General features: G+C 39.6%; 1 protein-coding gene across 1 annotated transcript; it reads left to right on the top strand.

The window, feature by feature from the left end:
• Nucleotides 1-38,221: 38,221 nt before the first annotated feature.
• On the top strand, nt 38,222-64,790 carry RNF181 (ring finger protein 181). Its single transcript, XM_053716028.1, has 5 exons — nt 38,222-38,328; nt 60,343-60,476; nt 60,701-60,816; nt 63,658-63,732; nt 64,618-64,790. The coding sequence occupies exons 1-5, from the start codon at nt 38,243-38,245 to the stop codon at nt 64,675-64,677; spliced, it is 471 nt and encodes a 156-aa protein (XP_053572003.1). The 5' UTR covers nt 38,222-38,242; the 3' UTR covers nt 64,678-64,790.
• The last annotated feature ends 7,299 nt before the right edge of the window (nt 64,791-72,089 follow it).

Genomic DNA, 72,089 nt, shown 5'->3' with positions numbered 1-72,089 from the left:
CCTCTATAGAGATGAAGTGCTGCGCCAGCTATAGGATGGTAAGACTTACTTGATCCTCAAAGGTGATCCAAAAGCAACTTTCAAACATGAGATTGACACAAAATTGAATAGGTGGAAGAACACAGAAATTATCTCAACCAATGATTTTGGTTTCCTAACTAGGGAACTTCCTATCACCCCGATACTGTACACACTGCCAAAGATTCACAAATATCCAATAGCACTACCTGGTAGACCAATTATGTCAGCAAGAGGTTCATTACTCCAACCCCTAGCACAATTTGTCGGCTTCTTTTTGCAACTATGGGTCAAACAGATGCGCTCCTACATTCAACATTCATCATCTTTTATCAAACAAATCACACAATTAGCTGGTATCTGCGAATCCGACCTCTTGGTCACCCTTAATGTATCAAGCTTGTACACAGTTATTCCCCATAAGCTTGGTATCGCTGCTGTAGTGAAATGCCTTAGAAGAGTACCCTATGTGGGCCCCATGAAGGAGATACTCATTGACCTATTAAAGATTTGTTTAAAAAAATAACTACTTTCGATTTGAGAGGACCTTTTACCTACAGATCTCAGGCACAATGATGGGGTCCAAAGTGGCCCCATTGCTCGACAATATTTTTATGGCTGAGTATGAGACAGAGTCTATGAAAGTGTTCAATTTACTGTCGCTACATCAACGATCTTTTTCTAGTTTGGAGAGATGATGAGTGAACCATCTGAATACACTACCTGGTACCATTAGATTTCAACACACCACACATAAGGAAAGCATTGACTACCTAGATGTGAGAGTATTTAAATATGAAGACAAACTGGGCACAACTCTGTTGAGAAAAGACACGGATAGAAACTCGATCTCACACGCTAAGAGCTGCCACCAACCAACACTGATCCATAATATACCTAATGCCCAATTTCAACGTGTAATTATAAACAACACTGATATGAGAAGATGTAATGTACAACTAGACGTTATGACACAGAGAAATGGCTGTATCAGAACTGAATTCGGAAACAAGTCCTGATATCAACCAACAAAAGCGCCTTACCTTTGTGACCACATACTCACCCGATAAACATAATGTTATTAAAGCTTTGCAGGAAGAATAGAAATTGGTACAAACAGATGGAACATTACCATTCACCCAGTGGGATGTCCCCCGTGTAGCTTACAGAAGGGGACGGAAGCTGAGGGACGTACTCGTCAAAACAGACAGTCTACCTGATAAAGAAACCCATATGTGGCTAAAGAACAAAAAGGGTTGTTTCAGATGCACTAGCTGTGTCACATGCAACAGCATGTTGACGGGATCTGCCTTTCAACATTCATTCCAGACAAGGAAATATAAGATCGTATTCTTTGTAACATGCACCACACAGTTTATTATCTATCTCCTCAGTTGCCCGTGTGGAAACTTTTATGTGAGGAAGACCACAGATGATGTTAGGACAAGGTTCACGAACCATCACTCTTCCATATGATCAGCAATTTCATCAGGGAAATCAGAACAACCAGTAGCATGTCACTTTGTGGAAGTCGGTCACACAGTCAAAGACCTGAGGTTCATAATAATGGACCATCTCCCATTGTTAAAAAGAGGAGGAAACAGAGCCCAAATCCTTCTTTAGAAAGAAACACGGTGGATCTATGAACTTGGTGTCATGACCCGATCATTGCCGTGTCACTGCGGCTCCCGAATCTCTCTCTGTATTCGGCGCGTCACGTTGCTAGGCCTTCCCGTGTACGCCCCCCTTACATCACTGGGCTTTTAATCTTCGGCGGGACTTCTCTCAGGTACCCGTTTGTCAGATAGCGTTGCCTGCTTCTTGGGTCCGTGAGTATTTGCTCTCCTACCTGCCTGTTAAAATAGGATATTTGACCATTGCTTTGCCTGACCACTCAGCTGCCTCATCCTTAAACCTGCTTAAAGGGACATTGACCATTGCTTTGCCTGACCACTCTGCTGCCTCATCCTTAAACCTGCTTAAAGGGACATTGGCCATTGCTTTGCCTGACCACTCTGTTGCCTTATCCTTAAACCTGCTTAAAGGGACATTGACCATTGCTTTGCCTGACCACTCTGCTGCCTCATCCCCTGCCTGCTATAAAGTGATACTGACCTCTGCTTTGCCTAACCACTCTGCTGCCTCATCCTCTGCCTGCTTTAAAGTGATACTGACCTCTGCTTTGCCTGACCACTCTAATGGAACACCCTCAACCTGCTTAAAGTTTCTGTACCTTGTACTCCCTCATCTCATCTAGAGACTGTTCTGTGACCCTACATCATCTGTGAGTACACAGTTTTTCTTTTCCTGCATAATAACTTCTTTGTTTCTTTCCTGAGTGGGTCACGTCCTGGTTTCCTCTCAGTGTGCTAGAGTGTGTTTATATTATCACTCTAGCAGTTCGGTCTAATCCTGGACTGACTCTATACGGCTGACAGAACAAACGGGCCATAATATAGACCCCGCTGAGGTATCCATGGCCGTGGCCCACCAGGAACAATTGCTGGGATCTCATGCCACACATTTGCAATCCCTGGACTCCAAACTGGACCAGATAACTGCTTTACTACAAAGTCTGGTTGCTCCAATACAATCCAACCCTACCTCACTGGCTTTGCCTCCCTCTTCCGTTCCAGCAACCCTTCCACAAGGGCAAATTGGCCCCAGGACACCACTTCCTGACAAATATGATGGTAACCCCGAAGACTGTCAGGTTTTCTTTTGAACCAATGACGCCTTTATTTTCGCAACAGTGCTGCACTGTTTTCTACACCTTCTGCTAGGATAACATTTCTTATATCCTTGATGAAAGGAAAAGCCCTGACCTGGGTAACCCACTTGTTGGAAAAAAATGATCCTATTCTTCAGGATGTAGATTCCTTCCTGTCTGTATTTTCAACTGTGTTTGACAAGCCTTGGAAGCCTGTCTTTTAAACCTACGTCAGGGAACCCAGTCTGTGGCACAGTTTGCAATTGAATTCTGCACACTTGCGGCCGAGACCTCTTGGAATCAGGGAGCTCTTAGAGCGGCTTTTCATAAGGGTCTCTCTGAACGTCTCAAAGACGAACTAGTATATCGGGATCTTCCAGAATCCCTAGAAGATCTATAGCGAACGACAACAAGAAAGAGAGAGAACCCGCAAGCCTTTATCTCGCTCTTCATTTCGTCTAGCACCCCGTTTCCCCAATCCTGTATCTCCTGCTTCCACCTCTACCAATCAAACAGAACCTATGGAAGTCAGTACCATAAAGTTAACAGAAGACACTCACTTGGTCTATGCCTATACTGTGGTCTAAAGGGACACTTGTTGAGGGACTGTCCCACCAGACAAGTAAAAGCCAGGGCTTAACTCCAGATAGAGGGACTGAGTTAAGCCAAATTGAATTCACCTTGGAGATCGCAAATTCTATACTCAAGGTCTCATTGATTCCGGTGCTGGAGGTGTGTTCATATATTCCACCTTGGTAACCACACACAGGATACCTCTTTGATCTAAAGGTCACTCTGTTAAGGTCTCCACTGTCAGTGGTGATCTGCTGGGTTCTGGACTCATTCAGTTCTCTACCAGGCCATTACTATTTTCCGTTGGAGTTCTCCATTCTGAAACAATCACTTTTGATATCATTCTGACTCCCCAATTTCCTATATTAGGTCTCCCCTGGCGCCAGTTACACAACCCTACCTTTTCTTGGGCACTAGGCAAACTCACTTCTTGGGGTTCTTCATGTTTGATCAACTGTTTACATACTCCAGTCAAACGACCAGTCACCATAGCACTCGCTACGGAAACCTCTAACTCCTTACCCATTTGCTACCTGGACTTTCTTGATGTATTCTCCAAAATAGAGGTGGAATGGCTTCCTCCACATCGTCCTTTCGATTGTCCCATTGGCGTGCTCCCTGGAGCTCCTTTGCCCTGTGGCAAGATTTATCCACTTTCCAGACCCGAAAACCTAGCCCTGGAAGAGTATATCAAGGATAACCTGGCTAGAGGTTTTATAAGACCATCTTCTTCACCTGTGGGGGCTGGCTTCTTTTTTGTGGAAAAAAAGGACGGAGGCCTTCGACCCTGTATAGACTTTAGAGGTCTAAATCAGATCACTGTAAAGAACAGTTACCCATTACCCCTAATCCCAGAATTGTTCACTTATCTACAAGGATCCACTATATTTACCAAATTGGATCTTCGTGGTGCATACAACCTCATTTGAATGCGCAAGGGAGATCAATGGAAAACAGCTTTTAATACCCACTTTGGGCATTACGAATATCTAGTCATGCCTTTTGGGCTCTGCAATGCCCCCTGCAGTGTTCTAACACTTAGTGAACGAGATTTTCCGGGAATATTTGAATGTCTTTGTCATCATCTACCTTAATGATATCCTCATCTTTTCACAAAACTATCAAGATCATGTATCTCATGTCAGAAAAGTAATTCAACATCTTAGAGATAATCAACTTTTTGCCAAGATGGAAAAATGTTCTTTTCACCAGGACTCTGTTCCCTTCCTAGGATATGTAATATCTGAAACTGGCTTTAAAATGGATCCAACTTAATGCCATAATCGAATGACCTAGACCTGACTCCCTTAAGACTCTCCAGCGTTTCCTGGGCTTTGCCAGTTACTACAGGAAGTTTATCAAAGGTTTTGCCACCATTACGGCACCCCTTACTTCCCTGACAAAAAAGGGGCAAAACTCCAAAGAGTGGTCTCCCAATGCTATTCAGGCTTTTGATTCTCTAAAAAGGGCTTTTGCTTCTGCACCCATTCTTCGTTATCCTAATCCTGAATATCAGTTTATCCTGGAAGTGGATGCTTCCTCAGTAGCTGCAGGAGCAGTCCTTTCTCAACGTATTCCTGAGTCTGGCAAGATACATCCCATCGGTTTCTTCTTCAAGAAGTTCACCTCTTCTGAATTAAACTATGATGTAGGCAACAAGGAGTTGTTGGCCATCAAAATGGCCTTAGACGAATAGAGACATTGGTTAGAAGGTACTATTCAACCCTTCTCGATCCCTACTGATCATAAGAATCTACTTTATCTGCAGACAGCCAAACGTCTAAATTCCCGGCAAGCTTGATGGTCCTTGTATTTCTCCCGATTCCACTATGCTTTATCCTACATTCCCAGCACAAAGAATATCAAGGCTGATGCTTTGTCAAGGCAGTTCCAATCCACTAATTCTCCAGAATCTGGCAATATTCTCCATCCTCATGAGATCATAGCTCAACTATCACCTTACAAGAATTACAAGCTGCTCAAAAGGACCTTCCTTCCACTTGCAAACACCCTGTTGGTCTACTTTTTGTTCCTAAGCACCTCCGATCTAAATTGTTACTTTGGGCTCATGACAATCCCCTTTCCGGACATCCTGGTATCAGCAATACTATTTGGAAACCTTAAGCAAAATGTCTGGTGGCCCTCCTTAACTCGTGACGTCAAAGATTATGTTTCTGCTTGCACTGTATGTGCATCCAACAAGATACCATGTCATCTACCTTCTGGCTTGCTTCAAGCTCTCCCTATTCCTCATGAGCCTTGGACTCATTTATCCATGGATTTAATTACTGATCTCCCTCTCTCTGCAGGAAACAATACTGTTTGGGTTATAGTTGACAGATTCACCAAATCAGCCCATTTTGTTCCATTGTCTGGCTTACCCTCTGCTAAAACCCTTTTCAAACTTTTTATTTAGCATGTAGTGAGGCTGCATGGTTCCCCACTTGATATTGTCTCTGACAGGGGGGTTCAGTTTGTTTCACGATTCTGGAAATCTCTTTGTAAACAATTTGGTAATTCCATCTCATTATCTACATCTCATCACCCAGAGTCCAATGGCCAAACCAAGAGGGTCAACCAGTGCTTGGAAACATATCTTAGGCATTATGTGGATCTTCTCCACTCTAACTGGACCCACTACTTGCCTCTTGCTGAATTGGCTCACAATGCCCAATACAACACTTCTCTTGAAACCTCACCCTTTAAAGCAGCATACAGATTTCAACCTAGAACTTTCCCACTTCGTACCTCTTCTACAAAGATTCCATTGGCGAAAAATCCGCCTTTTCCTCACCAAAGCTTCTAACCAACATAAATTATATGCTGATGTCACATTTCTGCTGTTCCTTTAAATTTCTCTCCTTACCTGGCTGCAGTTTTCCGAATAAATGGCACCTCCTCCATACAGGAAGTGCTTAGATATCATTACTGCTACCTAGCTTTGCCTGTGACTCTTCTCAGAGAACCTTACTGCCTGTGTTTAAACTGTATCTTTTTTCCTCTGCAGTTTTCAGGAGAAACCATTCTTGCAGTTTATTCCATTTCCATGCATGCATAATTCTATCTGCCTAAACTCCTGTTGGAAACTACTTTCTCAGTGAGTACATTTAAAGTTTATTTGCAGTTTGCCTTTTTATTACAAACGACCGGATCTACTTTCTTCTCCAGTGGATTGATCTACCTTCAGTGTTTTCTTCCTCACTCTCTCTAAGGTAATCCCTTGCCATCCTGCTTATTTAGAACATCCTGCCTGTTTAAAGTTCAATTTCCTGATTGATCTAACTGTAATCTTTGTGGACATTATTTTATTTTTTCTGCTACCCTGGACTTATACTCCATCAGTGTGTCCTGCATATACCTGTACCTTTGCCGGGACTTTATTCTCTTAATTCAAATTGTTTTTTTTTTTATTTATATCAGTTCCATTCTCTTTGACTGCCTTGTTTTACTTCTGCAGCTCTTATTCTTTGTTGGGCTTTATTTTTCATAAGTAAAACTTGCGTATATAAATTGCAGGTCTGTTTCTGAGTTTTTCTTACCATAAAACCTAATTTCCTTACCTGCATACATTCATTACTTAAAGGTTATCTATGTATTCAAGACCATCTTTGCTAGTAACTAGTAGAACAAGTTATTTTTTAGTAGGATTGTGATAGCTGATTGCAAACGAAAGAAGGCCTCCAAGTATCGTCCTGGAGACAAGGTTTGGCTTTCTACACGTCATCTTCGTCTCAAACAACCTTCTACTAAACTGGGACCCCGCTATGTAGGTCCTTTCTGGATCTTGAGTCAGGTTTGCTCTACTGCTTATCGTATTGCACTTCCTAAGACTCTTAAAGCTCATCCAGTTTTTCACGTCTCTCTTCTTAAACCAGTCACTTTTAATAGGTATTCCAAACCTAAGACCAATCCTCCACCTCTTCTGGTTCTTGGACAACCTGAGTTTGAAATCAGTCATATCATAGATTCCAGACTTCGTGACAAGTCTTTGTACTATCTTATCCACTGGAAAGGTTATCCTGTCACGGAACGGTCTTGGGAACCGGCTTGTCAAGTTCATGCTCCTGCTTTAATTAAAGCTTTTCAAAAGGCTCATCCTTCCAAGCCTGGTCCTATCCCCCGGAGGGGTTGTTGAGGAGGGGGTGCTGTCATGACCCGATCATTGCTGTGTCGCTGCGGCTCCTGGATCTCTCTCTGTATTCGCCAAGTCATGTTGCCTAGCAACGTGACGTGGCCTTCCTGTGTATGCCCCCCCAACATGACTGGGCTTTTAATCTTCGGTGGGACTTCTCTCCGGTGCCTGTTTGTCGGATAGCGTTGTCTGCTTCCTGGGTCCGTGTTTGCTCTCCTACCTGCCTGCTAAAATAGGATATTTGACCATTGCTTTGCCTGACCACTCTGCTGCCTCATCCTTGAACCTGCTTAAAGGGACATTGACCATTGCTTTGCCTGACCACTCTGCTGCCTCATCCTTAAACCTGCTTAAAGGGACATTGACCATTGCATTGCCTGACCACTCTGCTGCCTCATGCCCTGCTTGCTATAAAGTGATACTGACCTCTGCTTTGCCTGACCACTCTGATCACCCTCTGCCTGCTTTTAAGTGATACTGACCTCTGCTTTGCCTGACCACTCTAACGGATCATCCTCTGCCTGCTTTAAAGTAATACTGATCTCTGCTTTGCCTGACCACTCTAACAGATCATCCTCTGCCTGTTTTAGAGTGATACTGACCTCTGCTTTGCCTGACCACTCTAACGGAACACCCTCAACCTGCTTATAGTTTCTGTACCTTGTACTCCCTCATCTCGAGACTGTTCCGTGACCCTGCATCATCTGTGAGTATACAGTTTTTCTTTTCCTGCATAATAACTGTTTTGTTTCTTTCCTGAGGGGGTCACGTCCTGGTTTCCTCTCAGTGTGCTAGTTTGTGTTTATATTATCACTCTAGCAGTTGGGTCTAATCCTGGACTGATTCTATACGGCTGACACTTGGAACTCTAACCCCCAGGGGGCTTAACACACACACACTGGTTGGCAATGTTATTTATGAGATGTATACTGAACACTCAAGAACTATAATTAACAACCACTGAGGTTTAGTTCCTCTTTCTCTGAGAGTCCTCAATCCATCTAGACTTATCTTTATTGACCCTAAATTAGTGCTTAGCTTAGACAATGATATGATCATCCACATGTGTCTATTGTTTCTCCTCTGAAAACTGCTCAGACAAACCTTCACACCAAAAATACTGCGGCATAACAAGCAATACTGATTGCAGGTTTGTTATGTCGCCAGGTTGTTACGACGTAGTTGCTTTGACGAAGCAGTCACTATCGCATAATTTTCTGGGATGTCATCTCTGACGCCTCGCGTCATCTTTGGAGCCTTTTTCCCTTTAAATTCCTTACGGGCCATCTTTCCCATTGCCCTAGAATTGAGTTTATCTTGTGGTTGTGCTGAATTACTTCATTGGTTTTTGGCTAGTGAACGGTACCTTCCTAAACCATTTTTCTGCCTGCTGATTCTACTCCGTTTATGCCAGTTTGGTTTTGACCTTGGATCTTCCTGAGTAAGTTTTTAGACATTGATTTTGCAACCCTGCTTCCTGTCTGATTTGACTACTGGCTTATCAACTTCACCTTGACCTTTTCAGGTCATTTTCTGATATTCAGCTTTCAAGTATAGACTTTGTGCTCAGTCATCTTTCTCCTGGGTCCTAGCATTATTGCCTCAATTATATTTCTTTACCACTCTACTTGATGGCGGGATACTAAGACTACTGGCCAGGATTGGTTTAATAGAGAACTATCTGAAGGGCCTAACAAGGTCTAAAAAGAAAACCTGCTGGTTGAAAAGCCTTTCTATAGAAAGATTCTAACTTTCTATCCATAGGGTCTGTCATGCTCATGGGAGCGGGTTCAGGGGTTTGGATACTGGTACTTGGAAGATACCCTCTGCAGATCTTGGGTGCTGAAGCAGGATACTAGTGCTTGGCAGGTGCCCTCTACAGGACTTGGGTACAAGAGCAGGATACCAAAGCTACAGGATGGTGACGCAGGATAACAGGTAGCTGAGACAGGCAGGTAATGAGAGAGTAGTCAGAAGTCTAGCTAAGGTCAGTTACCAGAAAGCATTCTGATCAGACATCAAACACTGGAGTATCCAGAAGACTAGTCAGAAGTCTACCTAGGTCAGAGTACCAGATAAGCAGTCCAATCCTTCGTAGTAAGAAGACTCAAAATCCCCAGCACTCAAAATAACAGGAATGGAGTAAGTAAAAATTCAAGTTTATTGCAGCAAATTTAAAAGCAATCAGGGCATGAACAAGGCACCATAAAAACACACACTGGCAGGTACAGTGAGAGAGCCTAAGCCAACCGCATCACATTAGTTTCTTCCATCTGCACTTTTTCATAGCTTTTTCTCCATCAGCACTGCCTGGGCTTTGTTGACCAACAGATGCTTCCAGGAGCTGCCCATCCGAATGGATATGCTGGGTCTTGGCCTGCTTGCGTCTCAACATGGTGCAAGCATCAGCAGCCAAATAGTAGCAATTATATTCTTCTTCACAACAAATTCCAAGAGTTGGGTAATTACCCCCCTTCAGGTGGAAATGCGCATGTCGGAGTAATCCTTCGTAGTACACTGGGGAGATCCAAAAGAGATGCCATGAGACAAGCCAGATACAGGAACCAGGAGAACAGCCAAACAACAGGAATTCAGGTTCAGGACAGTGGCACAAACAAAGCTGGTAAATCACAATGTCAGGGCAGGGAGTGGTCTGTGAGGATGCATTATATAGCAGTGCTGATTGGAAAACTACCTGCAGCTGGCAAGTAGGTGGAGCCAGAGAGTTATCCAGTGCAGGTAGCAGCACAAATAAACTCTTAGCCTAAGCCAGAGCCCTCCAGTGGCACAGAGACTGAGCAACAGGCTGATAGAGAATCAGTAGCAAAGGTCTCAGTTTCGATCCCGGGCACGGTCGTGACAGGGTCTTTAAAAGAAGTACTATCTTCAAGAGGAATTGTAGTCCATCTAGCCAGTAGAAATAGCCTCTTCTACTTTAGGAATAGTTTCCCAAACCTCTATATTAGAAGCAGGCAAAGGAAACACATTCTTACATTTTAAAGCAGGATTAAATTGGATACCTGGGTTAGACCACTCATTAGAAATTAATTCAGAGATAGCGTTTGGAATTTGAAAAACCTCTGGAGACTTAGCAGCAGGTTTAAAAATCAAATCCAATTGCTTAACAGACATCCTCAGAAACCTTAGTATCCTGAATCCCTAAGGTACATAACACTTATTTTAAAAGAGAACAAAGATGTTCAAGTTTAAACAGAAAAGAGAATGGCTATTTGTTTATTACAAATTGACTCCAGGTCATCTAAAAATACCTCAGTCTAAGAGGATAATTCAGAAACACCGGGTTTAGAAACATGTAGCTTAAAGTGACAGTCTACACCCCGTAGTTATCATTAATGCTTACCTTAGTTTGATTAACAATCAGACTCCTGCACCCCTTCTCACATAATGCAGCAGTAAGGTTGTACCCTTTTTTGTTAAACGTTTAGCGTGTTTGCCATTTCAAAATGGGGTTGAACCGCAACCCAATTAAACACAAAAATATAGATCTTTATGTATGAGCAGTATTAATAAAGTTTTAAAATAATCTTAACGATTAATTAGAAACATCCACCAAGAACGAGAGAGAATACACAGAAGTTTTGTTCAGCAACAGATGTCCTTACCTATAGTGAGCCCTCCTAACTTACAGTCCTCACTCTGCAAATGCCACACATGCTCAATTAGCCGGAATCAAGTCACTCGCTGCTACGTGCACAAGTCTAAGGACCATGAAGAAAGCCGTTAGAAGGAGAAGGGCGATAATTTTAAAATGGCAAAACACGCTACATTTCTGTTGCTGTATGTGTTAGGGGGTGCAGCCACCAATTAGCAAGGGCTACCCAGGTGCTGAACCAAAAATGGGCAGACTCCTAAGCTTACATTCCTGATTTTCAAATAAAGATAGCAAAAGAACGAAGAAAATTTGAAAATAGGCGTAAATTAGAAAGTTGCTTAAAATTACTGCTCTATCTGAATCATAAAAGAAAAAAAATTAGGTTTTATATCCCTTTAACATCGGCTTCAATTTTAGCCGTGTGGTTAGTTAAATCAGCTTGGTGGTGTGCCCATTAAATAGGTCCTGGGGAGAACACTGATTATACACTTTATGGTGATCTCTCGAAGAATTCTTTATATATAAATGAAAATATCAGTTATCTTAAAATCCAGATCTCTCTTTTAATGTAATTCTTTTAAAGCGCCCCCTCTCTGTGAAACACACACTTTCTTTATTAGAATCCACACAATAGAGGCACAGTGTAAGCTCAATCATAAAATGTCTGAACAATACTGAATAAGGACTCTGTATGATGCCTGAAAAAAAGCATGAAACTCACGATTAGTCCTTCTTTTTTAGTAAGTGTAAAAAAATCACAAACTATTCTTCTGGTACAGTGAGACAAGATGGAAAGACTGCATAAATGTACATTACCTCACAATATTTTCAACAGGTTTTCCAGGACAGGGTCATGCAAGCCTGCAAATGAAAGTCTTACAATCTCTGCTTCTTAAAGGGACAGTAAAGTCAAACTAAAACTTTCATGATGAAGTTTGAGTATGCCATTTTAAACAACTTTGCAGTTTACTAATATTATCTGATTTGCTTTGTTCTATTGGTATCCTTTGGTAAAAAAGCTAGGTATGTTAAGGGGCAGCAACTACTGGGAGCTAGCTTCTGATTGGTGGATTCACATATATGCCCCTTGTCATTGGCTCATCTGATGTGTTCAGCTAGCTCCCAGTAGTGTTGTGCTGCTCCTTAAACAAAGGATAGCAAGAGAACAAAGCAAATTTGTTAATAGAAGTAAATTAGAAAGTTGAAAAAAATGATATGCTATATCTTAATAATGAAAGAAAGAAATTGGGTTTCATGTCCCTTTAACCCCTTCTCTACCGGGACTTTCAGTGAAGAACTTGCCCAAAATACTGGATAGTTTTGGGCATTTTTGCTATCACTCCATTTAAACAGAAATAGAACCTTGGTTTTTTTTTCTTTTATTTACTTGTCAAAACTATATGCATATTTTTTTTTTAAAGTAGACAACCCAAGGTATTGATCTAGGCCCTTTTTTGGTATATTTCATGCCACCATTTCACCGCCAAATACGATCATATGTAAAAAATCGTTAACTTTTTCACAAACTTTGGGTTTCTCACTTAAAGGGACACTGAACCCAAAATGTTTCTTTTGTGATTCAGATAGAGCATGCAATTTTAAGCAACTTTCTAATTTACTCATATTATCAAATTTTCTTCATTCTATTGGTATCTTTATTTGAAATGCAAGAATGTAAGTTTAGATGCCGGCCCATTTTTGGTGAACAACCTGGGTTGTCCTCGGTGATTGGTGGATAAATTCATCCACCAATAAAAAAGTGCTGTCCAGAGGTCTGAACCAAAAAATAGCTTTGATGCCTTATTTTTCAAATAAAAATAGCAAGAGAATGAAGACAAATTGATAATAGGAGTAAATTAGAAAGTTGCTTAAAATTGCATGCTCTATCTGAATCACAAAATATTTTTTTTGGGGTTCAGTGTCCCTTTAAATTATTTACATACCACTTGTGCAATCATGGCCCAAATGATTGTAAAAGCTTCTCTGGGATCCCCTTTGTTCAGAAAAAGCAGACATATATGGCTTTGTCTTTGCTCTTTGGTAATTAGAAGGCCACTAATTGCAGCTGCGCACCACACTTCTATTATTGCCGGCAGTGAAGGGGTTAATCAGGTAGCTTAAAAGGTTAATTGTAGCTTTAGTGTAGAGATTACTCTCCCACCTGACACCCCCTGATCCCTACCCGATCCCTCTCAAATAGCTCCCTTCCCTCCCTCACTCCCCCACTGGTCACCACCATAAAGATTTAAGAATTTTAAGGGACACTGAACCCAAATTTTTTTCTTTTGTGATTCAAATAGAGCATGCAATTTTAAGCAACTTTCTAATTTACTCCTATTATCAAATTTTCTTCATTCTCTTTGTATCTTTATTTGAAAAGCAAGAATGTAAGTTTAGATGCTGGCCAATTTTTGGTGAACAACCTGGGTTTTTCTTGCTGATTGGTGGATAAATTCACCCACCAATAAACAACTGCTGTCCAGCGTACTGAACCAAAAATTGGCTGGCTCCTTAGCTTAGATGCCTTCTTTTTCAAATAAAGATAGCAAGAGAATGAATACAAATTGATAATAGGAGTAAATTAGAAAGTTGCTTAACCCCTTAACGACCAAGGACGTGCAGGGTACGTCCTCAAAAAAAAGGCAGTTAATGCCTGAGGACGTACCCTGCACGTCCTCGGTGTGGAAAGCAGCTGGAAGCGATCCTGCTCGCTTCCAGCTGCTTTCCGGTTATTGCAGTGATGCCTCGATATGGAGGCATCCTGCAATAACCCTGCATGGCCATCCGATGCAGAGAGAGCCACTCTGTGGCCCTCTCTGCACCGGACATCGATGGCCGGTATCGTTGGTGGGTGGGAGCTGACTTGGGAGGCGGGTGGGCGGCCATCGATGGGCCATGTAAGGTGGAGGGGGGCGGGATCGGGGGCGTAGCTGACGGGGGCGCGCACGGGCGCGCGCGCGTGCACATAGGGCGGCGGGCGGGCGCGTGCACGGGGCGGGAGCGGGTGGGAACCGCTATACTACAGAAAATAAATGTAAGTATGTGGGGGAAAAGGGCAAAATTAAAAAAAAATAAACACCAGTCAAAGGGATCTTGGAGGGGTGGGGGGTTGGTATTGGGTGGGGGGGGGGAGCTACACTACAGAAAAAGGGATTTTTTCTTAAAAAAAAGCACATTTTTTTCTAAACTGGGTACTGGCAGACAGCTGCCAGTACCCAAGATGGCGCCCATTAAGGCAGAGGGGGAGGGTTAGAGAGCTGTTTGGTGGGGGATCTGTGAGGTTGGGGGCTAAGGGGGGATCCTACACAGCAGCATATGTAAATATGCTAAAAAAAACTCAAAAAAGCCCAAATATACCTTTTATTTTAGTACTGGCAGAGTTTCTGCCAGTACTTAAGATGGCGGGGACAATTGTGGGGTGGGGGAGGGAAGAGAGCTATTTGGGAGGCATCAGGGGGTCTGATGTTTCAGGTGGGAGGCTGAGCTCTACACTAAAGCTAAAATTAACCCTGCAAGTTCCCTACAAGCTACATAATTAACCCCTTCACTGCTAGCCATAATACACACTTGATGCGCAGCAGCATTTAGCGGCCTTCTAATTACCAAAAAGCATCGCCAAAGCCATATATGTCTGCTATTTCTGAACAAAGGGGATCCCAGAGAAGCATTTACAACCATTTGTGCCATAATTGCACAAGCTGTTTGTAAATAATTTCAGTGAGAAACCTAAAGTTTGTAAAAAAGTTTGTGAAAAAGGGAACGTTTTTTTTAAATTGATCGCATTTGGCGGTGAAATGGTGGCATGAAATATACCAAAATGGGCCTAGATCAATACTTTGGGTTGTCTACTACACTACACTAAAGCTAAATTTAACCCTACAAGCTCCCTACAAGCTCCCTAATTAACCCCTGCACTGCTGGGCATAATACACGTGTGGTGCGCAGCGGCATTTAGCGGCCTTCTAATTACCAAAAAGCAATGCCAAAGCCATATATGTCTGCTATTTCTGAACAAAGGGGATCCCAGAGAAGCATTTACAACCATGTGTGCCATAATTGCATAAGCTGTTTGTAAATGATTTCAGTGAGAAACCTAAAATTGTGAAAAAGTTAACGTTTTTTTTTTATTTGATTGCATTTGGCGGTGAAATGGTGGCATGAAATATACCAAAATGGGCCTAGATCAATAGTTGGGGTTGTCTACTACACTACACTAAAGCTAAAATTACCCCAAAATGCTCCCTACATGCTCCCTAATTAACCCCTTCACTGCTGGGCATAATACACGTGTGGTGCGCAGTGGCATTTAGCGGCCTTCTAATTACCAAAAAGCAACGCCAAAGCCATATATGTCTGCTATTTCTGAACAAAGGGGATCGCAGAGAAGAATTTACAACCATTTATGCCATAATTGCACAAGCGGTTTGTAAATAATTTCAGTGAGAAACCAAAAGTTTGTGAAAAAATTTGTGAAAAAGTGAACGATTTTTTGTATTTGATCGCATTTGGCGGTAAAATGGTGGCATGAAATATACCAAAATGGGCCTAGATCAATACTTTGGGTTGTCTACTAAAAAAAAATATATACATGTCAATGGATATTCAGAGATTCCTGAAAGATATCAGTGTTCTAATGTAACTAGCGCTAATTTTGAAAAAAAATGGTTTTTAAATAGCAAAGTGCTATTTGTATTTATGGCCCTATAACTTACAAAAAAAGCAAAGAACATGTAAACATTGGGTATTTCTAAACTCAGGACAAAATTTAGAAACTATTTAGCATGGGTGTTTTTTGGTGGTTGTAGATGTATAACAGATTTTGGGGGTCAAAGTTAGAAAAAGTGTGTTTTTTTCGATTTTTTCCTCATATTTTATAAATTTTTTTATAGTAAATTATAAGATATGATGAAAATAATGGTATCTTTAGAAAGTCCATTTAATGGCGAGAAAAACGATATATAATATGTGTGGGTACAGTAAATGAGTAAGAGGAAAATTACAGCTAAACATAAACACTGCAAAAATGTAAAAATAGCCTTGGTCCCAAACGGACAGAAAATGGAAAAGTGCTGTGGTCATTAAGGGGTTAAAGGGACACTGAACCCAAATTTTTTTCTTTCGTGATTCAGATAGAGCAGGCAATTTTAAGCAACTTTCCAATTTACTACTATTATCAATTTTTCTTTGTTCTCTTGCTATCTTTATTTGAAAAAGAAGGCCTCTACGCTGGACAGCACTTTTTTATTGGTGGATGAATTTATCCACCAATCAGCAAGGACAACCCAGGTTGTTCACCAAAAATGGGCCGGCATCTAAACTTACATTCTTGCATTTCAAATAAAGATAGCAAGAGAAGAAAGAAAATTTGATAATAGGAGTCAATTAGAAAGTTGCTTAAAATGTCATGCTCTATCTGAATCATGATTGAAAAAAAAAAAATGGGTTCAGTGTCCCTTTAAAATGACATGCTCTATCTAAATCACAAAAGAAAAAAATTGGGTTCAGTTTCCCTTTAAGGCATTTTTTTTTATTTGTTGCATTGTGGGATCCCCCCTTACCCTCCAACCTCACTAATCCCTCCCAAACAGCTCTCTAAACCTTACCCCTTTAACTATTGTTCGTCATCTTAGGTACTGGCAGCTGCCTGCCAGTACTTAGAAAATGCTTATATATTTATATATGTATTTGTATTTATTTTATTTAGTTTCTGTAGTGTAATGGTCCCATCCCACGATCATTATTTAGGGACCCCCCCACCATTTTCTGTAGCGTAGCATCCCTTCCCTCCCCCTTTTTTTTATTTTCCGCAGTGTAGGGCCCTCCCACTCCCAACCCCCTCCGCTGCTGAACCGGCCACCTGCCTCCCGAATTCCCTCCCTCACTTTAAATACGGAATCAGGGTGGCGGGACCAAACTTTGGTGATTGCAGGGAGGGGGAGGTGGGATGACCTCTACATTACAGAAAAAAAAATGAAAATGTATACCTAAACTGGCAAACAGCTGTAAGTACCTAAGATGGCAGACACCATTAGGAGGGGGAGGGTTAGAGAGATGTTTGGGTTCAGAGAGGCGGGATGGTAAGGGGGATCCTAAATATAGAAAATTAATTTATGCAAAACTAATAAAGGCCCTAAAACTTAATATTGGCAGACTGTCTGCCAGTTACTAAAATGGTGGGGAAAGAGCTGTTTGGAAGGGATCAGGGAGGTAGGAAGTGTCAGGGTAATCCTTACACTAGAATACTATAATGTTTGGCAGTTAACTAATTAACCCCTTTCATTGCCAGGGATTTCAGAAGTATGGTGCGCAGCTGCAATTAGTGGCGTTCTAATTACCAAAAAGCAATGGCAAAGACAAAGAAAAAAGGGGACCCCAGAGAAGCTTTTACATCCATTTATAACTACAGAAGCGGTATGTAAATAATTTCAGGGAGGAACCCAAATTTTGTTAAAAAGTTAACAATTTTTTTACATGATCGCATTTTGCGGCGAAAAAAATGGCATGAAATATACCAAAAGGAGCCTAGCTCAATACCTTGGGTTGTCTACTAAAAATATATATATATAGTTTTGATAGGTAAACAAAAAAACAAGGCTTTGTTTCTGTTTAAATGTAAGAACAAAAAAAATCACTGGTATTTTGGGCCAGTTTTTCTCTGAAATTCCTGGTAGCGAAGGGGTTAAACAAAGGCAAAAGGTTTACATATTGATTTCTCCATAAAAATGAAGATCAGGCACTGGCCCATCACAAAGGGGCAGACTTCCGACCAGCCCAGAAAGGGGCTAACAAAACCGCAGAATCTCACAGAATAAGTATATATTGTCCTATCACTGATACATTACTTCACACAGGACTATTACTGACATATAATATAAATACACTGATTTATTTGTTTTATTCACCAATATTTGTGAGAACTAATTTATGAAAATAATAAATAACAGCACATCTGTTTTCTACAAACCCAAGTGAATTGGTATGACAAAATGTTATCACAGTAATACAATTTAACCCCTTAACTTCTGAGCCATTTCCACTCCTGTACTGAGCTGTTTTTGAGTTTTTAGACGCTGCTCACATTTAAGCCCCAATGTAGGTCATTTTTCAGGGAGAAACCCACACATATTACATATTGTTTTTTTCAGCAGATTCAAAGACCACAACTGTGTGTGTGATATATATATATATGTGTGTGTGTATATATACAAAAAATTGTCTGGCTCCTTAGCTTAGATGCCTTCTTTTTCAAATAAAGATAGCAAGAGAACAAAGAAAAATTGATAATAGGAGTAAATTAGAAAGTTGCATGTTCTATCTGAATCACAAAAGAAAAAATTTGGGTTCAGTGCCCCTTTAAGTCAAAAGAAGGAGTTATGGTCATATAAATGAGGACCTTTGGGTGTAGTTATATAACTTTGATGTGCACAGGGATCATCTGGCTATGAAAAACCTTTATAGGTGCTTTATTTTAAACATGGGCTTCTTGGCTTTAAAACAAGTTTTTGATGACCTATAACAAGTGCTAAAAAAACCTCATTAAATATATATATATATATATATATATATATATATATATATATATATATATATAAAACTTTCAAAAACAGGAGCGCACTCGCCGGGTCTTAAACATATGAAATTTATATAAACAGTGACGTTTCGGGGTGGCTAGCCCCGTCCTCAGACCATTACAACAACTCAAATCAGTAATAAAACTTTTATACATTACCCTCCACCATCACCACGTACTACCGGAAGTGCCGCCGGCGTCCTGCAGAACTCAGTGCGCAGGTCCGCCGGTTGCCATAACAACCCGGATATACCATTCTGAAATACAAATAGAATGTTTTATAAGACACAACAAATATCTACAATGTAAATGCTCATATAGTAAAAGTATTAGTTCACTCTCTGAGGCTACAAAATATTAGATATTGTTTTTTGCCACCATGTAAGCATGTACCCGGTTGTCAAGGCAACCGTTGTAATGGCATGTAATCCCTAAAGGCTACAAAATATCAATCTGTGAAGTAGCGATATTTGGTAACATAGTGGAATCGTATATACATTATTGGAAAAGCAATTTGTGACAGGTCTATAGCAAACTCCCCAACCGTTGTAATTCCCTTAAGCAATAAACCTTTAATGTGGTACTCAGTTGGGGCTAAGACAATAGTACAGTGTCACTAGAACTTTAACTTCAGCTTATCTTGCAACTGCTCGGGACGGCGATGGGGTCAAGTGTGGCCCCATCATATGCCAACCTGTATATGGCTGAGTTCGAACAACATCAAACAGAATTATTCAATGATACTAGGATACGATTCTTTCGTCGCTATATTGATGATCTGTTTTTGATCTGGGAAGGCACAGAAGAGGAACTTTCTTATTGGATCCAGCAACTGAACCAGGTTTTACCAAATCTCCAATTTAAAATGGAGTATAATCAAACCTCAGTGGACTTCCTAGATCTACGCATTGTAGTCCAGGGGGATGAGTTGGGTACGACCCTCTTCCGAAAGACCACGGATAGAAACTCATTATTACAAGCTTCAAGCTGCCACCCAGCGGGCCTCAAGCGAGCACTACCGGTATCACAATTTAAAAGGGTAGTCCGCAACAATAGTGATCCCAATAAGGCCAAAGAACAATTATTAGAGATGAAAGCGAGATTTCTACAAAGAGGATACCGACAAACCCACATTGACCAACACCTCAAAAAATTCTGGGATATGAAGCAAGATGAGGCTCTATGCACAAGAAAACCCATAGAGACGAAGAACTGTCTGACCTATGTAACAACATACACTGCAGACAAAAAGGGATTACCTGGAGTCATGAGAGACCGATGGGATATAGTGACGAGCGATCCAACCTTGCCATTTACAAACATGGAACCACCAAGAGTGACCTACAGACGAGCAAGATCACTAAGGGATTCCTTAGTGAAAGTGGATCCAGTGGACAGTTATAAAAAGACTACTTGGCTCCAATCATCAAAAGTGGGGTGTTACAGATGCCTTGGTTGCACCACATGCAATGGCATGAGTAATACCAAGACATTCACACATCCCCATACTAATAAAAAGTACACAATTAAGTATAGAGTAACGTGTACCACAGAATATATTATCTATCTCTTACACTGCCCATGTGGTTTATTTTATGTGGGTAAGACGGTAGATACCCTCCGTATACGTATGGCCAACCATCGCTCGGCCATTAGATTGGCAATCAGAGAGAATGAATCTGAACAGCCTGTTGCCAGGCACTTTGCGATGAGTGGACATACGGTTAGTGATTTGAGATATGTGATCATTGATCACGTTCCCAAACTGAGTAGAGGTGGGGATAGAGCTAATCTATTGTTGCAAAAGGAGTCCAGGTGGATTTACAACTTGGGGACCTTGTCCCCCAAGGGGTTAAATACACAATTGGATTGGCATTGTTTCCTGTAAAGATAATCTAGTTACAACAATGCCATGGTCTGATAAGCTGAAGTTAAAGTTCTAGTGACACTGTACTATTGTCTTAGCCCCAACTGAGTACCACATTAAAGGTTTATTGCTTAAGGGAATTACAACGGTTGGGGAGTTTGCTATAGACCTGTCACAAATTGCTTTTCCAATAATGTATATACGATTCCACTATGTTACCAAATATCGCTACTTCACAGATTGATATTTTGTAGCCTTTAGGGATTACATGCCATTACAACGGTTGCCTTGACAACCGGGTACATGCTTACATGGTGGCAAAAAACAATATCTAATATTTTGTAGCCTCAGAGAGTGAACTAATACTTTTACTATATGAGCATTTACATTGTAGATATTTGTTGTGTCTTATAAAACATTCTATTTGTATTTCAGAATGGTATATCCGGGTTGTTATGGCAACCGGCGGACCTGCGCACTGAGTTCTGCAGGACGCCGGCGGCACTTCCGGTAGTACGTGGTGATGGTGGAGGGTAATGTATAAAAGTTTTATTACTGATTTGAGTTGTTGTAATGGTCTGAGGACGGGGCTAGCCACCCCGAAACGTCACTGTTTAAATAAATTTCATATGTTTAAGACCCGCCGAGTGCGCTCCTGTTTTTGAAAGTTTTATGCTATTGAATTGAATGCACCCCGGGCAACAATTTCTAAATGTGTGTGCAGTGCCCTATGGACATTGTGTATATATATATATATATATATATATATATATATATATATATATATGTATTAAAGTTTTAATAAATAAGAAAATAAGGTTGCAAATAATGATGTGTGTATGTTTTTTCCCCCTAAACTCTATAATCAAGGCTATCCTCATATAAATTATGACCTTTAGGTATATTTCTATCACTTTGATGTGCATGTAGGTGCTCCCTACTCAAATTAATGCACATTTATTCACTATTACAACAGTGATCACCTGGTGACTAACAATTATATAGGGGCATTATTTTTAAGAGGGCTTATGGCTTTATAACAAGGGTCGATGGGGTTAGGGATCCTTGATTCAGAACTTTATTTGGTTTTCCTTTTATGATTTTTGTTATCACATTTATTTCACATTTTTTTCTTTGTGATATTCGGTATATTTATTGTAATTTTATCTTGTTGTTATACCTATTTTATTAGTGCACTAAGATATAAGTAATATTTATATCCTGTAATTATGGATTAATGTAAGCAATTGTATTAGCACTTATGTTTGGTAAGCACTGTTTAATGTTGGAACTGAACTGTTTTATATTGAGTTTTATTGCGTCTCTACACTAGCCAGGACACCTGGGGGCTTAGCGCTATTGTCTTGCTACTAAAGAGGTTTTGGTTTTGCCGGTCACACTCCTGCTGATCCATTTACCTCTTTGCAAGTTTGGCGATTTGAAGCATTTGTTACAGCATATCTGCTTTTGTACCCTTACATTGTGGTGTTATCAAGGCTTATGTGACGCTTTTATATATTTTAAAATAAATTTGTATCCAAGTTTTGCCTAGTGTACTGTTTTCCCATCAGTATAAAGTGGGAGTGCGCATATCCTTGAGCTTAGTTGAAAGCTCCAACAAATGTGAGTAGTCATTTGTTACAAAACTACTACTTCCTCAAAGTGCCATTACAGATTCACACTATGTTGCAATTTTCTGTTTCCTTTTTTATGGGATCTCACTGAGGAATGCTAACAAGCTGAAAAACTCATCCAGAGGACACAGACATATCCTTGATTCAGAACTTTATTTGGTTTTCCTTTTATGATTTTTGTTATCACATTTATTTCACATTTTTTTCTTTGTGATATTCGGTATATTTATTGTACTTTTTTGTAATAAACTTCCATTAGCAAACATGCTTCTAGTAAAAGTTGTTACTGTTTTTCTGCGGCATACGCACATATCCTGTGAGGATCTGTGCACCGGTATTCAAGCTCAGATAGCTGGCAATGGTAGGGTTTTCACCACTGCCATGTTTTCCTGGACACTTATGAGTTACACATGCTGCAGTGTGTGCAGGGAGACTCACTATTTGTGTGTTGTCAAGGTGCACAACGTGTTGCTCTCTGCACACCCTGCAGCATGTGTAATTCATAGGTGTCCAGGAAACCATGGCCGAGTTGGCAACCCTAGGCGATGGTGCGTATTACTTCAGTGAAGATGTCATTTGTGTCATAGAAGCCACCACTGACTTTCTGAGAATACCGGTGCACGAGCCCTCAAAGGATATGTGCATATTCCACAAGAAAACAGTAATAACTTTTACTAGAAGCATTTTTGCTAATGGAAGAAAATTGCACAATTGTTCCTACTTCATATTGAAATGCACCCATGCACATTTAAATTGTGACCTTTCTATCCCTTTAAGGGAGCTGAAACTGAGGGGGTTGAATACTTACCCCTCCATCCAGCTCCCTTAGAGGGATGGTAAAGTCACAGTTAAACTTTCATGATTCAGACAAAGCATGCATTGTTAAACAACTTTATATTTCATTCTATTATTACACTTTCCTTGTTCTCTTAGTATCCTTTGTTGAAAAGTAAACATAGGAACAACACTGCACTACTGGGAGCTAGCTGAACACATTGTAAAAGCCAATGAGAAAAGGTATATATAGGCAGCCACTAATCACCAGTTAGTTCCTAGCAGTGCAGTTCCTAGGTTTACTCTTCAACAAAGGATACAAAGAAAATGTGATAATAAAAATGAAAAGTTGTTTAAAATGACATGTTCTATCTGAATCCTTAGTTTATTTTTTACTTTAATATCCATTTAAGCTCCTAACTGTAGCAAGACACTCCAGGTCTCCAGGGCAGCTGATATTTTTGAAGCAGTGATTTAAACTACTGCTTCCTAAACCCTCTCTGAGGCAGATTAAAACCACCTGGAACCACCACCTCAGAGCTGGCAGATTGAAATCAACAGTATTAATCAGACCAAGGTGATTAACATGCCCTGCTCTTGTGCAATCATTTGCAGGGGGTGGGTGGCATAAGCATTTGATCATGCAATAATAAATACAGGCAGTGAATGCTGCCAGTAAGTTGAGATTCTGAAAGGACAACAGGTTTACTGTGTGTGAACCTCGTCTGTATGGACAACATAATTTATGTAAGAACTTACCTGATAAATTCATTTCTTTCATATTAGCAAGAGTCCATGAGCTAGTGACGTATGGGATATACATTCCTACCAGGAGGGGCAAAGTTTCCCAAACCTTAAAATGCCTATAAATACACCCCTCACCACACCCACAATTCAGTTTAACGAATAGCCAAGAAGTGGGGTGATAAAAAAGTGCGAAAGCATATAAAATAAGGAATTGGAATAATTGTGCTTTATACAAAAAAATCATAACCACCACAAAAAAGGGTGGGCCTCATGGACTCTTGCTAATATGAAAGAAATGAATTTATCAGGTAAGTTCTTACATAAATTATGTTTTCTTTCATGTAATTAGCAAGAGTCCATGAGCTAGTGACGTATGGGATAATGACTACCCAAGATGTGGATCTTTCCACACAAGAGTCACTAGAGAGGGAGGGATAAAATAAAGACAGCCAATTCCTGCTGAAAAATAATCCACACCCAAAATAAAGTTTAATAAAAAACATAAGCAGAAGATTCAGACTGAAACTGCTGCCTGAAATACTTTTCTACCAAAAACTGCTTCAGAAGAAGAAAATACATCAAAATGGTAGAATTTAGTAAAAATATGCAAAGAGGACCAAGTTGCAACTTTGCAAATGTGATCAACCGAAGCTTCATTCCTAAACGCCCAGGAAGTAGAAACTGACCTGGTAGAATGAGCTGTAATCCTCTGAGGCGGAGTTTTACCCGACTCAACATAGGCAAGATGAATTAAAGATTTCAACCAAGATGCCAAAGAAATGGCAGAAGCTTTCTGGCCTTTTCTAGAACCGGAAAAGAGAACAAATAAACTAGAAGTCTTTCGGAAAGACTTAGTAGCTTCAACATAATATTTCAAAGCTCTAACAACATCCAAAGAATGCAATGATTTCTCCTTAGAATTCTTAGGATTAGGACATAATGAAGGAACCACAATTTCTCTACTAATGTTGTTGGAATTCACAACTTTAGGTAAAAATTCAAAAGAAGTTCGCAACACCACCTCATCCTGATGAAAAATCAGAAAAGGAGACTCACAAGAAAGAGCAGATAAATCAGAAACTCTTCTGGCAGAAGAGATGGCCAAAAGGAACAAAACTTTCCAAGAAAGTAATTTAATGACCAATGAATGCATAGGTTCAAAGGGAGGAGCTTGAAGAGCTCCCAGAACCAAATTCAAACTCCAAGGAGGAGAAATTGACTTAATGACAGGTTTTATATGAACCAAAGCTTGTATAAAACAATAAATATCAGGAAGAATAGCAATCTTTCTGTGAAAAAGAACAGAAAGAGCAGAGATTTGTCCTTTCAAGGAACTTGCAGACAAACCCTTATCTAAACCATCCTGAAGAAACTGTAAAATTCTCGGTATTCTAAAAGAATGCCAAGAAAAAAGATGAGAAAGACACCAAAAAATATAAGTCTTCCAGACTCTATAATATATCTCTCTAGATACAGATTTACGAGCCTGTAACATAGTATTAATCACAGAGTCAGAGAAACCTCTTTGACCAAGAATCAAGCATTCAATCTCCATACCTTAAAATTTAAGGATTTGAGATCCTGATGGAAAAAAGGACCTTGCGACAGAAGGTCTGGTCTTAACGGAAGAGTCCACGGCTGGCAAGAGGCCATCCGGACAAGATCCGCATACCAAACCTGTAAGGCCATGCCGGAGCTACCAGCAGAACAAACGAGCATTCCTTCAGAATCTTGGAGATTACTCTTGGAAGAAGAACTAGAGGCGGAAAGATATAGACAGGATGATACTTCCAAGGAAGTGATAATGCATCCACTGCCTCCGCCTAAGGATCCCGGGATCTGGACAGATATCTGGGAAGTTTCTTGATTAGATGAGACGCCATCAGATCTATTTCTGGAAGTTCCCACATTTGAACAACCTGAAGAAATACCTCTGGGTGAAGAAACCATTCGCCCGGATGCAACGTTTGGCGACTTAGATAATCCGCTTCCCAATTGTCTACACCTGGGATATGAACCGCAGAGATTAGACAGGAGCTGGAATCCGACCAAAAAAATTCGAGATACTTCTTTCATAGCCAGAGGACTGTGAGTCGCTCCTTGATGATGTATGCCACAGTTGTGACATTGTCTGTCTGAAAACAAATGAACGATTCTCTCTACAGAAGAGGCCAAAACTGAAGAGCTCTGAAAATTGCACGGAGTTCCAAAATATTTATTGGTAATCTCACCTCCTGAGATTCCCAAACTCCTTGTGCCGACAGAGATCCCCACACAGCTCCCCAACCTGTGAGACTTGTATCTGTTGAAATTACAGTCCAGGTCGGAAGCACAAAAGAAGCCCCCTGAATTAAACGATGGTGATCTGTGCACCACGTTAGAGAGTGTCGAACAATCGGTTTTAAAGATATAAATTGAAATATCTTTGTGTAATCCTTGCACCATTGATTCAGCATACAGAGCTGAAGAGGTCGCATGTGAAAAACAAGCAAAGGGAATTGCGTCCAATGCAGCAGTCATAAGACCTAGAATTTCCATGCATAAGGTTACCGAAGGGAATGATTGTGACTGAAGGTTTCGACAAGCTGAAAACAATTTAGACGTCTCTTGTCTGTTAAAGACAGAGTCATGGACACTGAATCTATCTGGAAACCCAGAAAGATTACCCTTGACTGAGGAATCAATGAACTTTTTGGTAAATTGATCCTCCAACCATGATCTTGAAGAAACAACACAAGTCAAATCGCATGAGATTCTTTGAATGAGAAGACTGAGCAAATACCAAGATAATCGTCCAAATAAGGAAAAACAAAAACCCTGTTCTCTGAATACAGAAAGAAGGGCACCGAGAATCTTTGAAAAAAATTCTTGGAACTGAGGCTAGGCCCAAACAGTAGAGCCACAAAACTGGTAATGCTTGTCTAAAAAGAGAATCTCAAACACTAAAAGTGATCTGAATGAATCGGAATATGCAGATACACATCCTGCAAAACTATTGTAGACATAAAATGCCCTTGCTAAACAAAAGGCAGAATAGTCCTACAGTAACCATCTTGAATGTTGGTATACATAACGATTCAATATTGATAGATCCGGAACTGGTCTGAAGGAATTAACCTTCTTTGGTACAATGAAGAGATAAAATAAAACCCTAGCCCCTGTTCCAGAACTGGAACTGGCATAACTACTCCAGCCAACTCTAGATCTGAAACACATTTCAGAAATGCTGAGCCTTGCTGTGTTAACTGGGACACGGGAAGAAAAAAATCTCTTAGCAGGAGGCCTTAACTGAAGCCAATTCTGTACCTTTCTGAAACAATGTTCTGAAACCAGAGATTGAGAACGGAATTGATCCAAACTCCTTTGAATAAAACGTAATCTGCCCCATACCAGCTGAACTGGAAAAAAAGGGCCGCACCTTCATGGGTACTTAGGAGCTGACTATAGGTTTCTATAAGGCTTGGATATATTCCAAACTGGAAATAGTTTCCAAACTGAAACCGCTCCTGAGGATGAAGGATCAGGCTTTTGCTCCTTATTATGAGAAAAAGAACGAAAAAAATGATTATTACCCTGGAAAGAAAGGGAAAAACAAAGTTAACTTTAGAAGACATATCAGCATTCCAAGTTAAATCCATAAAGCTTTTCTAGCTAAAATAGCTAGAGACATATACCTGACATCAACTCAAATGATATCAGAAGATGGTATCACCAATAAAATTATTAGCATGTTATAGAATAAAAATAATGCTATAAAATTATGATCTGTTACTTGTTGCGCTAAAACTTCTAACCAAAAAGATGAAGCTGCAGCAACATCCGGTAAAAATATAGCAGGTCTAAGAAGATTACCTAAACATAAGTAAACTTTTCTTTAGAAAGGATTCAATTTTCTTATCTAAAGGATCCTTAAATTTAGTACTATCTGCCGTAAGAATAGTAGTACATTTTAGCAGGAATAGAGACAGCCCCAAACCTTAGGGATTTTGTCCCAAAAAACTCTAATCTGTCAGATGGCACAGAATATAATTGCTTAAACGTTTAGAAGGAGTAAAAGAATTACCCAAATTATTCCATTCCCTGGAAATTACTTCAGAAAAAGCATCAGGGAGAATTAACACTTCTGGAATAAATACAGGAGATTTAAAAAACCCTATTTAAACGTTTAGATTTAGTATCAAGAGGACCAGAATCCTCTATATCTAAAGCAATTAATACGTCTTTAAATAAAGAACGAATAATTTCCATCTTGAACAAATAAAAATATTTAACAGCATCAACCTCTGAGACAGAAACTTCTGAACCAGAAGAACCATTATCAGTATCAGAACGATGATGTTCATTTAAAAATTCATCTGAAAAAAAGAGAAGTTTTAAAAGACTTTTATGTAAACTAGAAGGAGAAATAACAGACATAGCCTTCTAAATGGATTTAAAAAATAAAATCTCTTATGTTTATCAGGAACACTCTGAAAATTAAATGTTGACGGAACAGCAACAGGTAATATAACAGTACTAAAGGAAATTTTATCTGCATTAATAAGTTTGTCATGACATGCAATACAAACAACAGCTGGAGAAACAGGTACTAAAAATTTATAGCAGATACACTTAGCTTGGTAGCTCCAGCCCCGGGCAGTGATTTTCCTCAAGTAACTTCTGACTCAGTTGCAACGTGGAACATCTTGCAATATGTAATAGAAAAAACAACATATAAAGCAAATTGATCAAAATCCTTAAATGACAGTTTCAGGAATGGGAAAAAAATGCCAGTGAACAAGCTTCTAGCAACCAGAAGCAATAAATAATGAAACTTAAATAATGTGGAGACAAAAGCGACGCCCATATTTTTTTAGCGCCAAACAAGATGCCCACATTATTTGGCGCCGAAATGCCTTTTGGCGCCAAAAATGACGCCACATCCGGAACGCCGACATTTTTGGCGCAAAATAACGTCAAAAAAATGACGCAACTTCCGGCGACACGTATGACGCCGGAAACGGAAAAGAATTTTTGCGCCAAAAAAATCCGCGCCAAGAATGACGCAATAAAATGAAGCATTTTCAGCCCCCGCGAGCCTAACAGCCCACAGGGAAAAAAGAGTCAAATTTTTGAAGGTAAGAAAAAATGATTAATTCAAATGCATTATCCCAAATATGAAACTGACTGTCTGAAAAATAAGGAAAGTTGAACATTCTGAGTCAAGGCAAATAAATGTTTGAATACATATATTTAGAACTTTATAAACAAAGTGCCCAACCATAGCTTTAGAGTGTCACAGAAAATAAGATTTACTTACCCCAGGACACTCATCTACATGTTTGTAGAAAGCCAAACCAGTACTGAAACGAGAATCAGCAGAGGTAATGGTATATATAAGAGTATATCGTCGATCTGAAAAGGGAGGTAAGAGATGAATCTCTACGACCGATAACAGAGAACCTATGAAATAGACCCCATAGAAGGAGATCACTGCATTCAAAATAGGCAATACTCTCCTCACATCCCTCTGACATTCACTGCACGCTGAGAGGAAAACCGGGCTCCAACTTGCTGCGGAGCGCATATCAACGTAGAATCTAGCACAAACTTACTTCACCACCTCCATCGGAGGCAAAGTTTGTAAAACTGATTTGTGGGTGTGGTGAGGGGTGTATTTATAGGCATTTTAAGGTTTGGGAAACTTTGCCCCTCCTGGTAGGAATGTATATCCCATACGTCACTAGCTCATGGACTCTTGCTAATTACATGAAAGAAAAATATATATCTAACCCAAACAGGACAGAATGCTATGTATTCAAGCCTAAACTAACCCTGCTGTTTCATTTACTTTCAGGTATGTCCCCCATCAAAACAGCTGTCTCTTCCTGGACATCTTTAAGTGGCAGCGCTAAGAATTAGACAAGAATTGAACAGGATTTGATGAAGATTTGAGGCAAGCTAAATATTTTCTCTTCAAAACCAAAATTTTGCACTTACAATTCTGCTGTTTTCAGAACTGCTTTTCCTTTTAACAGCCTCATGCCTATTCCACAAGCAGGCTCACATGCTCATATCTTACCCTTCTCCACAGGCAGTTTATATTGGCCCCTCTCTCCTTTCCTCTCCTTACCTTAGCTCTCATGAACTACTTTCTATTTTAAAATCTATGTCACTAAACTGCACCACCTCACAGAAATACCCACACTGCTATAAATCTCATTCTCACCTACTCTTACTTTCCATCTTGCTGCTATTAGCATCAAGTGACATCTCTCCAAATCCTGGGCCCACACTCATTTCCACCATTACCCAATCATGCACTCCTTATAGTAACTTTAATAAAAGCAACACAAATAACCTCATTTCCATCCAATGCATCCCATACGCATACACTCCTTTCACCTGCGCACTATGGAACTCTTGCTCTGTCTGCAACAAACTTACAGACATTCATGACCTGTTTATATCAAATGCTTTCACCCTTTTAGCAATTACCGAAACCTGGCTATCTCCTTCCGACACCGTTTCCACTGCTGCTCTCACACATGGTGGTCTTCACTTTAGCCATACCCCTAGGCCAGGTGAGAAACGTGGCGGCGGTGTTGGGATCCTGCTCTCCCCCTCCTGCACTTATCAGTACCTACCTCCAATCCAATCTCTCTCCTTCTCTTCCTTTGAAGTCCACTGTATTCGCCTGTTCTCCCCCCTCTCCCTCAAAGTGGCAGTCATCTATCGCCCTCCTGGACCTACCTCCCATTTCCTTGACAACTTTGTCACCTGGCTTCCTCACTTTCTCTCTACAAATATACCAACCCTAATTCTTGGGGACTTCAACATTCCCATTGACAACCCATCTTCCCCTGCTGCCTCTAAACTTCTTTCACTCACATCCTCCTTCTGTCTCTCACAATCCACCCTATTCCCTACCCACCGTGGTAGACACTCCATCGACCTGGTATTTTCCTACCTCTGTTCTATATCTGACCTCACCTGTCGCCCTTTTCCCATTTCAGACCATCACCTTGTCACCTATAATATTAATGCAACAGCTAAACCCTCTCCGCCATCCCGCCCCCGCACCTGTAGAAATCTACATGCTGTGGATCAGCTCCAATTGTCAAAAATGATTTAAGATCTCCTCCCTCACACTTCCACTATAACCTGCCCTGATCTCGCAACAGCCCGCTATAACAAAACTCTCTCCTCTGCACTAGACACACTTGCCCCTCCCCAGCCGCGCAAAACATCACGTCGTCAGTTGCAGCCCTGGCACTCTCAGCAAACACGCTATTTGCAAAAATGCTCCCGTACTGCTGAGCATGTCTGGAGGAAAACTCACTCTGAACCTGACTTCATACACTATAAGTTTATTCTTCGTTCATACACTTCTGCCCTTCACTTAACCAAGCAAACCGACTTCTCTTCTCTTATATCTACTCTTTCCTTAAACCCTAAACGACTCATCTCCACCTTTAACTCTCTCCTCTACCCTCCTGCTCCACCCCCTCAGCTGTCTTTAGTGCTCAAGACCTGGCAGACTACTTTTTAAACAAAACACGTTCTATCCGAAGCAACCTCCCAACACCAACCTGCAATATTCCATCAACAGGCCCAGTTACTCCCTCTGTCACCCTCTGCATCTTCCATCCAGCCACTGAGAATGATGTTTCCTCCTTACTATCTTCCTCACGCCTCACTACCTGCCCACTCGACCCTATCCCTTCCCATCTAATACCTTCCCTATCTTCCACCCTCACTCCTGCTCTTACCCACATTTTCAACCTATCTCTCTCTACCGGCTCATTCCCATCTTCTTTCAAACACGCAAAAGTCACTCCCATACTCAAAAAACCCTCCCTTGACCCTAATTCTCCTGAAAGCTACCGCCCCATATCACTGCTTCCACTAACATAAAAACTCCTTGAAAAACTAGTTTACAATCGCCTAACCCACTTCCTGTCCGCCAACTCCTTGCTTGACCCCCTGCAATCCGGATTCTGCCCCAAACACTCAACTGAGACTGCCCTTACCAAGTTTACTAACAATCTTCTCTCTGCTAAAAATATTGGCCACTACTCTTTACTCATCTTACTTGTCCTCTCAGCTGCCTTCGACACAGTTGACCACCCCCTTCTCCTACAGACACTTAGCTCTTTTGGCCTCTGTGACACTGCTCTTTCCTGGATTCACTCTTATCTTTCCCACAGGTCTTTTTCTGTGTCATTTGCCGGCGACTCCTCCTCTCCAATGCCTCTGTCTGTTGGAGTACCTCAAGGATCTGTTCTGGGTCCTCTACTCTTCCCAATCTATACTTCTTTGCTGGGTAAACTTATCAACAGTTATAGCTTCAAATATCACCTCTATGCTGATGACACCCAGATCTACCTCTCCACCCCTGCTCTCTCTCCCTCTGTCCTTTCTCATGTCAGCGACTGCTTATCTGGTATTTCTTCCTGGATGCCCTCTCACCACCTAAAGATTAACATGTCCAAGACTGAGCTCCTTCTTATCCCCCCCTCAAGCTCTACGCCGTCTTGTGACTTCTCTATCCCTGTTGACGGCATCACCATTTCCCCATCGCGCCAAGTCCGCTGCCTCGGAGTTACACTTGACTCAAATCTATCCTTCGCCCCCCATATCCAATCGCTTTCTACATCCTGCCGCAACCATCTACACAACATTTCCAAGATTCAACTTTTTCTGTGCGCTAACACCACAAAGCAAATAATCCACTCCCTTGTTATTTCCCGACTTGACTACTGCAATAACCTACTTACTGGCCTTCCTCTTTCCCGCCTCTCCCCCCTTCAATCCATCCTAAATGGCTCTGCAAGGCTAATCCACCTTTCCCGTTCGCTCTGTATCTGTCCCTTCATTGGATTCCTATACACAGCAGAATAAAATTCAAAATTCTCACCCTTGCATACAAAGCGCTCACAAACACCGCTCCCCTCTACCTATCCTCTCCAATCAATAAGTATAATCCAGCCCGCCCACTAAGATCCAACAATGACCTGCTCCTTGCATCGGCGACTATCACCTCCTCTCATGCTAGACTGCAGGACTTCTGTCGTGCAGCACCTACCCTCTGGAACGCTCTCCCTCGTGCTGTCAGGCTTTGCCCTAATCTTTCTTCCTTTAAATGCTCTCTTTTCTGTTCAGAGAAGCCTACCACCCAACTCATTAATATTTCTCTTACCTAACAACATTTCCCTCATATAACTCTGCATTAACATCTTTCTCAATCTTGCAGTCCTCACCTCCTGTTTCTCAACCTCCTACCCTTCTAGATTGTAAATTCCCATGGGAATAGGGCCCTCAATTCCTCCTGTATGTGTTTGTAAATTTTGTCCTGTCTCTTAGAAGTTTTGTTATTGTTTTATTTAAATGAACTGTATCCATGGACAGCGCTGCGGAATATGATGGCGCTTCATAAATAAAGTATAATAATAATAATAACACCAAGGGTTACAAGGGCCATTATACACTCATTTTTTCTTTGCATAAATGTTTTGTAGATGATCTATTTATAAAGCCCATAAAGTTTTTTTTGTTTTTTTAAATGTATAGTTTTCCTTATATATATATATATATATATATATATATATATATATATATATATATATATATATATATATACACGCTCCTGTTTGTGTAAAGGGTCTTTTCATATGCAAAAGAAGGGGGGAGGAGAGTGTCGTATTTCCCACGTGCAGTGGGCTTTCCAGCTACCTTTTCAACAGAGCTAAACTGATATCAGTATCTGTGCATCTTATTCTTTATAGTAGTGTCTATTACCTGCAGTTATATGAAAATTAGTGTATACTGCCCCTTTAAGTTCTTGTTATATTTTCTTACCTTCAAACTGCTTTATGCAGACACTTGTGCAGTAATTGTTTTACTTAGTATTCTTATAAAACCACAGCAAATGCTTTATATATTTTACTTTAAATAATCCAATTAGTATGATCCTTACGGTTTTTGTTGTATTATCTATTACTAGGTTTTGTCTGCCGCAATACATAGAACAATGTGAGTGACAGTTATTTTAAAAGACTCAAGATGTTGCAAAGCAACAGAAAACTTAAAGGGACATTAAACCACAACATTTTCTTTCATGATTCAGATAGAAAATACAATTTTAAACAACATTCCTATTTACTTCTATTATCTAATTTGCTTCATTTTTTAGTTATCTTTTGTTAAAGAAATAGCAATACACATAGGTGAGCCAATCACATGAGGCATCTAAGTGCAGCCACCAATCAAGCTACTGAGCCTATCTAGATATGCTTTTCAGGAAAGAATATCAAGAGAATGAAGCAAAATAGATAATAGAAGTAAATTAGAAAGTTGTTTAAAATGGTATTCTACATCTGAGTCATGAAAGAAAAAACTTGGGTTTAATGTCCCTTTAAATCTTATCTTCCAATTTTCAATTAATAGTTTTTACTGCTAAACATAGGTATAGAATGATTGTGTTGTATTTTGGAAACTTGAATTGATCCTAATAATGTCAAATAATACATACTAAATTTATTTTCTGCAAGTGCATTATATGCTGAAAAAAGAATGATTTATTTTGCTAACTTGTAGAAAAAGCCTGGATGTTGGTCTTTAAAGTGATTGTAACGTTTAATAAATAAGTGCCCGGTAAATAAAAGTAATCTTAAAAACAGGGGCACTTTCATTCATTAAACTTTACAATGAAGCTTACTTTTTAACATACCTTTGTGTTATGGTAAGCATAACGCCGGTCCTCTGCCCGCAGCTCCTGCTTTCATTAGCATATCAATGACGATCCGGCGTTCTAGCAGATTTTGCTCCTTTGTCAGAATCTGCTACCTCCGATTGCGCATGCTCTGTATTACGTAATCGCACTCCACATATATTAAAAAGGAATGTGTGGAATGTGATTATGTAAATTAGCAGCACGCACACTCAGAGGCAGCAAATTCTGACAAGGAAGTTGCTCTGTCGGATTTTGCTGCGGCTACAAGATGCGCACATGCACAGTTCAACGAGTTCCAATATCAAACTCACAAAAAAAATGTTGTGATGCTGAAGACTTATTCCTTTATTTGATATTTGGAAATTCATCACTATACACGGACATCAATATGCAGGCTGCACCAGAACATCAGAATAGTTCGATGAGAGCGTATTTTGCACACATAATATTTAAATAAAAATACCTCAGAAAAATTATAAATATATGTATATTGAAATTGAATTGATATCTTTTGTGTGCAGGACACGCTTTCATCGTCCACCGTGACAACTCATTGAACAGCGCATGTGTGTATTTATTAGCTGCATCAAAATCCGACAGGACAACTTCCTTGTCAGAATCCGCTACCTCTCAGTGCGCATGCTGCTAATTACATAATCGCATTCCACACATTCCTTTTTAACATATGTGGAGTGTGATTAAGTAATACAGAGCATGCGCACTGACAGGTGGCAAATTCTGACAAGGTAGCAAATTCTTATAGAACACTGGCTTCCTCAAATCGTTGCGTGCCTGACAAGCTGGATGCTAAAAGGGGGAACAGAATGATTGGAGGAAGCCGGATCGTCATTGATTTGCTGAACAAAGCAGGAGCTGCGGGGGGAGGATCGGCGTTATGTTTTCCATAACGCAAAGGTAAGTATTTTTAAAAAATAAGCGTCATTGTAAAGTTTAATGAATGAAAGTGCCCCTGTTTTTAAGATTACTTTTCGTTACAGGGCACTATTTCATTAAACTTTACAATCACTTTAAATGCAACATTAGCGCAAATAACCAGCACAGGGGAGACAAATTACTCAACGGTTAAAGGGTTAAGATTTAAACGTCATGGAGCAAATACCCAAATTTCTCTTTTACGATTCAGGTAGAGCATACAATTTTAAAGACTTTGAAATTGATTCCTATCATCTAATTTGTTTAGTTCTCTCTGTATCCTTTGTTGAAAGCTATACCTAGGTAGGCTAAGAAGCTCTGATTGGTGGCTGCACATATGACTCTTCATTGGCTTTCAGCTGACTCCCAGTAGTGCATTACTGCCCCTTCAACAAAGGATACCTAGAGAATGAAGCAATTTAATAATAGAAGTAAATTAGAAAGTTGTTTAAAATCGTATGTTCTATCTGAATCACGAAAAAAACATTTGAGTTTCGTGTCCCTTTTAACCAAGAATGTGCCTGCTATACTGCATTAGGTAAGAACATAAATTCTAGCATCAAGTTTTTTTTAACCTTTTAATACGTATATTCCATCTATCTCAAAAGATTCCATTTTAAAATAACTGATGTTTGCATTTGTAGCTTTTATAAATCATGTCAACAATGTAATATGTAGCAGTTGCAGACAGTGCAATAGTGAAAGACATTTAATTTTTATATATATATATATATATATATATATCAGGTAAAAAGAGTTTATATTCTGCGCCTTTCTTCTGCGGAGTATAAAGTTGTGGGGCAAAAAACAGCCCCTATAACTAAGCACTTACTTCAGGCAACCTCAATCCGTATGAGGTAAGTAATCACCAAAGTATAGATGTTGTTCCAGGATCAATGTAGGTTGTCATCCGTAAGCTGATTCACTGATGTAAAAGAAACAATATATCCAATGTGCTGTGAAAAACCGGGTTGAGTGCAGAATCTTCGCCACCCAGTCAGATGTCTCCAATGATATGTGAAAAGGAAACAGACAAAAGTGCCCAACAATAGTGAAGTACGCCTTTATTAATTAAAACATATACACATATATAAGCCTCAGATGTCAGCCCACTCACACTAGGCGACCTCAATCAATATGAGGTAAGTTAAAAACCAATAATAGGAGAACATCAAGTGGCGAATCAAATAATGCACCAGCCCAGCGAATAAATAAAAATCACTCAGTTGGTACCGTACTGCGTCCCTAAGGACGCAGTACGGTACCAACTGAGTGATTTTTATTTATTCGCTGGGCTGGTGCATTATTTGATTCGCCACTTGATGTTCTCCTATTATTGGTTTTTAACTTACCTCATATTGATTGAGGTCGCCTAGTGTGAGTGGGCTGACATCTGAGGCTTATATATGTGTATATGTTTTAATTAATAAAGGCGTACTTCACTATTGTTGGGCACTTTTGTCTGTTTCCTTTTCACATATCATTGGAGACATCTGACTGGGTGGCGAAGATTCTGCACTCAACCCGGTTTTTCACAGCACATTGGATATATTGTTTCTTTTACATCAGTGAATCAGCTTACGGATGACAACCTACATTGATCCTGGAACAACATCTATACTTTGGTGATTACTTACCTCATACGGATTGAGGTTGCCTGAAGTAAGTGCTTAGTTATAGGGGCTGTTTTTTGCCCCACAACTTTATACTCCGCAGAAGAAAGGCGCAGAATATAAACTCTTTTTACCTGATTTTCTTTCTAGCCGTGGAGACAAGCTGGGAGTCTCCACAAATCCTTTTTCAGCAGCCTTTCTGAACATCTAAATAAATCTGTGGACTTGTGCTACTACGCATATATATTTGTATTTATTTCCGTTATATTATACGGGATTTATTTATGTATTTATACATACATTTATATTTATACGTCACTTAATAGAACTAATACAGCGCGGGTATCACATCTTTTTCTCATATATATATATATATATATATATATATATATATATATATATATATATATATATATATATATATATATATATATATATAGGGTTTACATAGCGTTGTTCGCTACATCCCCTCCCCCAGAGGTTTACAAATCTACAACGGTTTGGATTATAAACTGCAGCTGCACTCAACAGAAATAGTGAGAAAAAAAGGTTGCTTTTATATCGGTTGAAATCTTACGCAGAGCTTATTAATATATCTCGTATTTATATCCTGGCTCCGAATAATAAAAACTAATTACAGTCAACTACCTATACATCGACGTGAAGAGTAATACACTGATGTGATGTATCGTCAAGGGGACGTTAACCTTAGCCTCGTTGTGGATCAAAGACGCGTCTATTTGAATAAAGTCTATCTATTTACTTTCCAAACTGCTTTAGGATTTGGTGTCTCGTGCATCATGTGACATTAACTCACCATTCATCATTTAGCAGTCACTTTGCTGCCGAGGTTGTGACTAAAGAATGTTCTGCCCATCTTAACGTTTGATTGGTCAGAGTATCTGCAATCGCTATATTGATTGGCTGTAATCTATGGAAGAGGGTGGTGCTGCTTTTGTAGCTGTGTCACTGGTTCTCAAGTTACTTCCTGAATTCTGCACCTATGTGTGTATTCTGTATTCCTTGGCGATCAGGTAACTGTTTATTATTATTATTGAAATTCACAGACAAAGAATTGTGTGTCTATCTCTCTTGCATTTTTCTTTACATTCTGTTAAAGATACAGTCTCTCATCCTGATGAATATTATTTCAGATTTAAGAATGATCTGAAAAACTTGTTCTTTTAACATGAAATTGAAGTTCAATTAAAGTAATCTCTATGTATTGCAATATTTTGTTATTTTTGGTTGTTCATTATGAATTTTGTCTATTTGTTTTACCAAACATCCCACTCACACTCTCTCTTTCTCTCTTTCCTCCAGTTTGATCTGCTTATTTTCTACATGGCATCATACTTTGATGAACATAACTGCGAACCCACTGTTGCAGAGGAGCAGTACCGTCAGAATGCCCTATTAGAGCTCGCAAGGTCAGCACATATTGGATTTCCTATGTAAACAAAGATAACTAATATGCATAGTTTAACAGAAAGATTAGCAAAAATGTATGCCAGTTATCATGTACATACCAAACATTTCATTTGAAGGATCGTTTGGTACATAGATAAAGTCCTGTTCAGGAGACACACAGAACTGCTGGTGCCAAGCAGTCTGTGTTCAGCTGGGCATCTGCATCTCTTGTGGCCCAGAACGGTACTTTAACCTCTTTACAGGGTTTAAACATGTAGCATTGCTGTGTCCATAGTGCACACATTGCAAATTCTAACACATAAGAGTAATTTTTGCACTAGAATGTTTAATGTGGAGTCTTAAAAGCGTCAGGATGTGTGAGCATAGGGTAGAATTAAGATGTCCAAATCATCTCCTTTCTTGCTTTGTATGCCACTGTGTGCAAAAAGAAGTGGGCTTTGCTCTTTGTTGACCTGACCTGTATACCAGTGGGTGGGTGTGCTTCATTACTTGATTGTATCAAACTCCAATATGCATACAGCATGCTCTGGTGTTGTGAACTCATCAAAAACAGATTATTATTTTTTTTATCAATTGTCTATTTTGTCAGCACTACTATTAAAGTTGGACACAAAGTCCCTTTATTGCAGTGTCATAATGCATCCTGCAATAAAGGGACTTTGTGTCCAACTATAATGAAGTAGTGCTATTGTATCATACTACTTGTTCAAGACTAAAGGGTAAGCAGAGAGCCATATACAGTGTGCACACTTGATTGGAGATATATACAAACTGGTGCTTTGCTGATTATATTTTGTATTTACAAGATCCTTTGTCACCTACCTTAATGGAGCTACTATAAAAAGATATAATTGCTCCATTTTAACAACCTGATCAAACTTGAAACACTGTTATTTAATGACTGCTCTATATATATAGGATTCCAGTTGGCCATCCTTGATATAGAACTTAAAGGGACACCCCCCAAAAAATATTTCATGATTCAGATAGAGAATACAACTTTAAACAACATTCCAATTAACTTCTATTATCTAATTTCTTTCATGTAATTAGCAAGAGTCCATGAGCTAGTGACGTATGGGATATACATTCCTACCAGGAGGGGCAAAGTTTCCCAAACCTCAAAATGCCTATAAATACACCCCTCACCACACCCACAATTCAGTTTTACAAACTTTGCCTCCGATGGAGGTGGTGAAGTAAGTTTGTGCTAGATTCTACGTTGATATGCGCTCCGCAGCAAGTTGGAGCCCGGTTTTCCTCTCAGCGTGCAGTGAATGTCAGAGGGATGTGAGGAGTATTGCCTATTTGAATGCAGTGATCTCCTTCTAAGGGGTCTATTTCATAGGTTCTCTGTTATCGGTCGTAGAGATTCATCTCTTACCTCCCTTTTCAGATCGACGATATACTCTTATATATACCATTACCTCTGCTGATTCTCGTTTCAGTACTGGTTTGGCTTTCTACTATATGTAGATGAGTGTCCTGGGGTAAGTAAGTCTTATTTTCTGTGACACTCCTAGCTATGGTTGGGCACTTTGTTTATAAAGTTCTAAATATATGTATTCAAACATTTATTTGCCTTGACTCAGAATGTTCAACTTTCCTTATTTTCAGACAGTCAGTTTCATATTTGGGATAATGCATTTTAACATTTTTCTTACCTTAAAATTTGACTTTTTCCCTGTGGGCTGTTAGGCTCGCGGGGGCTGAAAATGCTTCATTTTATTGCGTCATTCTTGGCGCGGACTTTTTTGGCGCAAAAATTCTATTTCCGTTTCCGGCGTCATACGTGTCGCCGGAAGTTGCGTCATTTTTTGACGTTATTTTGCGCCAAAAATGTCGGCGTTCCGGATGTGGCGTCATTTTTGGCGCCAAAAAGCATTTAGGCGCCAAATAAATGTGGGCGTCTTATTTGGCGCGAAAAAATATGGGCGTCACTTTTGTCTCCACATTATTTAAGTCTCATTTTTTATTGCTTCTGGTTGCTAGAAGCTTGTTCTTTGGCATTTTTTCCCATTCCTGAAACTGTCATTTAAGGAATTTGATCAATTTTGCTTTATATATATGTTGTTTTTTCTCTTACATATTGCAAGATGTCTCACGTTGCATCTGAGTCAGAAGATACTACAGGAAAATCGCTGTCAAGTGCTGAATCTACCAAAGCTAAGTGTATCTGCTGTAAACTTTTGGTAGCTATTTCTCCAGCTGTTGTTTGTATTGATTGTCATGACAAACTTGTTAAAGCAGATAATATTTCCTTTAGTAAAGTAGCATTGCCTGTTGCAGTTCCTTCAACATCTAAGGTGCAGAATGTTCCTGATAATATAAGAGATTTTGTTTCTGAATCCATAAAGAAGGCTATGTCTGTTATTTCTCCTTCTAGTAAACGTAAAAAATCTTTTAAAACTTCTCTCCCTACAGATGAATTTTTAACTGAACATCATCATTCTGATTCTGATGATTCCTCTGGTTCAGAGGATTCTGTCTCAGAGGTTGATGCTGATAAATCTTCATATTTATTTAAAATGGAATTTATTCGTTCTTTACTTAAAGAAGTCCTAATTGCTTTAGAAATAGAGGATTCTGGTCCTCTTGATACTAAATCTAAACGTTTAAATAAGGTTTTTAAATCTCCTGTAGTTATTCCAGAAGTTTTTCCTGTCCCTGATGCTATTTCTGCAGTAATTTCCAAAGAATGGGATAATTTGGGTAATTCATTTACTCCTTCTAAACGTTTTAAGCAATTATATCCTGTGCCGTCTGACAGACTAGAATTTTGGGACAAGATCCCTAAAGTTGATGGGGCTATTTCTACCCTTGCTAAACGTACTACTATTCCTACGTCAGATGGTACTTCGTTTAAGGATCCTCTAGATAGGAAAATTGAGTCCTTTCTAAGAAAAGCTTATCTGTGTTCAGGTAATCTTCTTAGACCTGCTATATCTTTGGCTGATGTTGCTGCAGCTTCAACTTTTTGGTTGGAAACTTTAGCGCAACAAGTAACACATCGTGATTCTCATGATATTATTATTATTTTTGATATTATCAGAGTTGATGTCAGGTTTATGTCTCTAGCTATTTTAGCTAGAAGAGCTTTATGGCTTAAAACTTGGAATGCTGATATGGCTTCTAAATCAACTTTACTTTCCATTTCTTTCCAGGGTAACAAATTATTTGGTTCTCAGTTGGATTCCATTATTTCAACTGTTACTGGTGGGAAAGGAACTTTTTTACCACAGGATAAAAAATCTAAAGGTAAAAACAGGGCTAATAATCGTTTTCGTTCCTTTCGTTTCAACAAAGAACAAAAGCCTGATCCTTCATCCTCAGGAGCAGTTTCAGTTTGGAGACCATCTCCAGTTTGGAATAAATCCAAGCCAGCTAGAAAGGCAAAGCCTGCTTTTAAGTCCACATGAAGGTGCGGCCCTCATTCCAGCTCAGCTGGTAGGGGGCAGGTTACGTTTTTTCAAGGAAATTTGGATCAATTCTGTTCACAATCTTTGGATTCAGAGCATTGTTTCAGAAGGGTACAGAATTGGTTTCAAGTTGAGACCTCCTGCAAAGAGATTTTTTCTTTCCCGTGTCCCAGTAAATCCAGTAAAAGCTCAAGCATTTCTGAAATGTGTTTCAGATCTAGAGTTGACTGGAGTAATTATGCCAGTTCCAGTTCCGGAACAGGGGATGGGGTTTTATTCAAATCTCTTCATTGTACCAAAGAAGGAGAATTCTTTCAGACCAGTTCTGGATCTAAAAATATTGAATCGTTATGTAAGGATACCAACGTTCAAGATGGTAACTGTAAGGACTATCTTACCTTTTGTTCAGCAAGGGAATTATATGTCCACAATAGATTTACAGGATGCATATCTGCATATTCCGATTCATCCAGATCATTATCAGTTTCTGAGATTCTCGTTTCTGGACAAACATTACCAGTTTGTGGCTCTGCCGTTTGGCCTAGCTACAGCTCCAAGAATTTTTACAAAGGTTCTCGGTGCCCTGCTGTCTGTAATCAGAGAACAGGGTATTGTGGTATTTCCTTATTTGGACGATATCTTGGTACTTGCTCAGTCTTTACATTTAGCAGAATCTCATACGAATCGACTTGTGTTGTTTCTTCAAGATCATGGTTGGAGGATCAATTTACCAAAAAGTTCTTTGATTCCTCAGACAAGGGTAACCTTTCTGGGTTTCCAGATGGATTCAGTGTCCATGACTCTGTCTTTAACAGACAAGAGACGTCTAAAGTTGATTACAGCTTGTCGAAACCTTCAGTCACAATCATTCCCTTCGGTAGCCTTATGCATGGAAATTCTAGGTCTTATGACTGCTGCATCGGACGCGATCCCCTTTGCTCGTTTTCACATGCGACCTCTTCAGCTCTGTATGCTGAAGCAATGGTGCAAGGATTACACGAAGATATCTCAATTAATATCTTTAAAACCGATTGTTCGACACTCTCTAACATGGTGGACAGATCACCATCGTTTAATTCAGGGGGCTTCTTTTGTGCTTCCGACCTGGACTGTAATTTCAACAGATGCAAGTCTCACAGGTTGGGGAGCTGTGTGGGGATCTCTGACGGCACAAGGAGTTTGGGAATCTCAGGAGGTGAGATTACCGATCAATATTTTGGAACTCCGTGCAATTTTCAGAGCTCTTCAGTTTTGGCCTCTTCTGAAGAGAGAATCGTTCATTTGTTTTCAGACAGACAATGTCACAACTGTGGCATACATCAATCATCAAGGAGGGACTCACAGTCCTCTGGCTATGAAAGAAGTATCTCGAATTTTGGTTTGGGCGGAATCCAGCTCCTGTCTAATCTCTGCGGTTCATATCCCAGGTGTAGACAATTGGGAAGCGGATTATCTCAGTCGCCAAACGTTGCATCCGGGCGAATGGTCTCTTCACCCAGAGGTATTTCTTCAGATTGTTCAAATGTGGGAACTTCCAGAAATAGATCTGATGGCGTCCCATCTAAACAAGAAACTTCCCAGGTATCTGTCCAGATCCCGGGATCCTCAGGCGGAGGCAGTGGATGCATTATCACTTCCTTGGAAGTATCATCCTGCCTATATCTTTCCGCCTCTAGTTCTTCTTCCAAGAGTAATCTCCAAGATTCTGAAGGAATGCTCGTTTGTTCTGCTGGTAGCTCCGGCATGGCCTCACAGGTTTTGGTATGCGGATCTTGTCCGGATGGCCTCTTGCCAACCGTGGACTCTTCCGTTAAGACCAGACCTTCTGTCACAAGGTCCTTTTTTCCATCAGGATCTGAAATCCTTAAATTTAAAGGTATGGAGATTGAACGCTTGATTCTTGGTCAAAGAGGTTTCTCTGACTCTGTGATTAATACTATGTTACAGGCTCGTAAATCTGTATCTCGAGAGATATATTATAGAGTCTGGAAGACTTATATTTCTTGGTGTCTTTCTCATCATTTTTCCTGGCATTCTTTTAGAATACCGAGAATTTTACAGTTCCTTCAGGATGGTTTAGATAAAGGTTTGTCTGCAAGTTCTTTGAAAGGACAAATCTCTGCTCTTTCTGTTCTTTTTCACAGAAAGATTGCTATTCTTCCTGATATTCATTGTTTTGTACAAGCTTTGGTTCGTATAAAACCTGTCATTAAGTCAATTTCTCCTCCTTGGAGTTTGAATTTGGTTCTGGGAGCTCTTCAAGCTCCTCCGTTTGAACCTATGCATTCATTGGACATTAAATTACTTTCTTGGAAAGTTTTGTTCCTTTTGGCCATCTCTTCTGCCAGAAGAGTTTCTGAATTATCTGCTCTTTCTTGTGAGTCTCCTTTTCTGATTTTTCATCAGGATAAGGCGGTGTTGCGAACTTCTTTTGAATTTTTACCTAAAGTTGTGAATTTCAACAACATTAGTAGAGAAATTGTGGTTCCTTCATTATGTCCTAATCCTAAGAATTCTAAGGAGAAATCGTTGCATTCTTTGGATGTTGTTAGAGCTTTGAAATATTATGTTGAAGCTACGAAATCTTTTCGTAAGACTTCTAGTCTATTTGTTATCTTTTCCGGTTCTAGAAAAGGCCAGAAAGCTTCTGCCATTTCTTTGGCATCTTGGTTGAAATCTTTAATTCATCTTGCCTATGTTGAGTCGGGTAAAACTCCGCCTCAGAGAATTACAGCTCATTCTACTAGGTCAGTTTCTACTTCCTGGGCGTTTAGGAATGAAGCTTCGGTTGACCAGATCTGCAAAGCAGCGTCTTGGTCCTCTTTGCATACTTTTACTAAATTCTACCATTTTGATGTATTTTCTTCTTCTGAAGCAGTTTTTGGTAGAAAAGTACTTCAGGCAGCGGTTTCAGTTTGAATCTTCTGCTTATGTTTTTCGTTAAACTTTATTTTGGGTGTGGATTATTTTCAGCAGGAATTGGCTGTCTTTATTTTATCCCTCCCTCTCTAGTGACTCTTGTGTGGAAAGATCCACTTCTTGGGTAGTCATTATCCCATACGTCACTAGCTCATGGACTCTTGCTAATTACATGAAAGAAAACATAATTTATGTAAGAACTTACCTGATAAATTCATTTCTTTCATATTAGCAAGAGTCCATGAGGCCCGCCCTTTTTTTGTGGTGGTTATGATTTTGTATAAAGCACAATTATTCCAATTCCTTATTTTATATGCTTTCGCACTTTTTTATCACCCCACTTCTTGGCTATTCGTTAAACTGAATTGTGGGTGTGGTGAGGGGTGTATTTATAGGCATTTTGAGGTTTGGGAAACTTTGCCCCTCCTGGTAGGAATGTATATCCCATACGTCACTAGCTCATGGACTCTTGCTAATATGAAAGAAATGAATTTATCAGGTAAGTTCTTACATAAATTATGTTTTGCTTCATTCTCTTGATATCCTTTGCTGAAAAACATATCTAGATAGGCTCAGTAGCTGCTAATTGGTGGCTGCACATAGATGCCTCGTATGATTGGCTCACCTGTGTGCATTGCTATTTCTTCAACAAAGGATATCTAAACAATAAAGCAAATTAGATAATAGAAGTGAATTGGAATGTTGTTTAAAACTGTATTCTCTATCTGCATCATGAAATACATTTTTTGGGGGTTTAATGTCGCTTTAATCATAAATTTATTCATTTTTTTTTTTAAATTTATTTTTTATATATTTTCATCCCTGTATGTTTTAAAGGTAAAGTTTATTTATTTGAATTCACTCTTCCTTTATTAATTGCTGAAATACCAAGCTGCTCCTTAGATTTATATTTTCATGATAGCAAATTGTTCCATATTTATAAAATTAGCTCAGAGCAGATGTGATTGAGGTTCTAAGGGTGGCAAAAATCTAAACAGTGAATGTCTTCAATGTGAGGTGAAGTTTATGTAACAAATAAGTAAATATGTATCAAAAGGAATGAAGATATAACACTAAATACTTATATAAACTTAAAGTGAATGTAAAGTTTAATGAATAAGTGCCTGGTATCTAAAATTACTCTTAAAAACAGGGACACTTTCATTCATTAAACCTTACAATGAAGCTTCTTTTTTAAAATACTTTGCTTCATGGAAAGCAGATCGGCGATCCTCCGCCTGCTGCTCATGCTGTAGTTAGCAGATTAGTGATGAATCTGGCTTCCTCCAATCGTTACATGCCTCCTTTGGCGTCCTGCTCTTGAGGAACGCAACAATTATAGGAAGCCGGATTGGTCATCGCGCACATTCACTTTGAGTGCTAAGCACTTTCCCACCTGGGTGCTAAGATTTTTTTAAGTATTTTTTTATTTTTTGAACAAAATTTTTTTTAACTTTTTTTTTTTTTTTTTCTCCAGACCCCCAAGGCTTACACTGTTGGAAATGTTAGGCGATTACCTTTCCAATGGGGGTCTGTAGCTGCTGAGATGACTGAGATACAGGCTTCTAAGCAGCATGACCCCTGCTCCTATACTTAAAATTGTTAAATATAAATAAAGTTGCGCAATGACGTCATCACGGTTTCGTGCGTGATGTCACCACGCACAACGGGAAGCCCCGGCGATGCCTGTCACTCTACAGGCATGATCGCCGGGGTAGGAGTGGGTGGGAGCCCCCAGATCTCCCTCAAGGTGGGAGAGTGCTAGTGACGGCTCTGAGCCGTCAGCACCAGAGTGGGAAACTGTGACGGCTCAGAGCCGTCATTAGCACTCAAAGGGTTAAGATGTAGGCATCAGATGCAATAATGTAGGCACGTATGCCTGCATGCTACTGAAAGGAACATTAAAGCCAAAATTATACTTTCATGATTCAGATAGAACATTCAATTTTAAGAGACTTTTCTGTTTAAATTTGTTATAAAGTTTACTTCATTCTCTTGGTATCATTTGTTGAAAAACATACAGCACATAAACACACAGTTAAATGCAAGTCACAGTGTGGTCATAGAAATGTTCTTACACATAAGAACATTTTCTTTTTGGACTCTTAAGCCCCTTAAAGATATATTGTAGCTGAGAATGAACATAAGAACAAATATCCGCAGCATGTAGTCATTGCTAATATACACCAGACCGCTAAATAATTATAACCACCAAAATACTCCTGCAGATTTAAAAATGCTTATTTTATAAACCTTAACTGATCCCTGACATGTTTCGCCACATTTGTCTTTATCAAAGGGTCATTCCTAATTCACTGTGACGCTAAACACAGGATGTCAATATTATCATTTCTACATGCTGTGTGTTAGCAGCTATATAAAGGGTTAATATAGGTAGAAGCCGGTAACTGTGTAATTTCGAATATATCACTGATGGTTCAGTGACTAGCCTTAGTTTGTTGCCAACATTTACAAATCTGGTGCATTACGTACATATGGTGGATATAAGCACTTATATATAAAAGATACAATGTCAGGAGGATATTATATGAATAATATCATAAGATGATTAACTACACTAGTGTTACATCTGTGTAACGATATTGTTACAGTAACACTCGAAACTTGTATCTTGTGATTTACGCAAGAAATATAATCCTGAACATATATAAAAATTACTGTATCATCCACTAATATTGTACCTTAATTTAAATACATGTGATGCAAATGCATATAGTATGTGTGTGTATATATATATATATATATATATATATATATATATATATATTAGAATCTAATCATCATTATTTATAACTTTACAAGCAACCACTATTGGCATCTTACAATAAGACCGGTAATACATCTACGGTCTTTGTAACCCTCAAATTACCGGTTAAGGTTAACAGTATATGGTATATGACTTATCCTGAGACTAGTAATCACTACATAAGCACACTAATTGAGGCAGGCATCAATTTATTATTTTATTAAAAGCTGTCTAAAACCATAATATACTGTATATGCTGTGCCGATTTTATGGAGTATGCTGACATCTATGCTTCTAGTCTAAAGTTCGATCTCAGGATTATGGGACTATAAAGATATCACTCTAATAACAGTAGCTAACCTAACAGGAGCTCTTCTAAACTACTAAGTCCAATATTAACCCAATAGAAACAGCCTACTGAGACTATACTGTTATCCTTAAATATATGATAGATCTAATTGCATTAAGATCCTAATCCACCTTTTCTGAACCTCCCAGGACCCACTTACCTGTACCTATAATATATGGTATGTACCCTAGCTATGGATTTACACTGACATCCTAGGTTAGAGTAATGGTATTATATTATATTATATATACTATGTATCGGTATTGAAGTGGAACTGACTGTTCAGTGCATTGATATACATATAATCCTCCATCTCCTGTGTTTTTTTAAGCTTTTTTGTATGTATGCAAACTATTTTAATAATCCTAATAAAGGTTATATTTTAATTTGACGATTCCTCCTCCTTTCATCTATTTGCTAAACTAATCCATCCAATAGACCTTAAGAAATGTGAGTGCTACACATATGTACATCATTGTTAGTCTTTGACTTGTTCCGTATCTATCTGAATCATGAAAGAACATTTTTTTTGGGTTCATATGCCTTTAAGAACTGTTTGACTATTGACTATGCAGGGTTCCTCATCAGGCTCTTGGTCTCAACTTCAAATGAGCAGTAGATGTTTTTCTGTCAAATTTCCTTCCATTTTCCCTGCCTACTGTATTTTTTTGACTTCCATCAGCCAATCACAAAACACATATACCTATATAGGGTAAACTCTTGCACATGCTCAGTCATAGCAGGTGTACCAGAAAGTGTGCATATAAAAAGATTGTGCGCATTTTTATAATGGAAAGTTTTTTTTTAATTGCGTGCTGTATCTGAATCATGAAAGTATAATTTTGACTTTAGAGTCCCTTTTTAAAGGGTCATGAAAATGAAAATTCCATGGTTCAGACAGAGCAGAGCTTCTTAACGCTAGGCCTCAGCACCCCCACCAATCAAGATTTTCATGATATCTGAGCTAGAGGACAGGTAAAACACTCAGCTGCTGGGTGAGAGTAACCATGGTTACTGACCAGCTGATTATTTCAACTGTGCTCTAGTACAGATATAATGGAGATATGCCCTGCTGGGGAGTCTGAGGACTGGGACTGAGAAGCACAGAGACAGAGCATGTAATTTTTAGAGACTTTTCAATTTACTTATCAAATATACTTTGCTCTTTTGGTATCCTTTGTTTAAAAACATACCTAGGTAGGCTTAGTAGTAGCAATGCACTACTGGGAGCTACCTGGTGAGTGGTGTTTGCACACATATGCCTCTTGCCATTACTGGAACTGACTTTAGCTATGGGTTTTACTTGTTTGATGGGGTTAAAAAACCTATAGGTATATGCAAGAAATAGTTTAATAAAATGCTCTAATAAATGTCATATACATTTGACAGGCACTGTTTTATCCAGTGCCTGATTGGCAGCAGTGTGTTTGAGCACTTAGTCTGAACTTCAAATAAGTAGATTTTTTTTCTGACAAATTTCAGTGACTATAAACAGGAAACTAAGTTTCTCTAGGGGGCGCTGATACCGGATAATAAACTAAGCTAAAAAGACCAATATAAGTCCACAGTGGTATAACAATCAATTAATATAAATAATATCACTCTGCTATTTATAGGAATAGATTTTCATGATATAATAGTAATGTGACAATGTCATAAATGTGAACTTATCTCAGGTGGAAAGTCCCAATGTCCACAAATACAATGTTCACACTATGGGTGAGGTATCAAAAATATGGTTTACTTTTCTTCTTCCAGGAAGAATTCCTTTTTCTTTTTTCCTTTTTTTCAGAATGTGCACAAATGAGATGCTGCTCCTCTCTCACTTCACAAAAAGATATTTCAATGGACTTCATTGTTGAGTTACCAAGATCAAACAATAACACTACTATTATTGTAGTAGACCTCTTGACCAAGATGGCACACTTTATACCATGTAGCTCACTACCTACTGCTTTTCAGACTGCCCAACTCTTTCTGGGCAATATAGTCAAATTGCATGACCTTCCCAACACCATAACGTCTGATAGAGGAACCCAATTCACCTCCAGGTTTTGGAAGGAACTATGTCAAGTTCTCAGACTACAACACCATTTAACCACCTCTTACCACCCTCAATCTAATGGCCAAACTGAACGTACACATCAATGGCTTGAACAATATTTGCATTGTTTCTGTAATGCTCAACAAAACTGGTCTTTTTTACTATCATCAGCTGAATTTGCATTTAATAATACTATCCGCTCCACCACTAAACAAACACCACTTTATGGTTTATACCAAATTACGCTTACCATCCTACTTTTTATCTACTACCTGAACGTCCGCCTACTAACCTACTTCTCAATGATCTCACTAATACACTCTCTCAGAACTTGGATGTCCTCTGTGACAATATCCATTCCGCACAGGAAAGTCAGAAGATGTACTACGATTCCAAAAGAAGAGTTCCACCACAATATGTTGTTGGTGATATGGTTTGGCTCTCCACTAAGCATTTGAAATTACGTACTCCATCCAAAAAACTCAGCTCACGTTTTATTGGACCTTTTGCTGTTTTGAAGGTAGTTAATCAGAATGCTGTTACTCTCGATTTGCCTTCCTCTTACCACATTCACCCTACATTCCATATCTCCTTACTAAAACCATACCGTCCGCTTAGGGAGGACTCATGCTCTTTGGAACTCACTACCCTGCAGCCTCAATCAGAACAAGAATATAAGGTTAAGTCAATTTTGGATTTCAGAAGATTTAGAGGTCGCCTTGAATACCTCGTACGTTGGTTGGGTTTTGGTCCTGAGGAGGATTCTTGGAAGCCCTCTACTAATTTGTCAGCTTCCTGATCGACCCAAGCCTTGACCCACGCAGTGGATCCTTTGTGGGGGAATTGTGTAATACCAAGTTCTGTTATAGCCCACTCATATTCAATTTCTGTTACATATACCTTTTTAAGTTGGTAATCACGCCCAACTTACCAGCTATAAATGGGCCTTTCACCTTTACCACAATGCTTGGTAATTTACTTACATGCAAGCTTGTAAATCTTCTAGTTTGTTACTGGATTATATTATCTTTGTGAGCTAACGAATGATTCAGTTTCCTATTTCAATAATTGCTACTGAGACTTAATCTCCTACTGTGTTGTGTCTTTTATTCTCTGGACTGGAGGATTTCTCCCTGAAGCTGCAGTTTCCTGGAGTCGCTCTCTCCTCCAGCAGCGGTATTGTGACGTCACGGCCACCATCTACTCTACACTTCTCCGCTCTCACACCAAACTACTCACCGCTGGTAAGAGTTGTTCATATGTACTTTACCTTTTGCTCAATCTCATGTACATGTATGTCCATTACCTATACTGAACTGATATCGGACACTCCTTGTATTCTCTCCTCTCACTTGAACGCATTGCGCTTCCCTGGGTGTGTATGGACAATTTGCAGGACAGATCATATACTCTTAAGTTTGAAACATATGTTAACAGTGTTGTAACGTATTGTATCTTTGTTTGTTCTAGTCTTATTACAAATTGAGCCTCGTAATCCATTTTATGTTCGGAGCTACATAACATCTTGAAGCATAAGTTTTGAAGTGTTCTACTCAACTTTCAATTAAAGAGACAGTACTCATTTATAGGTATAATAGACTTACTCACGCAGGTCTGCAGTTGTGATACATATTTGCTATCTTCCATTAACAGATATAACCTATCCTGCCTTGAGCTTGTTACAGTAACATACCTGTGAACAGGCTACATAATTATAATGTTGCGATATTGTCATGTAGTAGCATTTTAGTTTTTTTATTAAGAGTTTATCTGATAAGATAATGTTTTACATACATTCTTGTTTTCTTAATAGTTGTGTGTATATATATTTAATTTCTGACAGGTTAGATCTGACCACGGCTATAAACGTTACACGTGGTTTATTGCACCTATCTGTCAGGGTTTTTTCCCTGCTTTGTTTGCCATGTGCTGCTGGCACCCATTGTACTCGCCTCTCTTGCTGACTCTGGTGCATACTGTGTGATGCTGCTCATTTCCTGCACTTCCTGTTATGGCCAGATTGGTATATATCATCCGTGTGAGACAGGATGCAGTCTCAGAAAAAGGGCCTCTGTTCAGTATGCTTTGCCCTTGCGTTGTCTCAGACCTGTTTGTGAGAGCTCCTGTGTATTACCTGGCTGTCTGACGTCCCTCCTGGTTCCTGATCCCTGGCTTGTTCCTGACTCTGCTGTTCTCCTTGTTCCTGATTCCGGCTCGTCTGACTACTCGCTTTGGCTCCTGACTCTGCTCGTCTAACTACCAGCTCTGGTTTTGATTCCTGGCTTGTTATATGACTTGTGGACTTTTTATTATTTTTTGCTATTAATAAAGGTGTGATTATTTTTGCACTTCTCGTCTCAGTCTAATTCCTGGCACCCTGACATTATGCAAGGGCCATGAATCCTGATGGTGCTAATAATCCACCTTTACCTGCCATAATTTCCAGGATGGATGAACAGGATCACCGCTTGGATCAATTTGCACTAGCCCTGCAAACCCTGCTGACTCGCACTGCACATTTGGACCAAAGTGTCCCGCAAGTTATGGCTGCTCCTGTTTCTGCTGCTGCACCTAGTCCTATCAGGAGCATGTCCGGTTCTGCACCTCTACCTCAGTGATATGGAGACGATCCTATTCAGTGCAGAGGGTTTTTGAACCAGGTGGGCATTTACTTTGAGATGTTACCTCAGGCGTTTCCCTCTGACAGAGCTAAGGTGGTATTTCTCATCTCGTTACTCTCTGACACAGCTCTTGCCTGGGCTAATCCCTTGTGGGAGACTAATAAACCTGTGATTTCAAAATAACATGAATTTGTGGCCTCCTTTCGAAGGGTATTTGATGTTCCGGCTCGGTCCTCCTCTGCTGCTAAATGACTCATGTCCATTCAGCAAGGTACAAGATCTGTTGCTCAATATGCCATTGAGTTCCGTACGCTTGCCGCAGAGGTAGGTTGGAACAATGAAGCCCTTGTTGCTGCCTTCTTTCATGGGCTCTCTGATGCGATTAAAGATGAATTTGCTGCAAGAGATTTACCAGAAGATCTCGAGGCATTGGTGTCTTTTTTTTATCCTAATTGACATCAGAGGGAGAGGCCCTCATTCAAGGAGTGCTTGCAGAAGCCACCTGTTCCGTTGTCTCCTACGTGTTCGTTCCCACCCATGCCTCCCTCTCCTCCCGTGCCTCCTGGTCCCGAGTCACCAGGTACTGCTGAGCCGATGCAGTTGGGATTCACGCGTCTCTCCGCAGCGGAGAGGGCCTTTAGGAGGAGGGAGGGGCTATGCCTCTTTTGTGGGTTACAGGGCCACCTTTTGAAGTCTTGTCCTACACAGCCGGGAAACGCTCACACCTAATGTCCTGTCAGGGGCAGACCTTGGGTGGCTTATCCTCGTCCCCGGAACCGCTAAAGGAGAAACCTTTGGTCACGGTTGTCCTTTCCTGGGTGGACTCCTCCATAGTCACTCAGGCTCTTGTTGACTCCAGTGCTGCAGGCTATTTCATTGACAGTGCTTTTGTATCAAAGCCCTCCATTCCTGTTTTGCCTCGGTCCGTTCTGCTTGCTATTGAGGGCATTGATGGCAGGCCCCTTCAGCCTGCACTCGTTACTCACGAAACTGATCTGTTATCCATGGCTGTTGGGTCTCTCCATTTTTAAACCCTCCAGTTCCAGGTGATAAACTCTCCGCATTTTCCGGTTGTTCTGGGTTATCCCTGGCTCCAAAAGCACAATCCCAGTCTTGAATTTTGTTGTGGTCTCTGCAATGTATTTCCACTTGTCTTCTGAAACCAGTTAAAGTCTTGTGCACTTCTACAGTATCTCAATTGCCAAAGGAGTACTGAGAGTTCCTAGACGTTTTTGACAAGGTGCGTGCCGGTACGTTGCCTCCTCACTGGTCTTACGATTGTGCTATAGACCTGCAACCCGAAGCCATTCCTCCTCGGGGCCGGGTTTACCCTCTATCTGTTTTGAATTGTGCTATGGAGGAGTATGTTGCCGATGCTCTGTCATGGGGGATCATCCGCAAATCCTGCTCTCCTGCAGGGGCTGGCTTCTTCTTTGTGAAGAAAAAGGGTGGCGAGCTAAGACCATGCATCGATTATAGGGGTCTTAATGGTCTTACCATTAAGAATGCTTACCCTATTCCGCTCATTATGGAACTCTTTGACCGCCTCAAGGGAGCTACGGTCTTTTTACTAAACTTGATTTGAGAGGAGCGTACAATCTCGTTAGGATCAAGGAGGGCCACGAATGGAAAACAGCATTTAACACCAGGAGCGGGCATTATGAGTATCTTGTAATGCCCTTTGACCTATGTAATGTTCCTGCTGTTTTCCAGGAATTTATTAATGATGTCCTACATGATACCTAGACGACATCCTCATACACTCACCCACACTTAAGGCTCATCGTTCTGATGTTACACAGGTTCTTCAGAGACTACGTGAGAACAGCCTGTTTTGTAAACTCGAGAAATGTGAGTTCCATCAGACTCAAATAACCTTCCTAGGTTATGTTATCTCCGTTGCAGGGTTCTCCATGGATCCTGACAAGTTATCTGCAGTTCTGCAGTGGCCTCACCTGGTTGGTGTTCGGTCTATTCAACGTTTTTTGGGGTTCGCCAATTACTATTGAAAGTTTATTAAAAACTTTTCTTCCTTGGTCAAACCTATCATAGACATGACTCGTAAAGAGAATGATCCACTACATTGGTCACCTACTGCCATTAAGGCCTTTGATAGTCTTAAGACTGCCTTTGCTGCCGCTCCAGTTCTGGCTCATCCTAACCCTGTCCTGCCTTTCGTTCTTGAAGTTGATGCGTCTGAGACTGGAGTAGGTGCCCTTTGTCTCAACATCCTACGCCTGACGGTTCCTTGCATCCGTGTGGTTTCTTCTCGAAGAAATTGTCTCCAGCGGAGTGCAATTATGAAATTGGCGACATGGAATTACTGGCCATAATTTGGGCACTCAAGGAATGGAGGCATCTTCTCGAGGGTACTAGCGTGCCAGTGCTCATTTTTACTGACCAAAAGAATTTAACTTATCTATCTGAAGCAAAATGTTTATCGCCCGACAGGCCAGATGGGCGCTATTTTTGTCTCGGTTTAATTATGTGGTCTCCTACCTGCCTGGTAGTAAGAATGTTAGGGCTGATGCCCTCTCTCGACAATTTTCGCCTCTGTCCAAGGAGGAGTCTGTATCTACTCCTGTTATACCTCCTGACCATATGTTGGCTACCATACGTACTAATTTGACTTCTCCCTTGGGGGAGGAGATCCTGGCTGCATAAACCAATGCACCTCCTGAGAAACCTAGTGGTAAGTGTTTTGTTCCTGAGAATCTTTGAACTAAACTTTTGCACACTTACCACTATCCTAAAGCCGCAGGTCACCCAGGCAAGAACCAAATGATTTGGTCTGTCACTCGACAATTCTAGTGGCCAGGTCTTCGTTCTAATGTTGCTGCTGCGACGTCTTCCTGTGGGTCTTCTTCAACCTATTGCTAATGGTGAGCGTCCTTGGACACATCTTTCCATGGACTTCATTGTCGAGCTCCCTGTTTCTAATGGCAATACTGTTATCCTGGGGGTTGACGTTTTTCTAAAATGTCACATTGCATTCCCTTAAAGAAGTTGCCTACTGCTCAGGAGCTTGCTTCAATTTTTGCCCGGGAGGTCTTCCATTTACATGGGTTACCCAAGGAGATAGTGTCGGACCGGGGTAGCCAGTTTGTCTCCAGATTTTGGCGTTCCTTTTCTGCTCAAATGGGGATCCAGCTTTCCTTCTCCTCGGCATATCACCCTCAATCCAATGGGGCTGCAGAACAGTCTAAACAAGTTCTGGAACAGTTCCTCCATTGCTATGTCTCAGATCACCACAATAATTGGTCTGAACTGTTACCTTGGGCAGAGTTTGCTCATAATAGTACTTTTAATGCTTCCTCCAAGTTATTCCCGTTCATGGTGAATTATGGGTTTCAACTATCCTTGTTGCCCGATTCATTCCTGTCTCAGGGTATTCCGGCTTTGGAGGAGCATCTCCGGCAACTCCGTTCCACGTGGGTGCAGATTTAGGACTGACTTCATCGTTCTATGCAGCGCCAAAAGTTCCAGGCTGATCGTAGGCGTCTGCCCGCGCCTTCCTACCAGGTTGGAGAGAGAGTTTGGCTGTCCTCCCGCAACTTGAACCTTTGTGTGCCTTCCAATAAACTGGCTCCCCATTATGTAGGTACTTTTCGAATACTCTGACGGGTCAATCCTGTGGCGTACGCTCTTGACCTTCCTCCTGCAATGCGCATCTCCAATGTTTTTCATGTCTCCCTCTTGAAACTATTGGTTTGTAATCGGTTTACCACTGTGTTGCCTTCTCCCCGTCCTATCTTTGTTGACAACCATAAGGAGTATGAGGTCAGCAGCATTATTGACTCTCGTATGTCCAGGGGCCGCATACAGTTTTTGGTTCACTGGAGGAGCTACAGTCCGGAGGAGCATTTATGGGTTCCCTCCTCTGATGTCCATGCTCCCGCCCTCCTCCGTGCCTTCCATGCCCTTTTCCCCAATAAGCCTTTTGTCCTCCTGTGGGGGAGGGGTCGTTGAGGGGAGGGTACTGTCAGGGTTTTTTCCCTGCTTTGTTTGCCATGTGCTGCTGGCAGCCATTTTACTCACCTCTCTTGCTGACTCTGGTGCATACTGTATGATGCTGCTCATTTCCTGCACTTCCTTTTATGGCCAGACTGGTATACATCATCCGTGTGAGACAGGATGCAGTCTCAGAATTGTGATGTCATCACTTATTATTTAAAGGACCTATGTTTAATATGCTTTGCCCTTGCGTTGTCTCAGACCTGTTTGTGAGAGCTCCTGTGTATTACCTGGCTGTCTGACGTCCCTCCTGGTTCCTGATCCCTGGCTTGTTCCCGACTCCAGCTCGTCTGACTACTCGCTTTGGCTCCTGACTCGGCTCGTCTAACTACCAGCTCTGGTTTTGATTCCTGGCTTGTTATTTGACTTGTGGACTTTTTATTATTTTTTGCTATTAATAAAGGTGTGGTTATTTTTGCACTTCTCGTCTCAGTCTGATTCCTGACACCCTGACACTATCAGAGGAGCATAAGCAAATTTAAGTTATCAGGCTATCATCTTTCCAATTTTTTTTTTTTTAATGCGCTAACCGGTGTAGTGCTTTTCACAGTTAGGGCCCTTTATAAGCTGTGCTGACCTAATATGTATATTCACCTGATGAAACAGTCCATTATAGACTGAGAAACGAGTTGTGATATTTTTAATTTAGTTTTATTAAAGTCTTTCAAAATTCATATAGACTTTGTTAGCATACTTTAATTTGAAGCCCATATATTGCTATTTATTCCTCTGTGGAAGTTTGTGTGGCATTGTGGTCGAGTGATACGGAAGGATCCAGCTCTGTACGGAGGACCTATCAGCTTACAGTTGAATATTCGCTTGAATTGCAGACCTACCTTTGAAGGAGGACGTAGCAGTTTGTGCTTTTGTGAGCTTTCTGAACGGCTCGAAAGTGTTCAGGAGGCGTGACTTGCACTTAATAGTGCTTTATACTCTGTGAGTACCCTGTGTCTATTGTATGGTAATTTCTTTGTCCATTTTGATCTGCAACATTGTGGCGCCTCCTTCTGTTCTTTTATGTAACTAATGAGCATACTGTATATATTTTAATATATCGAAAATATATATAAAAAAAAATCCTTTAGAGCTAATGAGGTCTAGGTATTGTAAATTAAAGTAGTAGAGCTGTTGATTTACCACAAACAGGTGCTTTTGTTTAATTATTAAATACAATTGGTTGAAATATGTTTAAAAAGGTAGCATGCCTGTTATGTTTTATATGTTTTTTTATGCCTGATTAAACCGATGTGTTAGCGGAGAAACGCGTTGCAGTATATTGGAGCCCTGAATGAACATTTCAACCCTGTGTTTTATTAAATTTATGGTTATTCTAAAACCTTGGTGCATTATTTGAATCCTGCCTCCTTGATAACTTTAGAGGAAGCCGTTTGCCGGTACCCAGTGAGTTGGAGCACTGTGAGTCTTCAGCACGTGCCCAACAGCACAATAGAGTGCTGCCACACATTGCGAGTACCCTGTGTTTTTCCAACACCTGACTGTAATTTCACTACTGATATGCACATAAAGCACCCTCTGTTTTATAAATTTCAAAGTTATGTCTATTTCCACTTCCCCTTTATCATGTGACAGTCATCAGCCAATCACAAATGCATATACGTATATTCTGTGGATTCTTGCACATGCTCAGTAGGAGCTGGTGACTCAAAAGTGTGAATATAAAAAGACTGCACATTTTGTTAATGGAAGTAAATTGGAAAGTTGTTCAAAATTGCATATCATGAAAATTTAATTTTGACTTGTGTCGCATTTAATATCCAGTTTTTAAAAAAAAAAGATTTTACTGAACAGCCTAATTAACTCTTTAACGACTAGCGCCATACCCTGTACGACGCTGGTCGTTAAGGACCAGCGTGGTACCCTGTACTACGCTGTTGTCCTGGGCCTCTCTCTGCCATGATCTCGCTAAAAGTAGCGAAGTCTCGCTATTTCTGCATGCCCTACGAATAGGGCAGTGCAGAAATAGAGTTGCAGAGGCACTCTGTGGCCCTCTCTGCACCGGGCAGCAGTGGTGCTGATTGTTGATGGCGTGGGAGGGTAAGGAGGCGGGTGGGTGGGTGGCCCATCGCAGGAGGGGGGCGGGGAATGGGAGGGACCACTATGTTACAGAAAAAAACAACTCTGAGAGCAGCAGGGTGGGGGGGAAGGAGGGGGATCATACAGTGGAGGTGGAATTAGAGGGTGGGAAATCAATCTGGGGGGGGTAAATGAGGTGGGGGGCAGCTACATGTAAGAAAAATGTTTTGTTTTTATTATTATTATTATTATTATTATTATTTTTGTTTTTTATAAATTTTGGAAAACTGGGTAATGGCAGACATCTGTTGTCAGTACCTAAGATGGTGGTAATTAGTTAGAGGGGGAGGGTTAAAGAGCTTTTTGGAAGGAATCAGGGAGGTGGGAAGGTAAGGAGGTTATCCTACACGAAGGACAATAATAATAATTAAAATGAAAAAGAAAATAAAAAGGTGTAAAACTGCATACTGGCAGACTTTCTGTCAGTACTTAAGATGGGGGTGACCATTGGGGGGTAGGATAGGGAAGAGAGGTGTTTGAGAGGGATCAAGGGGTGGGAAGTGTCAGATGGGAGGCTAACCTCTACCCTAAAGCAAAAATTAACCTTACAAGCTACCTAATTTACCCCTCCACTGCTGGGAATAATAGAAGTGTGGTGCACAGCTCCAATTAGCGGCCTTCTAATTACCTAAAGCAGTGGCAAAGCCATATATGTCTGCTATTTCTGAAAAAAGGGGATCACAGAGAAGATTTTACAATAATTTGTGCCATAATTGCACAAGCAGTATGTAAATAATTTCAGTGAGAATCCTAAATTTTGTGAAAAATTTTAAGATTTTTTTTTTTTTTTTAATTTGATCACATTTGGCGGTGAAATGGTGGCATGAAATATACCAAAATAGATCAATACTTTGGGTTGTCTACAAAAAAAAAATGTCCTTAGTGTAGGATTACTCCCTTACCTTCCTACCTCCCTGATTCCTCCCAAAAAGCTCTCTAACCCTCCCCTTCTAACTAATTCCCGCCATCATAGGAACTGGCAGCTGTCTGCCAGTACACAGTTATCTATCTTTTTTTTAAATTTGATAATAATTATAAAAAAAATTCTGTTGTGTAGCTGCCCCCCTCATTACTCTACCCCCTCCTCCAACCTCCCTGCTACCCACTCACTCACTACCGCTTTAAAAAAAAATATGTAGCGGTCTCACCCGCTCCCGCCCCCCTCCAGCGATGGGCTGCCCACCCACCTCCTAACCCTCCCAAAACACCAATGATCGGCACCACCGCAGCCCAATGCAGAGAGGGCCACAGAATGTCCCTCTTTGCATTGGTACCTCTGCCCGTCTATTTCTGCACTGCCCCACTCGTAGGGCATGCAGAAATAGCGTGATCTTGCTACTTTTAGCAAGATCGCGGCAGAGAGAGGCCCAGGACAGCAGCGTCGTACAGGGTACGATATTTGTTTTTAGGGGAATAATGACCAGCATCATACAGGGTATGGCGCTGGTCATTAAGGGGTTAAAGAAAAGTCATGTAAACAAGAATCAGCAGCAGCCAAAATGGGGTGGGAGAAACAGATACTAAAATATCAATGGTCAATTGCTCTCCCTAAGTATCAGCATTTGTGTATGGACAAAGAGATAGGATAAGTAGGCAAAGGCACGTGTGCAAAGAGACTGAGATAAGAAGAAAAAAAAGTGTGGGTGGCGGGGGCTGAAAGAACTACTATCCAATCCCATCAGAAGTGAGTATGAGGGACTACAGTAACCAGCTTCCATCTGTTGTCTCTAGCTCTTGTATGGTGGCCAACAGGGTACAGATAAATACTCATCTATCTTTCCCATAGGAGTCTTCTGAACGGTTTGGACATTGATCTTGGAGATGTGGATTTTACAGACTGGGATCACAGACTGCCCCCTCCAGCGTCAAAAAAAGTGGTGGATAATTTGCCAAAAGTCACAGTGACAGCAGAGCAAGCAGGTAAGACAGCGGACAAAGGAAAAAAGGGGTAAAGGGGAGGACAAGGAAGAGAACAAGGTGAGAGACTTCAAAGCTAAGGAAAGGTGATTGCAGGGAGATTAGTGTCTGAAAAAAGCTTTGCAGGTGACACCAGTGACCACTGCAGAGCACTGCCACTTGTAGTCTTTGTTTCCCATCATATTGTGGGGAGATCTTCTCTTTTACCTACAATATGTGTTTTACAGATGCTGCTTTGAAGTGCCCGGTGTGTCTGTTGGAATTTGAAGAGGGAGAGACAGTGAGGAGGTTACCTTGTGAGCATCTCTTCCATTCCGCCTGCATCATTCCTTGGCTCAACAAGGTAATACAAAATCTATTGTTAGGCACTAATATATATAGGTAGAGTTTGAGGCCATTAAATTTTGTGTATGAACAGAAGGTGTAGAAAAAAAATAATCACTGCTGTGCATGATTCTAGCACCTAATCGGGGGCAAAAATATGCTTTTCTGTGTGTTTGTTACTAGCAGTTAGTGGGGTCTAAAATTTACTGCTGGTATTGAAAGTGTGTAAAACAATTATTACTGGGAGTTTGTGCCCGTATCTAAGAAGGTTAAAGGGACATTAAACACTAAATACATTTTTAGATAGAATGATGCAGTCAAAGAAAAGATTAGTCTGGGAATAACATGTAGATGTATTTTTTAAAGTTTCATTAGTTGTTTAAATATTAACAAAATAAGTGTAAAGTTTTAGTGTCTATAAAACAATGGAAGCTGCCATGTTGTAACTTAGGTTCATTCTTCTGCTGTAGCCAGTTAGGCACATTTATAAATATGTCAACATTTCAGAATGGAATTACAGGAAAAAGGGACAAAATAAATCATGAAAGTATATTGCAGATTTCTTTTATGCATATGATTTATAGCAAGTCCGGGAACAGGCCTAAAGCAATCTTGGGGTCTAGGGTTTGGTTTTGGGGAGGGGGTCACTGAATGCATTTAGGGGCTGAAGCCCCATGTCTTTCTGCAGATTAAAGAAACAGGAATGCCAAAATGAAACTTACATCATTCAGATAGAGCATGACATTTTAAACAATATACACAATTTGCTTAATTTATTTCTATTATCAAATGTGCTTCTATCTCCCAGTATTCTGCTTTGAAGAGCATACCTAGGTAGTCTCAGGAGCATCAATGCACTGCTGGGCGCCAGCTGCTGATTGGTGGCTGCACGTATATGCCACATATCAATTGCTTGCCAGATGTGTTCAGCTAGCACCTAGTATTGCATTGCTTATCCTGAGCTAACTTTTCAACAAAAAAATAACAAGTGAAAAAAGCCAATTATATGTCTCCTTATGCAAGGACTTTCGAAATCATAGGACCCATGGAACCATAGTGCCTAGATTTATATATGTTACCTAATTTTTTAGATCATTCTACATATATTTACATATGTAAACCATTACATGACTCCTGCAAATGATGTGCTTGCATGATATATTCATGTATTGTGTTTGATGCAGGAAAGCTGAAATCCATTTCAGAACTGATACAGGAGTAATGTACAAATGCGCACATTTGAGGACATTATAAAGGGCTGGAAGAAGTGATGCCTTTTGGTGCTTTCAGAAGAAAAAGGTTCCCCCACAGTTTCCTGCTTATAAATTAAAACCCTTTATAAACCTTGTTAAAATAAGATACATAAAAGAGAATATTAGGAAGACCGTTTTAAGAAAGAGATTTATAAGAATAAAAAATCACTATTAAAATACAAAGCAAGTAAATGAATATCAATGAAGATTTTGTAAAGGTTTTTAATTAAAATAGAAATGTAACAGAATTATTCATAAACATTGACATATCCTGAATACAGGTTCTGTGATAGGTGAAGATCGGGGAACATTTATCAAGGCTGCTGGTGAACAAGTTCTTCAGTAGATAACCTGTCCTCCTGTTCACTTACGATTCAGCCTCATGTGGTAAAATGAACGATTGCACAAGAGCAATGCTATGCCATCCTGCTCTTGCACAACCAGTCACGCCAGAGCAGGGTCTGTCAATCACTCCTGACTTGCTTATTCTAGACGATTTATCTCCACCACCTCTAAGGTACCAGAGAGGATACGACGCAGGAGCTGCTTCTTAAATATGTGGCTTTAGGCTCGCTTATGTAAGCCTTCACCATAAAGATGCATAAGCTGTTAAATTATGTATACAAAATCAAGAAATTAGAAAAGCTATGTATGTCATTTTAGTGTGGTTGAAAAATATATACTAAACAGTATATGGGGAAGTTTTTTTGACCTGTAAGGGAAAGAGGTATAAGAACATATAATATGGAAATGAAGAATGCCAAGTAATGAAGCATTTTAAACAATATACTAGCACAGACTCTGCCAGCAGAGATGGTAGCTGAAAATACTTTGCGGAAATTCAAGAATGCCTGAGATATGCATAAGGATATCCTGAGAATTCATTATGAGTACAGATAGAAATGTAGGCATTTTTTTATCTTACGTCTAATCGATATCTCTAAGGAATTCAAATATGTAGTGATAAAAAAGGTTACAGCAAATTAGAGGGGAGGAGGTTTTGAGAGAATACTGATAAATGTACCGGCCAAAAGGATTAATGAAATGAAAACAATTGTACCAGGCTGCATTTAAATGGATTTAAATGTTAGGTAATTATTTTTGTAAAAGAGACATACCTTAAAGGGATCTTTAAAACAAGAAAATCATTTTAAAAGTATTTTAATGGCGTGTTAATGTATATAAGGTTTAAGGAAGAATTGTTATAGTTTTTTTTGTTATTTGTTATTTTTTTTTGTTATTATTTGTTAATATTTGCCTACTTGTGAATTTGTAATGTTTCCACTCCCATGGTGTGCATTCAGTGGAATACATAACCCTGACAGTTCTACATGCTGCATAGTGATTGGTTATTATGTGCAGAAGCTGGTTTGAATCTGTCTCTGGTTGCAGCAAAGGATGTAAGATGAACATAATTCAAGAGGCTTTTCAAGGGTGTGTCTTGGGACTGCAAAACAATGCATATTTTTTTTTCTAATAAAATTACAGTTTTAACCATTTATTTTATATGCAGATATTTTGTAGTGGGGTGCATTATTTCTGATGTACAAATGAAACATTTTACTCAAATACAAACTACATTTATTTTTGTTAACCGTTTTTTACAGACCAATTCATGTCCTCTCTGTAGAGATGAGTTGCCGACAGACAGTCAGGAATATGAGGAGTACAAAAAAGACAAGGTATGACATCACAAGGCCGTGCCACAGAGGGGAATAGAGGGAAATGGGAATGGTAGAATACAAAAAATAAATAAAGGGGGGGTGGAGAAATAAATCAGCGGAAAGTGAGTAAAAAGCTAGAAAGAGGAGGATGTGCAAATACATGTAATGTGTAGAAACAAAAATGGAGGGTTTGGAAGATGCTGTAGGGAGGATGGTTAAAGGGACAGTCTAGTCAAAATTAAACTGTCATGAGTCAGACAGGGCATGCAATTTTAAACAAATTTCCATTTCACTTTTATCATCAAGTTTGCTTTGTTCTTAGTATTCTTTGTTAAAAGCTAAATATGCTAATTTATAAGCCCTTTAAGGCTGCTTCTTATCTCAGTGCATTTTGACAGTTTTTCACAGCTAGACATGGCTAGTTCATGTGTGCCATATAGATAACATTGTGCTCACTCCTGTGGAGTTATTTACAAGTCAGCACTGATTAGCTAAATTGCAAGTCTGTCAAAAGCACTGAGCTAACAGGGCAGTCTACAGAGGCTTAGATACAAGGTAATCACAGAGGTAAAATGTATATTAATATAACCATGTTGGTTGTGCAAAACTGGGGAATGGGTAATAGAGGAATTAGCTATCTTTTTAAAACCATATAAAATCTGTAGTAGACTTTCCCTTTAATGATGAAGTGGCAGGAGGCAAAGAGGGACACCAAAAAAATAAAATAAGGAAAAAGTATGGAAAATAGCATAAAAAACCAACTAGGGATCATATGAAGAGGGAAGAGTTAATGCTCCTCACTTGGTTTACAACAGTGTATGTATCATAAAGTAAAATGAATGTAGTTCTGTAAGGATTGTCCCTGCTCTCACTCGGTATAACCGCCCATTCTGCTTGCTACAGGCACGGAGGAAGCAGAGAGAGCATCGGCTGGGATATTTACATGACGCTATGTACACCTGAAAATCTGCATCTGAGCATCCCGGGATAGCATCAGCATTTAACCCTCAGCCACTGCCGTAACAGGGAGCCTGAATGTCACTGGTATAAGTGCAGATGAACGGGGGGGGGGGGGGGGGGGGGGCAGTCTTTTAGTATTTTTATTCTAATTATTTTGTATTAAAAAAAGAAACATCTGTCAAAAATGTAATTTCTATTGTAATAAATATGCTTAAAGGGACATAATGTCATCTTGAGTATGTATTGTATATACCAGCAATAAAGCTCTGTATGGAAAAAGATCTACATACAGAATATGTTTAAAAGTGTAAATCTGTACCATTTTCTTTGTTTTGTAGCCAAGTACAATCCCCTTGAAAAAAAAAATGTTTATTTTATACAGTTTCCTTTGATCAGTTAGTGGCAGATATAAAAAAAAAACGCTTGCCCTGATCAAGCAATTGCTGTATAACATGTTGCAGGGTCAGTATTCTGGATCCAGCAGGTTGCTGTCCAGCCTTTATGGGGCAATGAAACAGTCACAATTTCAAGAGTCAAATTACAGGTGAAACTGTCAAAATACATTATAAAAGAACATTATTTTATGAACATACGTTTTATATATTTATGTTGAATTTAAGTAATCTATTTTATTGTATTTATTACTTAACCCTAGGTACTTTAGGGATGTCTTGTGCTTTGAATACACTTTGCTAAATGATACATTAGCCCAAATTCTACAATTATTTAGCATCTTCACATAGTATATATGCCTGTATTGTTTTGTATTTTCACCTCCAGACCTTTACTTTTCCCAGCAGGCTGTATTTCAGTATCACTTGTATTCAGATTATGTGCATCATCAACTTGATTGACTCAACTGTATTCAAAGTGCAGATATCTTTAAATTATGTCCTGTTGTGGTGTCGTGAGAACTGAAGCTAAGAAAAATGTTCTTATATAGTCCAATTAAAAGGATTAGCATATTAACACAACTTGATGTTCTACACTTGCAAGTAAAAGCCAATGAACTCTCAGTAACAAGGCAAAAAATTTATATCCGGAATGGCTGCTTGACAGTGCAAGAGGCTTCTTGCAAAATCTATCATTTTTACATTCAAAGGAACATTGTGCACTAGATTTTTTTCTTTGCATAAATGTTTTGTAGATGATACATTTGTATAGCCCATCTTGGGTGTTTTTGTAAAAATGTATAGTTTTGCTTATTTTTAAATAACATTGTGCTGATTTTCAGACTCCTAACCAAGCCCCACAGTTTTAGATGTATACTGATGTCTACAGACTCCTGCTTGATACTGTTTGTATAATTGGTCTTTTCATATGCAGTGTAGGGGGGATGGTCTGCTATCAGCCCCTTTCAGTGGGTGTCCCAGCCTAACCTTGTCAATAGTGCTAAATTGAAAATTGATGTATGCTGTCCCTTTAAGGTATACCACTACCATTCCCGTGCAGTAATTTGTTTTAATGGCAATGAACAATCTTTAACACAGAAGATAGTTCAGTAGCTAGTGATGACACAGGTAGTAATGCCTCATTACTAGCTTTAGAGAAACTGTCGCTTTAATTCCTCTGCTAGATGTCCTATCCAGTTGCAGAATACGTTATCACAAGGGATTAATGATTGTGTGTATTTTTCCTTCATAGGCTTCTTACTTGCTGACAATTCCCCCACTACTGTTGGTTTACAACAGTCAAATTACTTTGACATCACAAAAACAAATTAATTCTGCTGAAAAACAAACTAAGTAGGAACAGCCTATAAAGCTTGATTTGTGTAATTCACCTTGTAGCTATCTCAGCCAGCTAAAATGATGTCTTTACAGTTAGGTTCCAAGGAAAAATATCTTCCAAATTTTCAATTAGACAGGATATGAATGTACTCAGAACAAAAGGAAGATCTCAGAGAGGAACAAATAAATGAACACAAGGTCTATTCCTGGCTGTAGTCCTAAAGACTGGGTCAGAGAATATTGTAGGCACCACTGCGGAGGTGCAGGAAGTGCATGGATATTCCATTACAAATTACGTCGCAGAAGAAACTGAGGATTTTTTTTTCAGAATTATGTATATCATCATATGTAAAATAAGACTGGAAGCGAATAAAAAAGGAAGTAGCAAAACCATAAAACCAAAAAAAGAAAAGAATATAGAGCATATAAAATCAACTACTAACAGTGTAGTCTGATTGCTAATAAAATAATTTTGCATAGGTCAGTGCTGTATAACAAGCCTTTGAATATGTTTCATCTGAGAATAAACTTTTTTTTTTTAGGGTTATCTGGTGTAAAGATACCATTAAGAGAATATAACTTTGCCTCTTTGGCCAAACACTTGTGAAGCCACAAGATATGCAAGCCCCCTATCTGTTAAAGGGACAGTAAACACCTTGTAATAACAAGACACTTAATGTTGTGTTGCTATAAAAGCTTTTTGTCTGGTTAAGACATACATTTTAAGTAGGGTTAGAAGTCAGCAGCTTCCTTTTTCAGTTCTGAGAATTAGAAAAGCTTTATTTTCATAGCTAAATTACATGAAAAGGGGCAAAATAATTTATGAAAATATATTGCGAAGTTGTTTTAGTGTTATTCAGTAAACATTTTATATTAAATTCTAAAGGTGTTTACTGCCCCCTTAAAGGGATATGAAACCGTACTCCTTTAGTAAAAGAAATGTTAAATCAAAGTAAAAATAAAAGGAAAGATTGTGTAAAAAACATAGCAATCAACTTACTTATTTTCTTGTAAAATGAGCAGTTAGAAATTCTTAGTGTAGCCACTCCCTATAGATCCATAAAGGGGCTGACTTGATGAGAAATTAAAGGGATAGGAAAGTCAAAATTAAAGGGACAGTCTAGTCCAAAATAAACATTCATGAATCAGATAGGGCATATCATTTTAAACAACTTTTATCACTAATTTTGCTTTGTTCTCTTGGTATTCTTAGTTGAAAGCTAAACCTAGGAGGTTCATATGCTAATTTCTTAGACCTTGAAGGCCACCTCTTATATGAATGCATGACAGCTATTTACCACTAGAGGGTGTTAGTTCATGTGTGTGTCATATAGATAACACTAGTTCTCACACACGTGGAGTTACCTAGGAGTCAGCACCAATTGGCTAAAATGCAAGTCTGTCAAAAGTACTGAAATAAGGGGGCAGTTTGCAGAGGCTTAGATACAAGGTAATTACAGAGGTAAAAAGTATATTAATATAACTGTCGGTTATGCAAAACTAGGGAATGGGTAATAAAGGGAGTATCTATCTTTTTAAACAATAAACATTCTGGTGTAACTGCCCCTTTAAATTTGCATGATTCAGATGGATAAAGAATTTAAGACACTTAATTTCCATTCTGTTTTCAAATGTACTTTGTTCTTTTGGTATCCATTGTTGAAGAGAGAAAAAAGTACATATCCTACACTAGTGGGAGCTAACTGTTGATTGGTGTCTGCACACATTTGTCTCTTGTGATTGGCTGATTAGATATGATCAGTTAGTTTCCAGTAGTGCATTGCTGCTCCTTGAACAAAAAATATCAAGAAAATGAAGCAAATTTGATAATAGAAGTAAATTATAAAGTTGTTTAAAATTGTATTTTCTATCTGAATCCTGAAAGAAAAAAAGTGTTTCATGCCCATTTAAAGAGACGTGAAACCCAATTTTTTTCTTTCATGATTTAGAAAGAGCATGTCATTTTAAACAACTTTCTAATTTACTTCTATTATCTAATGTGATTCATTCTCTTGATATCACTTGCTGAAAAGCATATCTAGATATGCTCAGTAGCTGCTGATTGGTTGCTGCACATAGAGGCCTTGTGTGATTGGCTCACACATGTGCATTGCTATTTCTTCAACAAAGAATATCTAAAGAATTGAGCAAATTAGATAATAGAAGTAAATTGGAAAGTTGTTTAAAATTGCATTGCCTATCTGAATCATGAAAGTTTAATTTTGACTAGACTGTCCCTTTAAGTTCCATTCTGCCTCTTCTGTGCATGGGCAAGAAACTGGCTTCCTGTTTTTCTAGCATTCACTGAACTGTATGCCAGCTCAAGTTGCTCTAGAAGATTTAACATTGAGCTATAAATGGCTTCCTGCCGAGACCCTAGCCTCCTTATGGGCCTGTGACAGGAAGTAATGGGCCCAACCCAAATGAAGTAAAATAAATAAATATGTAAATCATTTAAAAAACAATACATAATGCAATGGTTTCTAATAAAGGACCATAATAGTCAAAACATTACATGCTCTTATCTGTTAGAGTGTGTAATTTTAAGACTATAGACCCTGCTCTATTGTGCAAAGGGGTTAAACACATAGTAGAAATGCTGCTTAGGACCCCGTGGTGCACTGCTGGTCCGAGTGCAACCTGCTACTGATCCAATCAGCAGTGCTAGTTGCACAACTGTAGTAAAAGTCAAATACTTAAAAATATTATTCTGTAGTTAAAATTTACACTCTAATCGATCTTTTTTTTAAATAAAAAAATATAAGAAAAGAAAATCATTTCTTCCCTCTTACTTGACTGCTCAGGTTTATCGGACATCTAAAGTCATTACCAAAAAGATATTCATGCATGCTCAAATGACCTACTGAATACGTTCACAGACACTATCAAATGGGGCAGTGAAACAGAACTTATCTAGGTGTAAAGAATGTATCCGTTTGTGATGCATCACTATCATTGTATGGAACTGGTGACCCCTTACTGGTCCTCTCTAGTGTAAGTAGAGAATTCACATGTTATATTTGTTAATGAGTACTGTAACTTGTATATAAAACAAAAATCAGACACCTGCAGGAGTTGGCATGATATCTTGGTCATACTGTACAGGCTGATCTCAATAATTTAATACTCATGGAAACTGTAGTCTATAACACTTGGGGATGCTCAACCTTTCAATGAAAAGAGACACTGTTTACTTTAGGTTGGAGAAGCCTGATCTATAATTTAGTGCTCTATAAGATGAAATAACCCAGTCACACCTTCACGTGTAGTGCTTGGCTTGTTTGTTGATCTTTCTTTCTTTTCTGGTTCATCTATATTTCTCATCCCACAGATGTGTTCTAGTATTATTATGTGAGATGGATTTGCTATACATACTTCAATATACAAATGTTATCATATTGTTTACCTTGTCTCATTTGCACTGGCCTACCACAAATATGGTACTAAGCAATCACAATGTAGAATGTAACTCATCAGGCGAATTACATGAGACTTAAAGGGACACTGAACCCAAATTTTTTCTTTTGTGATTCAGATAGAGCACGCAATTTTAAGCAACTTTCTAATTTACTCATATTATCAATTATTCTTCATTCTCTAGCTTTATTTATTTGAAAAAGAAGGCATCTAAGCTATTTTTTTGTTTCAGAACCATGGAAAGCACTTTTCTCCTACATTGGTGTATCCGGTCCACGGCTTCATCCTTACTTGTGGGATATTCTCAATCCCTACAGGAAGTGGCAAAGAGAGCACACAGCAGAGCTGTCCATATAGCTCCCCTCAGGCTCCGCCACCCCAGTCATTCTCTTTGCCGCTCCAACTAGTAGCATCTCCACGGGGGTGGTAAAGAGTATGTGGTGTTTAGTTGTAGTTTTTTATTCTTCTATCATGAGTTAGTTATTTTAAAATAGTGCCGGCTTGTAGTATTTACTCTGCAGCAGAAAGTGATGAAGATTTCTGCCGAGAGGAATATGATTTTAGCACCAGTAACTAAAATCCATTGTTGTTCCCACGCAGGACTGTTGAAACAAGAGAACTTCAGTTGGGGGGAACAGTTTGCAGGCTTAACTGCTCCAGGTATGATCAGTTCATTTTTCTAACAAGACCTAGTAATGCTAGAAGACTGTCAGCAATCCCCTCTGGGATAGGTAAGCCATTTTTCTTAGACTCTGTATAAAATTATGGCTTATATTAAGGGCTCTATGCTGGTTGACACTATTGTGGGCTAAATCGATTGCTTTTTAGCATGTTTTCACTATAAATAAGGTGTTTTTCAGACTTTAAAACACTTTTGGGGTTTAATTTGCGCCTGGCACTTATTTGGACACCTATTCTAGTCAGAAAGGCCCCTCCACTCTGGAATGAAGAGGGAGGAGGCCTCATTTTCGTGCCTCAATGGCGCAGTTGTTTTGCTTAGGCAGTTCATGCAGCTTCACGTGGGGAGTCCAGAGGCATCAGAAAAGACTCCAGAGAGGCTTATTTCCTACTAAAATAATCCCTAAGGAAGGTAAAGGCCACAGTGGAAGCTTTGGCATAGTACTGTAGTGTTTTTAACCTGTTAATTGCTGTTATTAGCTCCGGTTTGGGCATTAAGTGGTTAATTGGTCTGAAAATTTGTGTGCAATCCTTTCAAAGCATTAAGGCACTGTGGTGAAAATTTCATTAAAATCGGATGTTTATTTGATGGTTGTTGATGTTTTAGTAATAAAGTGTGCACTTTTATTATTTAAAGACACTAACATTTTTGTCAAAAATAATTTTTATTGCATTGAAGATCTGTTTAAGTCTGTCAAACATGTCTGACCCTTCAGATAACCTATGTTCTGTATGTTCAAAGGCCAAGGTGGTTCCCCCATTAAATTTATGTGTGAAGTGTGCCATAGCGTCCAAACAGCTTAAGGACCGTACAATCACGCTTAAAGATATAGCCCAAGATGATTCTTTAGCTGAAGGTAGTGAGGATAGCTCACTATCCTCTCCTGTGTCAACACCAGCTATGCCCGCGCAAGCGATGCCCAGTGCATCTAGCGCGCCAATTGCTATTACTATGCAACAGTTAGCAGCAGTAATGGATAATTCTCTCGCAGCATTTTTATCCAAACTGCCAGCTTTTCCTAGGAAGCGTGATTGCTCAGTTTTAAATACAGAAAATGAGCAAGCAGACGCAGAGGATAATTTATCTGTAGTGCCCTCACATCAATCGGACTTGGCGGTGAGGGAGGGCCTGTCTGAGGGAGAAATTTCTGACACAGGAAAAGTTTCTCAGCAGGCAGAGCCTGATACCATAGCATTTAAATTTAAGCTAGAACACCTCCGCGCTTTACTTAATGAGGTCCTAGCTACTCTTGATGATTGTAACCCTTTGGTGGTCCCAGAAAAATTGTGTAAAATGGATAAATTCTTAGAGGTCCCAGTACACACTGATGCGTTTCCGATACCTAAGAGGGTGGCGGATATAGTGAATAAGGAGTGGGAGAAGCCAGGTGTACCTTTTGTTCCCCCTCCTATATTTAAGAAAATGTTCCCCATTGTTGACCCCAGAAGGGACGCGTGGCAGACGGTCCCTAAGGTAGAGGGGGCAGTTTCAACGCTAGCTAAGCGCACAACTATACCAATAGAAGACAGTTGCGCTTTCAAAGATCCTATGGATAAAAAAATTAGAAGGTTTACTTAAGAAAATTTTTG

Source organism: Bombina bombina, chromosome 6 (genome assembly GCF_027579735.1).
Source record: "Bombina bombina isolate aBomBom1 chromosome 6, aBomBom1.pri, whole genome shotgun sequence".
NCBI classification, from domain to species: domain Eukaryota; kingdom Metazoa; phylum Chordata; class Amphibia; order Anura; family Bombinatoridae; genus Bombina; species Bombina bombina.
This window is presented reverse-complemented; position numbering and strand designations above follow the sequence as displayed.

Bases quoted from the DNA above. Each gene is read 5' to 3' on its own strand.
- RNF181 (XM_053716028.1), top strand. From the start codon at position 38,243: ATGGCATCATACTTTGATGAACATAACTGCGAACCCACTGTTGCAGAG. The intron at 60,817-63,657 runs GTAATACAAAAT...CGTTTTTTACAG, and splicing joins TCATTCCTTGGCTCAACAAG to ACCAATTCATGTCCTCTCTG. The intron at 63,733-64,617 runs GTATGACATCAC...TGCTTGCTACAG, and splicing joins AGGAGTACAAAAAAGACAAG to GCACGGAGGAAGCAGAGAGA.